The sequence below is a fragment of the Ptychodera flava genome, chromosome 12, assembly GCF_041260155.1.
Source record: "Ptychodera flava strain L36383 chromosome 12, AS_Pfla_20210202, whole genome shotgun sequence".
Lineage (NCBI taxonomy): Eukaryota > Metazoa > Hemichordata > Enteropneusta > Ptychoderidae > Ptychodera > Ptychodera flava.
The window spans coordinates 35,684,867-35,756,955 of NC_091939.1; the positions used below are offsets into that span (position 1 = coordinate 35,684,867).

At 37.2% G+C, this 72,089-nt stretch overlaps 2 protein-coding genes across 3 annotated transcripts; both read right to left on the bottom strand.

Annotated features, from left to right (window-relative positions):
• Nucleotides 1-18,289: 18,289 nt before the first annotated feature.
• On the bottom strand, nucleotides 18,290-25,627 carry LOC139146350 (uncharacterized). 2 transcript variants are annotated; one of them, XM_070717753.1, is made up of 5 exons: nucleotides 24,760-25,627; nucleotides 21,361-21,498; nucleotides 20,960-21,178; nucleotides 19,744-19,799; nucleotides 18,290-19,299 (listed from the first exon to the last, which is right to left on the bottom strand). In XM_070717753.1, the coding sequence occupies exons 1-5, from the start codon at nucleotides 25,201-25,203 to the stop codon at nucleotides 19,128-19,130; spliced, it is 1,029 nt and encodes a 342-aa protein (XP_070573854.1). In that variant the 5' UTR covers nucleotides 25,204-25,627; the 3' UTR covers nucleotides 18,290-19,127. The 2 variants fall into 2 exon arrangements, with proteins under 2 accessions (XP_070573854.1, XP_070573853.1); XM_070717752.1 differs by having other exon boundaries at nucleotides 20,957-21,178.
• A 1,413-nt stretch (nucleotides 25,628-27,040) lies between these two features.
• Nucleotides 27,041-37,384, bottom strand: LOC139146296 (uncharacterized). The gene is made up of 4 exons (XM_070717704.1): nucleotides 37,153-37,384; nucleotides 28,608-35,367; nucleotides 27,801-28,016; nucleotides 27,041-27,063 (listed from the first exon to the last, which is right to left on the bottom strand). Exons 2-4 carry the CDS (start codon nucleotides 34,690-34,692, stop codon nucleotides 27,041-27,043), a joined length of 6,324 nt encoding a protein of 2,107 aa, XP_070573805.1. The 5' UTR covers nucleotides 34,693-35,367; nucleotides 37,153-37,384.
• Between the last annotated feature and the right edge of the window lie 34,705 nt (nucleotides 37,385-72,089).

A 72,089-nucleotide genomic window follows, 5' to 3' on the forward strand; every position in this document is an offset into this window, starting at 1 on the left:
CCCCGAACCATTAACACCTCTTAATTATTCCAAGTAGGATCGCACGCTGCTATTCCCATAGACCCTTTGTTCTCTATCGCAGTTGCCTGTCCCGTTTTTCTCCAGGGGCTAAGTTAATGTTCTTATTGACAAAAAGTCATTCAGTATGCCTATAACCTCACTAAGGTGCACTAAACTTGTTCGCAAGATATGCAGGATTACAAAATTTAAAAGTAACAGTTTCAAGTTACTTCATAATGGCAGGACATTGTGGAAAAAATTCCCATTGCCATGCACTAGCAACATTATTGTGAATATATCAAGAAAAGGTGGAGCTAAAGGAATGGTCAAAGAAGCACGTACACCAAGATAAACCTGTTTGTTGACCATGTGCTAAGTGTGGGAAACAAAAAACTTCAAGATGGCATTATAAAATGAACAAAGATGAAAATTACTTGACTTGGCTCCATGCTAATTATAAAATTAGTTCAAAAATGTGTTTCTATACACCTTGTTACCTGCAGGCATTGAAAGAGAGTCCTAACAGAGAAAGTTAGGACTTTCTACAAGTTCTGAAAGGCATGTTGATGGAAGGAAAAGAAAAATTAAGGCAAATTTACTGTGTGTAGTAATGACATGTGTTAAAACAACTAAAGTTGATGACAACGGATTGTTCAGGGCATTGTTTAAATTGTTTTCTGACAGTGCATGTGCAGTAGAGGAAGAAATCGCAGACACTGCACCATTATGGTCATCACACTACTACAGATGGAATACACAACACAGACTTCACTGTGAATTATGCCTGAATGTGGCAAACTGTTGGAACACACCAGTCAGGTTAAGCATCCTCCAGAAGAAGATATTATATTATAGAAATAACGCTGACCATTAATGTTTGTTTATGGGCAAGGGCCAGAAAGCCAAAAATTAATGTGCGAGGCTTGCCAAGCCTGTTAATTTTGGCTTTCCTCCCGCCCACATTATGATGACACCATTTCAGATTTGTACACCAAGGAAGGACATAATGGCCACTTTTCACTGGTAAATCTACTGCGTCCCTCAAACTAGAACTGGGAAAACTGTTTGGGCATCATATTTCATTTTCCACAGTGAAAACTGGGGGATTTGTCCAACGCAACTTTGGTAGTCTGGTATTGAGTTATGGGGCAAATGTTATTCTCCATCGCCAATATTACAATTCAAAGAACATTATCAGAAAACTGGAAGAAAATTTTGAACCCTGAAAAGGATTATATGCAAGTGACGTACTGAATGAAAGTCCAAGTACTACTTCTGTTCTGTATACTGCTGCTGTCACTCTGTCAGTTTGTCTTTTCAAGCATGCAACAAAGTTCATTGAGAAATCTAATTTATCACCAAATTTGGCAAGTGCGGATTTAAAAGTACTTGTGGAAGAAATTGTTCCAATACTTCGGAATTTTCTCTTTCTTATTACACAAAGTAAGAAAGAGAGGTCACAGAAGTTCCGCAATAATTTTTCTTGGGACAAACACTACCTTGGTTTCCTTAAACCTGGCTCAGTCAATAAACATAGAAGATTTCTGCAAATTTTTTATAATTTATGTCATCTATTGTACATGAAGAACAATGAGTGTACATATCCATTACATTTGATATTGGCAGTCTAGTGGATTCATACTCTGGGTCTACAAAATTATCCGCTCTGTTGAATTCTCTTGGAATCACTTGTTCAAAGACAATAAGGCAGCACATGAACAGAGTTGTTTTTGATATATTACAAGAACAGTTTTCAAGTAGTTTTACTGAAGATGCCTTTTGTGTAGCATCTCTTGATAATATTTACATAGGTCAATCACATTTAGCTGTCACTCCAAACTTTTGCAATAGAGGCATCCCTGCAACTTCATATCAAGTTACGCCACTGACAGTCAAAGATGCAAGGGATGATTTCATTCGTGGGAGTTCACAGTACCGTACATTTTCAGAGTTGAAAATGGTTTCTTTTTGTCGGGATGCAAGTTCTCTTTTTCGAAGCATCAGTACGTACCTGTTGTTCTAGTAAACTTAGAAAGTGTAGTAGAGCAGGTAATGTTTTTTGCAGTGAACAGGGCAATGTACCTGATAATGGTGATGATTTGCCACCCAAACTAAAGGGAATGAAAACTGGAACTAGTCTGCAGTCATTCAAAAATTCTCTGGATGAAAATCAGAATTTTCTTCCAGAAATGAGTGCAGGATCTACTGCTTCTCACGCTAACATGACACTTGATGATTTTAAACTCTCTGATAATTAAACATTCCATGCTACAGAAACTTAGTAGTGTTCCTGTACTGCTTGCAAACACACTCTTATCATGTACTAAACAGAGACTATTTACTGCCAAATCTGAGAAATATGCTTTCACAAGTCAAATCAACCACTGAAAAGGTTAAAGTAGTTTACTTGGGCATTTTAAGTGAGCCTTGTTATAGGTTGGAAACAGTTAAACATGTGGTTGAGAAATTGCATTCTGTGTTCAATGTTGGTAAAGAAATTAAAATATGTTGTACTTGTAGGTGATGGTACAACCTTTGACCTTTTAGTAAAATTGAAAAGTGATGATGCAGATGAACTGCAGTGGTTGATTTGCTTCCCAGGAGATTGGCATCTTCTAAAAAATACTCAGCTTGTTCTTTTTAAAATCTACATGGAGGCAGGTTTAATGGAGATAACAAAATTTACATTCAAAGAGGAAGGGTTACTGACTTCTTTGTTACAGTGTCAGAATTTCAAAAAATGTCACCGGTTTACCTCCACACTTACGCATTTTTTTCAATGTTAGTTGTTGGCAGAGTTTTTCAAATATTGAGACACTGTGAAAGAGAGTTGGAAATGTAATATTGACAGTCAAGCTATTCTTAGAAGTGTACTTGATGCAAGTATACAAATGGATACACTTTCCAATGAGGATGGTTGTGACCAGATAATTAAGATAACGGATGACATTAAGCAAAAATTACCAGGAATTGAGAATGAATTCCATTCCTTCATTGAATACAACTCAGTACAAGATGACACTTTCAGGTTCTGGACTAACTTTATCCACAAAGACTGCTTTGCATACATTTCTCTCAACCTGGGATTTTGCATTTCAAATTGGAACCTTCGTGTTGCGGCTATTAAAAAATTAGCTCCACTCTTTCATGCTTTTGATAGGCAAAATTTACTTGGGACTTATCCCAAGGCATCTACAAGATTTACTTTCCATGCCAGATTCAATTCTGAATCATTTAAATAGTAGTGGCTTTACAGTATCAGTGTCTGGATTGAGCTTGAGAGAACTGGCACTTGATGAAGCTCATGAATGTCAAAATGCCATTTATAAGCCACCACCTGATTTACTTGATAATTTGGCCATATATCTTCCTGGGCTGCCTGTCAGTCAAATATCTTAATGCAAACACTGTCACCCCTGAGAACAAAAGTATGAACAAGACTAACAAGACCAGGGATGATCAAAAGTCAAATAGGCAGTTGGATGAGCAAATGTGTCTGAGATACCTGAAGAAAGTGTGTGAAAGTCAGTTTTTCAAACTGTTGACACTGATAGGGGTCTTGTAAACTTTTTCACTGGAGAGACAGCCACAGGATCCCTTTTAGAGGATCTGTCAACTTTTTATGTAGTTGGTCAAAATGCTTTTGACAATTATGTATCATCAAGACTTCTTTCTGAATACCCTCAGTACAGCTGCACCAGTCAGGAGAAAAGCACTTAAGACATTTGCCAGTGTGAAAATTACTAAGAAAAAAATACGGACAAATGAGCAAGACAAAAAGCTGGATGACATATATCTAAAAAGACAGATGGCCTATTCTATAACAGCAGGTACTGCTATTTAGTCTTGTCACCTATGAGCTATTTGTAATGCTGATAGTTCAATGTATCACTAGTCAACAAAATCCAATGCGACCAAAGTATTTAAATCAAGATATGGAAATGAAAATGTCATTGTAGATAGTACATTACCATCAGGCTGGGAACTGACCCTGGTAATTTTGGAAGGCATGTTTATTATCAACAGTGCACCAATATGAAGTCACCATAAAACTTTTCAAAATTACTTTCTGTATTTAGTGTGAAGTTGGATCATGCTTCAGTACAGGTGCAATACAAAGTCTGTAAACTTGATCTTTGGTGATCCTTACTCTCTGTCAGGTGCACGACCGAGTCAAAAAGAAATTGAAAGAAATCGCCGAGACAGAGATAGAAATCAGAAGTGTAAGACATATGAAGGTCTGTCTGCCACATCTCCTTTGCCAAAGGAGAAATGGATGGACTTTATAGGCAACCGGAAAAAGGGCTGTTAATTAGATGAGTGAGGAATTGCCAAAGCTAGTCAGAGAATTTATTGACCCAAGTAAGGAATTTCTAACTGTTGGTGGTTTTGATGATGAAAAGAAAAGAAAAGCATATTCTGTATCTGGAGAGAGTTGTACAGTGGAGAACACTGTGTACTATGGAAATCATGAAGATATTATGACACCAGGATTTGGCTGCATGTACATGTTTCTAAGTGTGACTCAAGCAAGATTCTAGTTTATTCTCCAGATACTGATGTCTACCATATTGGACTACCATTTCTATCATCAAATGATTTTGACATGATGGAAAGTAATGGATTAGTAACAAAACAAATATATGTCCACGTAAATGCAAAGTTTGCTGAGCAATCCTATTTGAATGTAAAAAGGTTAGGCAATGCTATTGAACGTGACCCTGACCTAGCTGACATTCCAGAAAATGAAAGGTTTAAATGTTTCCAGACATTGTACAATTGTATTAGGGTGTGATTACGTCTCTTTCTTTGTAGGTTTTGGCAAAGCTGCATTTCTGCATGCTTTCTTCCAACATGCTACTTTTGTGTGTGGTAAAAGCTCAGCAAGTTTTTTGGCATTTTTTCGCCTATTGGTACTGTATATTACAGGCGTCATAAATGTGAATTTGCAAAGGATTTTACTGGACCAGAAAATTTATTTAAATACTATAAGGGAAAGTTAGACTCTGTTAATTCAACTGAAAGAGACATACAGAGGCAGTGGATTAAACACATACAAAATACAACTTTTGTGAGAATCAGAAATGAGGATGAGTGTATTCCAAATGTTAAAGCATCAGAGTATCACTGGTTCAGATCAATATTTGTGTCAAAAATTTGGAATCAAGCTGACAAATCAGAAATTTCTCTTCCCTGCTATACAGAGTACGGTTTTAAATTTGCTGATGGTAAACTAGAAATAGTTTGGGACAGTGATGAGAATATTGCCTGTGTTCAGGAGACTGTTGAGCAGTATAAAGGGATGCAACAGTAACACAGGCTGCCAGACAAAACGATGCAAATGCTTTAAAAGATCTGTTCCATGTGGACCTGGGTGTTACTGTAAAAACTTTCTAAATACAAAGATGTCATTTTGTAATTCAGGTGAATCTTTGGATGATGATGACAATGATTTAGTAGTTGCTGAGATGGAAGCTGATTTATCTGATCAAGAGGAAACAGAAATAATATTAGAAACCGAAGAAGAGTACACTCTTGATGAAGAAAATGTTATAGAAATGCCTGATGAAGAAATTAATGAATCAGAAGCAGAAATGATATTGTGAGGTGACAGAAATGATATTGGATGATGGTGACAATGATGATGATTATGTGGAATAAAATTTTAAAATAGCATTTTTCCTAAAATGTTACAGTGAAATCAAACATCAGCTATGACGTTAAACTGGCATGAAAATTATTTTAACACATGCAATAACACCAAGTGTGGTCACCTTTCATCAGATAGCAACTCTACTATGTAATGTTTTATTTATCTTACCACTGCAAGTATGTTATGTAATAACAATTTTATCAGCTTTCTTAATGTGTATAAAACTGTTATCAAAGTTATCCCCCCATTTCGGATCAACATTTTAAAGTATCTTCCATCAAACTATATGGTAAGCATATGGTATAGTTGATATATTTGAGCATGACTGCATTGCAGAACAGTGTCAGGCCCTACAGGAATGCATGTAACAAGCCACTGGCAAGCAAGTCCATGTGTTTATGCATCAATAGGCAAAATTGACACCTGTTCAATTTATAGACTCTTTGGGTTACAGTAGTGAAAATTGGCCCAGTTACTCATTATGAAGCAATTTTTGTTCCTAAAAATGTGGTTTCATTTCAACATGTCCTTCACTCTTTAACAGGCCTCAGTGGCTAATGTTCAGACACCTGGTGTAACGTTTCATAGTGAGGTGACGGAGACAGTAAAACTTTAAAATTGAAGGCTAGATCATTTATTTCACCAAAAGAAGCACCAAAACAGTAATTCAAGATAACAAAAACATTAACTACCTTGAAGTTTGGATGAGCCAGGGTGTTTCAGAGTCAGTTTGCTGCTGATGAATCAATGTAATGAATAAAGTCATTTTATAAGACGCGTCTTTTATTATGATGTTGCAAATTTTGAACCCAAATTATTTCTCAAGAGATGGGGTGCGACTTATAATATGTACTTTTTGTATTTTTAAAGGGGGCGTGCCACTAATAACATGGAAATTCTCAGATTATTTTTTTTTGAAGAGTGGGGGGGGCCTACTGATAGAAGTTTGTCTTTATTGAATAAATAACGTTAAAAGATAATTAAAGGAAGAGTTTGCTTATGGTAGTTCTCTTTTGGAGGATGTGGTTGCCCATGGTTGATAAACATGTGAAGTGATACAATTTTATTGAACCCAAAGGAACAACAAAGTTTCAACTTTTGATGAATAGAGCCAACCTCAATGGTGGCTGGTAGTGTGACAGCTGTGCTGGAAAAGGGGTGCGACTTACAATGCATACGTTTTCCATTTTTGAAAATTTAAGGATTTCGTCCTACACAAGTCAATCAAAGGAGGGTGCGACTTATAATGCAGATGCGTCTTATAAAATGACTTTAACGGTAGTAGTGTTTACAAGGACAGCCATTTTGATTAAGACATCCAAAACAAGGCTCTATGGGAAAGGAAAATATGCAAATTTTGTTCCCACCACACAGACTGTTAGTTGTCGTGTATCTACATAAATTTTGTTCCATCAACAGAATACAGAGTTACAATTTCACCAACACAAGGATTAGGTCCTATGACTTGTATGTAACTTAATGACTGAAATCTCAAATTTAGGAAGCAATTCTTCCATTAAATTGATCCTTGCCTGACCAAAACCTACACTGGCCAGTTGTCATGTCACACATGTAATTACTAGTATCACAAACATCCAAACCAAAACACTTTCTCATTAACCTATTAGACATCAAATTAAGATGATATACCGTATTTTCATGGTGTGGCAACTATCACTGTCATGAACTTTATATTCTGTTTTTCTATCTATCTGTATCACAACCTGACCCCGACAGTAAATATTTTTAATTAGCAGTTGTTATTCTGACACTTGTATAATGAAAGTTTGCAACAACACACCATTTTAAAATTTTAAAAGTCACAAATTTTAGAGAACAATAATGGCTTAATGATCACAATGGCTTCAATGCATATAGGCTTGATAATTCTTTGAATAAGTAAACAACTTTCATACCTTGTGAGACTTGAAATACCATTGCCATATACACACACACATGGTTTTGACCATACAGAGAGATAAGCCAGGCATATTTCTCTGTATGGTCAGACCCTATATTTGGTCAGAGCTAAATTGCCCTACTGATCAACTCTAAACTGTATACTGGTTCTGTCACCCAACAGCACAGCAAAGGGTTCTCCAAATGCTTTTTGTAAAAGGTTGAAGCACTGACAGTGATACAGCTAAACAGTCATTGATACTGCTGGTAGAGGTAAAGCGTTGGTATTATTCCTCTTTTGAAGGTGCTGACCAACTTACCTTTTCAGCCAAACACAGTTTCCTTGCAGATTGATTGATAGAAGCAGGGTATGCACCATTGCCAAACTCATCACATTTTCTACTTTTTCAGCTGTTCCTCACTCGTACGGCACACTGTTCAGGTTCTTGAGGGTTAAAAAAGAAGAACACACTATGTAAATGAAATGAAACCATAAAAAATAGCATCAAATACTAATCAGGGTGAACTACAATAACTGATCCTAAACACACACACACACACAAAGTGGTAAACTTAAAAACTTTTGAAGATGAAAACAGAAGTTGGTGAGAATACTGAACACAGAGGGCATTAGAGATCACTGCTTGGTTTTCATTGTGTGAGATACACCCACTCAACAAAGTTGAACTTACACCATTGGTACTCGGGCAGGCTAACACTGTCAGATTTTGGCTTGCAGTTTCAAAGATTCCAGTAACAGCATTAGGACACTGATATAAACACTCTTTATAAACTGCTTGGTTACTGAGTAATACGGTGTCAGAGTTCACAGTTGTCACATATATCCTACTAGTACTCATTCACTTTATCTTTGCATCAATCTAAACGAACCCTGCAATGTGCATGACAGGTTAGTGGTAACAGAGAACTGACAGTCTTGCTCCATGGCAATAATTTTTCATTTAAATCCAACATTAAAGTGGCACTCCCACTTGGTAACATTTTTAAAACATATTTTTTTTAATGCCAACGGTCGATATCTGACGTGGCGACTGCGCGTGGATCATGAGGACATGTCCTCAAAAAAGTAAAAGTTTGAATTCCGTTGGCCCACCTAAATTCACCTTCCGAACATCGAACCTTTGGCACTGGGGCCATTGTCCACTAAGCTATGGAGTACAAGTCTACGCTGAGGCTGCTGTATGCCACGGTACCAATTGCGTCGGTGATCAGTCATGTCCCGTAGGAGAAAGCCGAGTCTTATATTACTGACTTGGCAAAAAAACGAAAAACAAAGTTTGCTAATTCCACCAGAATTCGCATAAGTGACCAGCACAGTTGATACATGGCGGCCGCCGCATGGTATGCAGACGCATACCATGTGGTGGCTGCTATGTATCTAACAGGCGTAACTGTTTGGCAGACGACAAAATGTAGTCATCAGAGGCACCTAATATTTAACACGTAAAAACTGATATCTATGTGGTATTGGTTAAAAATCTAACACAACAGATTGAGAATAATAAACAAAAACTAAGGAGAACTAATAGGTAAACTAAGGAAAGTTTTAAAATTACCTGAGGTAAAGGCATAATGATGTATATAAAGTCTTCGCAGTGGGAGGTAAATTAATTGCGTCATTCGAACATTTTAGGACTCCCTAGAATATAGTCCATCAGCACAACAACAAATTTTCGGGGTATTTTGGGTCATAATCAGAAACTTAGGGATGTGAAAAATATGCTCAGGAAATGACATGTTTTTATTGATATAAGACTCGCGATCCGTGCACAGTCGCCACGTCAAATATCAACCGTTGGCATTAACAAAATGTGTTTTAAAAATGTTACCAAGTCGGAGTGCCTCTTTAACATGTGAATTCCTCCCCTGATTTGCAGTATGTTAGATCAACATTGGTAATAACACAATACAGCAATTTGCAAACACATGGACTTTTGGTACAACCTTTAGGTGGTTCACCTCACATCTATGATACCAGCTTTGTCAAAATTAAAGTGACACTCTGTAAGGCATCAAAATTACAGCCAATTAGTTTTTTTAATTTTAAGAAAGACTGAACTCGACAAACAAAACTTACAACTAAGACTGAACATAAGACTTGATTACAAAATAGTTTTTTTGAAAAAGTATTTCATCTCTCATCATCAAAGTACAGAGGCAGTGGTATTCACAACCTGTCAGAACTTTGTGACTTGGAATTGTAACTGTCTGTAAACACGCAGTAACAACTGTACTGTTGTGAAATCACTAGGTATATTAAAGGTATACAGTCACCTGTAATCTAAATATGCCCATATATGGTCAAAGGGCGTTCCTTGGTATTCAAAATGCCAATGTGAGGGCGCTGTTTTTAAAAAGCGACCACCCGCTTAAAATTTGTGATTGGTTAGATTTTTCTCCTTCCATGGTAACTGTGGCAAAATTGGAACAGGTGACAGTATACCTTTAAGGTAGAACACGTGTCGGAGACAGGTATATGGGCTTTCAATTTTTTTTAATTCCATTTTAATTTATCTCTTATAGGGCTCATTTTACCCTCTTGGTATGAGAAAAATTTTCACCGTCTTAGCTTTTTAAAAATCAAAATTTTTATTTTTCTTTATAGAGGTAATACTGGGATGGCAGCCATTTTGAATTTCAAATATTGAGAAATCTTAATATGTATTTTGTTTCCACGGTTAACCCTGATTTTTATTCTTCATTTGGTTCGAGAATGATTGACAGTTTCATTAGGAATGTTTGAGCAAAAGTTTAGGTCTTTCACTTTTGAGCGCATTATAACCTTTAAACTTCTCTTAAATGTTGCATTTTATGACTTACTTTGGACTGTGCCTCAGAGCAGAAAGACTAAATTTTAGTCCAACTATCCTTAGGGATACTTTTAACCACCCTCTTATCCTTGTCCACCAAAAATTAGACTTCTTGCTCTATTGGCTAGCCCAGAATCAGATACATTAATGATGAGGTACAGAATGTGGTGCTGAAAGGCACTTCATCCCACCAAATACGAATATTAGAGCATTTGCGGTTATTAATTTATAGGCATGCCCGTATATGTGAAACTGGGTCAAAGGTCATCCTGGTCACGTGACATATTGGCAAAAAACTTTGCTCCTATACTTAGCCCTGTCCACTGAAAATCAGGCCTGTAGCTCTATTGGCTAGCCTAGAATTAGAAATACTGTACAGAATATTTAGGGTCAAGGTCAAGGGTAATTAACCCTAAATTTAAGGTGTGCATTTTGTTCCGTAACTGTCCACTGTTCAAGACACCATCTGTCTTGGACTCTTATACAAGCTAGAATAAGATATGGCCATAGCTTAGCTGCAGAAGTTTAGGGCAGGTTAAAGGTAAAAGAAAATTCTGAAAAAGGTACTTTAAAAATATTCTCCTCAAAATCAACAGGTCCAGTAGCTTTCAATTTTGCACATAGGAACCTGGTCATATGGTCGACAAAGACTATGTAAAGAAGTTTGATTGATAAAGTTTTATGTGAATGAGATGGGTTTTAAAGTTTAAATCCAACATATTCACCGGGTAATCTGACCAGTTGGCATGGTAATGAAATTTGATAATATGGTCTTTGAGTCTTACCCAAGGTGCCCAATTGTAAGTCATTTGGCTCATTGGTGTTGAAATGGGAGGCAAGATGCATTAAAGTAGGTCAAAGGTCATTCAGGGTCACCTGAAATTTGTCAAAAATATTTTGATCCCACACTGACTCATGGGTACTTGGAACAAAACCTGAAGCCCCTATAGTTCCTGATATACATTAATTTCACATAACTCGCTTGATATGAATAATACAATGTAATCACTTAAATATCTTCTGGAAAATGATGAGGTCAATGATCCTGAAATTTGGCCTATGGCATCTTTGTACTGTGCCCTACAAAAGTTGCTAACAACTGTTTGATTGGTCAAGTTTTATGCAAATTAGGTTGAATACAATATTTTAATAGAAGATGGCAGCCAGGTCACATGACCCATTGAAATTTAAAGGATCAAATGCAACAGTACTCAATAGGTCCAAAAGGCTCTGTTTAGTGGTTTCAGAGATCTAGTCTGGTATTTCTCTCCTTTAACACATTGACTGCAATTGTCTGTATCACTGTGTTGTTATGATTGTCTCTGTCTATACAGTACATCCACTGCTTTAAAGGTGTTGGAAGGAGTGAAGCACACCGTACGTGCCAAAATAAAAATATACTCTCAATAAGATCATTATCACAATAACCATAACTACAGTCATATTTGATCACATCTATCAGGGTTCAAAATACATGGTGATCATGCCTCAAAAGACCACCAATTATCTCATTTGAACCACCAGATTCTATTTTGGGTCGTCAACAGGTATGTAAGGGTCCCAAATTCGACAAAAGTGAGCGTCTAACTGAGCGTGGCAAAACACAAAGTGAGCGTCAAACTGAGTCTGACAAAAGACAAAGTGAGCGTCGAACTGAGCGTGGAAAATGACAAAGTGAGCGTCAAACTGAGCGTTAAAAAAAAGAACTGAGCGTTGAACTGAGTACGATCGAGTGCTAAAATGTAGCGAATATGCGAAATAAAGCTTGCACGGGTGCTTAGTAATAGCACATACTGGAGAGTACATGATTTGTCAGTAAGCAAAAAATAGCGTCAATGACACTGTAGCTCCCATCCTGGACTATTTAGTGTTTGTTCTCTGGTCAGATATTTGAACATGTGTGAAAGGGATAAAGTGCATGAAGTGAAAATACTTAAATGAAATGTACTGGAGACAGTGAAATATGTTTAATGTAATTATTCAGAATATAAATGGAAAAAATACAGAATTAGATATATCGAATACTGTGATACAACCATTAACTCAACAAGTCATTTACAATGACATAGTCCCCACTTGTAATAGGAGTATTAGTCTTGATGGGGCAGGAAAATGTGGTCATTAAGAAGTATCACTGGGGTGTATATGTTGAGATCTATGGGCACATAGGTCTATGTTGTTGTTCCCAATTTGAAACACATGAGGCATGTCTAAGTTATGGTTCTAAATCGGGAAAAAAAGATCAGACCTCTAGCAGTATTGGCCAGCCAAGAAATACATATGCGCATTATAAATGAGGTACAAGATGTGACATCTTAAGGTCTAATATCCTATCAAAATTGGAGGGTATAGAACTTGTGGTTATTGAAATATGCATATATATGTATAATCAAAGTCAAAGGTCATGGAGGTCACATGACATTTTGAAAAAAAAAATTATATTGCTAATTAATCCCTATATGCCAAAAAATCAGATCTCTAGCTCTATTCGCTTGCCCAGAATTAGATGTGTACATAATTAATGAGTAAAGCGTGTGTTGTCATAAGGTCTCCCATCCTACTAAATACAAAGGACATAGCACTTGTGGTTACTTATTTATTGACATAAACATATATTTTAGGGAAAAGGTCATCGAGGTCACATGACATTTGGTCAAAAAATTTCTCTCCTATAGTTATCCCTATATACCAAAAATCAGACATCCAGCTCTATTGGCTCGCTCAGAATGAGATATGCACATAATTATTGAGGTACAGTATGTGGCGTCATAAGGTGTCCAATCATACCAAACATGAAGGGTGTAGCACTTGTGGTTACCGAGTTATGGAAAAATATGTATATTTGAGGTCGAAGGTCACCGAGGTCACGTGACATTTTGTCAAAAAAATTGTTTTGCTAAGTTATCCCTATATACCAAAAATCAGACCTCTAGCTCTATTGGCTCGCTCAAAATTAGATATGTGCATAATTAATGAGGTACAATATGTGGCGTCATAAGGTGTCTCATCATACCATACATGAAGGCTGTAGCACTTGTGGTTACTGAGTTATGGACAAATATGTATATTTGAGGTCAAAGGTCACCGAGGTCACGTGACATTTTGTCAAAAAAATTGTATTGCTAAGTTATCCCTATATACCAAAAATCAGACATCCAGCTCTATTGGCTCGCTCAAAATTAGATATGCACATAATTAATGAGGTACAATATGTGGCGTCATAAGGTGTCCCATCATACCATACATGAAGGCTGTAGCACTTGTGGTTACTGAGTTATGGACAAATATGTATATTTGAGGTCAAAGGTCACCAAGGTCACTTGACATTTTGTCAAAAAAATTGTTTTGCTAAGTTATCCCTATATACCAAAAATCAGACCTCTAGCTCTATTGGCTCGCTCAAAATTAGATATGTGCATAATTAATGAGGTACAATATGTGGCGTCACAAGCTGTTCCATCATACCATATATGAAGGGTGGTAGCACTTGTGGTTACTGAGTTATGGACAAATATGTATATTTGAGATCAAAGGTCATCAAGGTCACATGACATTTTGTCAAAATATCCAAGATATCTGCGTGAACGGATGGACTCACAGATGGACGAACAGACGGACATGACCCAATCTATAAGCTCACTGGACTTCATCCGTGGGGACTAAAAATTGTGTCACTGCATCCTTTCTGCAATATGAATACGATGAGAAACTAAATTTTTATTTTTCGTGGCCTTATACATGGGAGTCTATGGAGATCTGCCTTATACATGGGAGTCTATGGACGTGTAAACTAAAAATATGCAAATTTCACCACGATTTGCCCAAATTTGGGAAAGGTCACTCCTATGCACTTCCATACCAAGTTTCAAATCAATAGGACTTGTGGTTTCAGAGCAGGAGATTTTTTGACCAAAAATGGGAGAAAAGTACAAAAAAATTCATGAAAAATAGCAAGTCCAAGATACTGACCCAACATGTGCACAATCATTTCATGTCAGCCCAAAGTACTTACATGCTAATTTTTCATGTAATCTGCTCAGTGGTTATTGAGTTTTTTCAATTTTGACTGTTTTTACATTTTTTCACTTAATTTGCATATTTTTGGCAATGACAACTTCATTTGAACAAAATCTCATCTACAGCCCATCATCCATGTACACACCAAATATCAAGATGAAATGTACAGCGGTTTTGGAGTTTTTGATGTTGACGGACAGACATACAGACATACAGACATACAGACATACAGACACACAGACATACAGACATACATACATACAGACATTTCCCTAGCCTATAAGAATAGCTTCCATTGCCATATATACATATGGCTATGGGAGCTAATAAAAACGTGTTTACAATGACGCGCGCAATATTGGTTTCATAATTATAGTTTATTCATAATTACAGTTTATTCTTCGTAGTCAAAAAGAGTACGTGATAGGAGTCAAGGTCCTATAGTCGATGGACCTTGATGGAGCAATGTCAATTGCACGGTATCTGTAGTGTGCATGTACGTGAGTTTACAAATGGCAGGCAGAGCGAGGTCAAATAGACGTCGTTCTCATCTCTAAATTGCCACAGTGTGATTGTCGCAATATCTCAAAAATACCGTCAAGGACACTATGTGCTCACATTCGGTTTGAATTGGTCCATTCGAGAAATATTTAAACCAGGAAAAACAAGAATGACAAAAGCAAATAAGGTCTCCAACTTAGGTACTGGAAGTCATCTTTAGGAACATGAATATCAACTTCTATAGCAATGGGAGAAGCAGATCCTAAATACATAAGCAAATGTCGACAACAAAAAACAGAGAAGGCTTGATAAAAAGAAAAGGTGAGAGTGGGCAAAAAATGTACAAGGGATCTGGTAAAAAAGTAATGCTACATCATTGATCTTCTAAACCCTACCCCCTCCTGCATATCAAATGTTCCACCCCTTGGTATTACATAAGACCAAATGACAGGAAGTACATTTACAACCTTGGAGATTTTTAATTAATGCCATGAGTGTTATCATTCTTATGTAAACAGCACTTAAGTTAGGGACCGTCTCAGATTGTCGCAGAAGTTCAAGAAACGAAATTAATTCGTTTTGATCAAAACCCCCTCCCCCCTCCCCCTAAACGAAACTCAAAAGTGCGAAATGTTTATGTCTGCCTGAGGGTACAATGTTGCATTTTGCTATAGCTACTACAGACGCATTTCCCATGCCACATTACAATTAAAGTAATCGATCAGATTTGACTACTAATGGGGCATTTTACCGCATAAAAGTTTCATTTTATTTTACTTTCCCTTTTTGCATCTGTTCTTTGTCTCTGCGAACACGCAATTTGTACTTGGTAGGGGCGGTAAATAAGCGAGAAACTTTGACAAGGGGGACCAGGCATGTTCAATCATATTATTACGACTATGACCAGATGCATAACATGTGAGAACAAGTCATTGACAATGACATAGTCCCCACTTGTAAATAAAATTAGGTAGCAATTGAATTCTAAAAATCTGGTAGCAATGTTAAATGTCTATTACAAGAGGTACAGATTGAATATTTCTGCCACATTCAGTTATAGTATTCACAGTATGATAGCTTGTCATAAGTTACAGGCTTCTCATGTGGCAAATTTATGCAGTCTTCCATAACCTAAATGTTTGAGCCACACAAGTAAAACAATTTTCCATGCAGAAGACAGCATTTGTGGTATAGCACAATGGCAGTGTAGATACGATTATTGTGGTATTCAAGGCCCTGGTTTTACTTGTATGTCATAGTTGTGATCAAGCAGGCTGAAATACCGGTAGTATCTTGAGTGTAAGTACTTTTCTTGAGACCAAAGGGTGGGCCAAACAAAACTCTTGTAAAACAAGAGACAATGATATATGTTCATTTAAATTAGTCACTGTTTGAGGGCATTCATTGTTTTAATGATTATTATAACATTTTAGCCCAGATATATTTTCATTTGATATTTTGATATCATCAAGAAATGTCTGGTGATGTTCACTTCTAGATCATTAAACTGGTGGAATCTACAGAAATATTAAAATCATTCAGAATCACATAATTTCTTGTACAAGTTATAGCTGTTTGAAAGTATAGGCCGAATGGGAGTCAGTCAAGGTGAATGCCATTTAAATTGGAAGGCAGCAAAATTACGTTTCAGCTATTGGACCACCTTAGGTGGTTTCTTGTGAACCATAATTGTGTAATTAGGGGGTCTTCATGCATGACATCACATGATGAGATGACCTAGACTTGACCTTTCAGAAAACCTGTTTTTCGCCTTTTCCTTTGTATGATGACCCTGTTTGTGAAAGTTTCCTTTGAAATTATGGTTTTTACTATCAAACTGAGTAGTTGTAGGCCAAATTTTGATACAGCAAAGTAGGTAAAACTTTTGATAGACTCAAGGACGACCCAGGACTCACAGAGGCAAAGTGCAAAGCAGGCCTCAATGTATTCATGGACGTTACATCCATGATGTATTGTAGTATCGAACAGCAACAGTGTTTGTTTTACATACCAGGGAATTTGTAACTTTGTAGAAAGGAGATTAAACTGTTTCAATACATTGCAACTTTGTAGGAAGGAGGGTAACCTGTTTCAACATCTTACATTTTATTGTCAGGTGTAGTTTTCTGTTGAGGAGGTCTAAGAATTCAATAGCCACTACATTAGCCAAACAGGAATTTTTGTAGCCATTTTTAACTTTCTTTCACATTTGGCTAATTGGCGAATAGGTAGTGGGAGCCCTGCATGCATTCCACATCATTCTTACAAAAAAGAAAACACAAGAATAATGAATATTCATTTGAAATGTTTAATTCTTAAACCTAGACAGTGGATTATTTTGTGCAGTGTCAAGGCCTGTGGAAGAACAAAAGCCAACAATTAGGCATAGTTGAAACTTTAAACATTAAAGGGGAAGGTCACCAAGGATGATTTTTACACATGTTGTAGCTCTGTGGTCATTTACCAAGGAAAAACTATTTTCACCATTTATAACTCGCAAGATTTTTTACAAAAACCGATAGAAATAGTACAGGAAGTTGCCCATGTAATTTGAATCATGGGAAAAAAGCTCCAAACTTGGAGCTTGCATAATGTGATATGGAAGGGACCATCTTCGGATGGGTATGGCCCTGACATTGTCCACTCAGAGTAATACAGTAGTAAACAGCAACACAAAATCTTACAGTGGACAGTTTATTATATGTGAATCATCGTTTATGCAAGGATACTCAGTATAAACAAAAGTTACGTAAATACGCACAGCCTGGTTTAAGCATGGGTGAGTGGACAATGCCATACCCATGAGAAAATGGTCCCTTGTATATCACATTATGCAAGCTCAAAGGTTGGCGCTTTTTTCCATGATTCAAATTACATGGGCAACTTCGTGTACTATTTATATCGGTTTTTGTAAAAAATCTTGCGAGTTATAAATGGTGAAAATAGCTTTTCCAGGGTAAGTGACCACAAAGCTACCACATATGTAAAAATTATCCTTGGTGAACTTCGCCTTTAATAGAAACCTGAAGTCAAGAGAACCCTAGTTTTTTTAATAACTGCAGTTTGAATGGACTTTTAACGATTATCCAAAACTTGGCAGTAAACATGAAATGTAACTTATAACATAATTAGGGAGCCTTCAGTAATTACAAGGGGGGTGGGCCGGGTGAATTCCGCGAACACCTGTACCGTAAAATGTGACCCTCCCCCCACTCCTCCTGTCTAAAATGTGACCCTCCCCCTTGTCCGATATTCTAAAACTTGACCCCCCCAGCACTGACCCTCCCCAAAAGATAGGTTTATAAAAAGTGACCCTCCCCCTTGAACTATTTTCTAAAAGTGACCCACCCCCAATTCCCCTGGCCCACCCCCCCAGTAATTACTGAAGGCTCCCTTACAAGAAATGCGATAGTCATTGAAATGTGGACAGCAAATCAGCTGATTAGCTAGCCTTTTAATGAAGTTTGGTTAAACTTTTAACATCAATCCAAAAAATTTCTATCCTATAGTTATCCGTATATACCCAAAATAAGACATCCAGCTCTATTGGCTCGCTCAAAATAAGATATGCTCATAATTAATGAGGTACAATATGTGGCGTCATAAGGTGTCCCATCATACCAAATATGAAGGGTGTAGCACTTGTGGTTACTGAGTGATGGACAAATATGTATATTTGGGGTCAAAGGTCACCAAGGTGACATGACATTTTGTGAAAGTGTCTGAGATATCTGTGTGAACAGATGGACTCACGGACAGACATGACCTAATCTATAAGCCCCCTGGACTTAATTTGTGGGGACTAAAAAATGTGTCACTGCATCTTTTTGTAATATGAATAGGATGAGAAACTAAATATTTATTGTTCTTGGCATTATACATGGGAGTCTATGGAGACTGCCTTATACATGGGAGTCTATGGAGACTTCCTTTTTCATGGGAGTCTATGGAGAGTGCCTTATACATGGGAGTCTATGGACGTGTAAACTAAAAAGTCGTCTAACATGGCCAAATTTTATCGCATTGTGAAACAAATTGACGTGCATCTGTATGAGGTAGGGTACTATTCTTGTGCAAAGTTTGAAAGAAATTGACCATGGCATGTCTGAGATAGCTGCGTCAACGGACGGACGGATGGACGGACGGACGCATGCATGGACGGACATGACCCAATCTATAAGTCCCCTGGACTTCGTCTGTGGGGACTAAAAAGTTGTAGCATCATTTTATTTTTTGTTTTTTTTTTCCTTGGAACCGGATGTGGACGGTGCAGTATGGATCAATGTGACGATGTTGTTGGTGATAGTTACAGTCATTTGTTGTGGAACGTTGATGGTCTCTAGGTCTCTTTGCAGCAGGTTGTGATTATATATGACATTGTCATCTGTGATGAGTTGGCTGTTGGGAGAGAAAACAGAGGTGAATGAGTTTTGTCATTATGATTGGACAGGGTTGAAATGCTTTTGAGAGGAAGGACTTGAAAGGTACGGATCGGTGAATGAAATTGTTTGTCTAAATGTTCTGTGGGGAAGGCTGTTAGGTAATAATAGTAGTTTTTGTGAGTAACTGCAAATCATGATTTTGGTGAAATAAGAAATGTTGTATTTTTTACATTTGGTTAAGAAATGATAGTGGTGCGTTAAATGGGTGTATTTCAAAATTGGAAACATTGATATTGTTAAGTGGGCACAGAAATAAAGGTCACCATTAATGGATTATCATAATTGAAATGTGTGTGAGTGAAGCGAATGTCTGTACTGTATAGAAAGCGCATGGTTATCCAAGGGGATAATTATTGGTCGTTGTCCCATGTCTTGTTCTGTTGGTGTCTGTTGTACATACCTGTTATTGATGGCAATGATGTTCAGTGAGATAGTTGATGGCTTATCGTTACATAGCTGTTAGGAGAGGAAAAGGGGATATGGTTATTGTTGTGTTGATTGATGATCATAGTCATGTTCATTAACAGGAGATATAGGATGAGTTGAGTTAATTGTGAATGAAAGGTGATACTTATGTCTACACAGGTCGAAATCTTGGGGCAGTTTCCAGTGCATGGTTGTAACGGTGTGATCAGTGGTTCTGACAGGGCCCTAAGAAATTACAGTACTTGTAATTTTTAAGTGTATGCATTGCTGTGACAATATGAGTAACATTGGTGTGTAAACAGTGGTGTGGCAGTATTGAAATTACAGGGGGTGATACAGCATGTGGAATTTTGTAAGATGTGATGGGTGTGTATGTTCAGAGAAGTTGCGCAAATATGATGGGAAATGAGAGGGATAATTGTATGTACATTGAAAAAGAATTGAGATCATGTATGTACAGCTCTGTATACAGCCATGTCACATAGCGGTAGGCACAGATATGTACATCAGCCCTGGTGACAGGAATATAATGTTATTTTGCGGAAATCAGAAAGAAGAAGTGTTTTTGTATGGTTTCCTAAACTCCTTGTCAATGGAATCATGGGAGAGATGGTGACTGTGAGCATGAAAGGTGTAAACCATTATTTTAGTGGTCAAAACATTGATGATTCTTTGACATTTCAGTGATCATGTGTCTGTTTGTATATGTTGTAATTGCTTGAAGTGTGTGTTTAATACATATCATGGTCAATGAGATTTGTCTTCAATATTTTCTTTTGGCATTTTGTTTTCTAAATACCAAGAGATTTTCAGTGTTTTAATCATATGATAATGTGTTATACCTGTCATGTGTAAGGGCGTTGTTTTTCCGATGAATCAGTTTGGAGAGCATTTTTGAATTTAAGAAGCCTAACAAAGTAATTCAATGTTTGTGATTATTTGTGATGATAATGAAATAGTGTGATTTGTTGTTGGTGAAATGATTGGCATTTGGTATCTGGTACACGATGAGGACATTTAGCCAAAAATTTTGTGGATCCAGTTGTTTCTTGTAAGTGTGGACCGTGGTTGTTGTTGGAAAGCAATTTCTGTAGAGAGACGTGAAATTTGTTGGAAGTGATGATTGGCTAGTGTTGTATATGAAGTGTGAAATGGTGGATATGTGGTATTGTCAGTAATTTACTTACAACGAGTTGGGATGATGGTGTTGAATTGAGGCTGGTGACTGATTTGGTGCCTGTGTGGTAAACATCGACCGTAAAAGTCTTGGCCTCGATCATGTCATTGATTTTCACAGGGGGGTTTACAGCATGTTCGTCCCAGAGTTTAGTATCAATATTTCGATCCTGCTCGTCAGTCAAAACGATGCGACGTCTTTTATAATGGGTATCCGACTGAAGGTCACCAACCTGTGTGGGTAAAGTATTATGTTTAGTGGGATATGCATGATAGTGTTTGTGGTTGGCTTGTTGGGATGGTAATTTATTGGGGTGGGCAAGTGCTCTTTTATTGAGATATTTATTAATGTGGTAACGATAAGCCAAAATTGAATGTGGTTGTAATGGGTTGTTGTGGTGTGATTGGTACTTACATGAGTGACTTTGCCTTTGACGGAGACTCGTCGCTTTGGTGGGCTTGAATATATGTCGGGTATGGTCAGGACTGGAGCGTTCCTGAAGTCGTTGACAGTCTGTTGATTTACGTCAAATGCAGCAGCATTAAGGAAAACCTGTTAGTAAAGAAGCATTGAAGAATAGATGAAGTGAGTTGGTTGTTTGTTGTTGTGTGGTTTGTGGCTTGTCATGGGGAGATATACCACAGATTTTAAAGCAGTGTTATGTTGTGAACCAGTCACAGGTCTAATTCAGAATGGGATCCTGAAATGGTGAAATGATTGAACATTTGCTGCAGCTGTTATATTGCTGTGCTAGTCTTGTTTCTGTTACTTACTATTTTGTTGTATGTGTCAAAGGATGAAGAATTGTTGGCTGATCTTAAAGTCGTGGTTTGAGATTGTTGCATAAGTGGAAAAAGCGAAATTCCTGCATTTGCATCCGTATTCCCTTGAATGAAAGTTGTGAAAGTGTACTGTCCTTGTGATTTGTGACATAAGTACAGGGAAAGACACTTATTTTTTTATCCATTTGCCCTTGAAGCAAGTGGGGGTCAAGTTCATTTGCCTGAATTGGAAAACCAATTACCGAGTCAAATTATGTGGTTTGAAAAAAGCAAAAGCAGTGTATTTTTTATTTCATGCGCTTTGTTTCAAAAAGTATCATGTTACTCATCAAACTTCATGATGTCGTGAAAAGTGTCAGTGACTCTTTCACTATTCTCGCCAGACTTCGAAGAATGCTGGATAGCTCATTAATATTCGTGGAAAATTATAATATTTTATATGCTTGTATGTTTAATTTCTTAGGGCTATGAAATTACAAATGCAGTAGCCGTGACTGGCTACTAGACGTAACAAATGCTTCACCGCTTCTGCAATGTATTTGTGAATGTAACATAAAAGACAATGGTAATGACGAGACAAAATGTAAAAAGTGGAAGCCATGCTCACTGAATAAAACGACTGACTTTTAACACATTGAAACAGTGAAGTCTGGGTTTCCTCTGGGTCAGCAGGTTATGTTGTCAAAAATGAGAATGGTGTGCTAAAAAAATTCTCATTTTGAGAAAAATTTTCTCATGCAATAATTACTGTAGACTTTTTTCCGCAATGATTGGGCCATCCAAGTACACCCTAAATTTCACTGTATTTCTTGAATAGATCATAATTCATACAGTCAATTAAAGCAAATAATACTAGTATGTTCATAAATTTGAACTTGTGAAGTCAGATATCTTTATTTCCAGTGAAAATACTGAAATGTAAGACCGTGAAAGTAGCAATGTAGACCTGCATTTTTCAATATTTTGTTCTGTGCAGTAATGTTGTCCAGACATATTCCCTAAATGACAATAAAATACCAGGTATTATGGCAAAAAAATTAAGTTTGTTTCTCATCCTTGGTTGGTCACAAAAATGATGCGGTGACGTGTTTTTTGATAGCCTATGGGGGGGGGGTGTGAGCTTTGATATTTATGTAAATTGAGTCCTACACGTAGATCTTGTTGCACCATAGTACAAAGTGCTGTTCTGCAGGGTGGACGGACAATGGATAGTAGAAGCGAGACTGTCAATGATTGTACAAGTGACGCATCGAAAAGACGATGATTGATATAAAATACAAAGACAGAAATGCAAACCAATGAATAATAATGGTTTGATTCATTGAAGAAAATAAATGATGATGTCAAAATAGACAAGTTAGACCGAATAAAAAATAAATAGTGTACATTACCAACACTCAATCATGATCCGAAAACAAATTAAATGATTTTCGAAGTTAAATTAGACCCCGAATATATATAAAACCGCGTGCTGTCAAACTTCGATTCATGTTACTGAATGAGATTTGAGTTACGGAATTTCAAACGTAGGTAGGTCTCTATGACGTTCAAATCTGCTGCATCTGCCACCGTCATGTTGTTCAAAATGCTAATCATGCTCTTTTTGCGAAGTCTCCAGCAATTTCGGTGTTTGTGGCTCTTGGTAGCCGAAGCTACTCGATCTTTTTATTTGTCTGATAAAGCTTACCACTGGTAATGGCTTTTTTAAAGTTTCGGAGATCGGATCTCTTACAAGTTTAGTCATCGTCGATCGTAACCAGTATCGACCGCTCCATATCTGAATAAATGCCATGCGCCATGTTACGTCTGCTGTGTCTCCGCGTTTCAAATACACTGTCCAATTAAAAGACGGCTTTCATGCCGAAAGTGGTCCCAACATCAAAACCTGTGCATGACGAGCGCAGAGACTTAATTATGGTTGATACAGAGTCATTGATTGGTTGAAGATTTTAGACGATATCATTTTAGTAGAGGGACTTAGTCGTGTTCTATTGCGTATAAAACCATGAAGTTTCCGGGCCAGGTTCGCGTTTCAAACTCAGCAAAACGAAAAGTTTGGCGTAAAGACAATGTTTACATTTCCCTTTGAAGGTTTTTTCATAGTGGTTAGTGGTGAAATATCTTCGCAAAATTTACAAATACTAATTAGAATATTTTCGTAAACATCGGATTTTGTTCTTGAAAAGGCGATAAAACGAGCGGCAGCGGGAACAAAGTGAAGCAAATTTCATTTATCGTGAGCTTGACATTGAAACATTTTACCTACTACGGAAAACAGCCGCATAGCACTGTGTTCGATAAACTGCAACCGGAAATACCTATAGACATTTTTGTTCTGAAAGCTTATGACTTCGTCACTAAACATTTGCAACCGCAAATTTTGTTGAAACACTATCCTTTCTTCCAAATGTCATTGTCTGTTGACATCTTACGGAAACAAGACTTGGATCACGATCGTCCTTGGTAGCCTGCATGTCAGGTGAGAACTTCAGAAGGCCAAATTTGGTTGAGACTGCCTACCTTGGAGATTCATGTAGTTGACGGAAACAGAACAGGGTAGCTTGTGAACAAGACCACTATGGCATGTTATGTGGAAGAATTTCTAGTCCTGACATGCAGTAAAGATCGACATTAAAATGGAAGCCTGAAACTCGTATGGAAAAGAGGGGAATGCCAAAGTCAAATACAGTAGCCAATTGTAGCGGGTAGTTTTTCAGTTTTGACGATAAACTTCCGATTACCGGTACCCATGACGTCGAACAACGCCACACTACCAATAACAATATAGCGGGCTTTATACCATACATACTTCACATACAAGTGTCACACAATTCAGCCATTATCTAATGATAAATCAAAAAAAACTCCTATCCAAGTACTACTATTCCCAAAGAGATAAGATAAACCTGTCATTTCATTCTTCCCATTACATTTCTTAGTAGGAATATGTGCAGAAACTCGTCCACATCCGAACTATTGCACTCCATCAGTATAACAACGATCGATTCAACCAGTGACGATTATATCTTACCTCAGATTCCTCTGTAGTCTTTATTGTAGTTGGGGTTGAAATGACGTTTGTTACCATTAGGAATTGGTCTAGGTCGGCTGCTGTCAGTGCGTCACCGGTTTTTTCATCGTTTGATATGATAGCCTTGATTTTGTCGTTTCTCTTTGCGTTTTCTTTGATGATGCCTTTCCCGTAATAATATATCTTGTTGTCTTTCGTTAGGCGTTTTGTTACTTTTTCAAGTAAGCAGAGATGAATTAAGGTCGATGTTGACTGTGATGATGCCATTTTCGAAATGATTTCGGAGCAAAATGTTGGGCACGTGAAGGCGACTATGTCCTTTGGTTGGAATGGTCGTGGTTGAAGCACGTGTCTGTACTTTGCTTGGTATGCAAATATAACTGCACGGGGGTGTACCAGTTGTGTGAACGACTGAACTGATGGAAATTGTCGACCGCGGGTCATCCGGGTACTTGCGGTTTTTTACGTCATTTTTGCGTCACAGCGCCGTGGTGAAGTTCGGATATTTCAACCACCAAAGCTATATTCAAAGTTTCAATATACATAAATGACATAACTTTTAGTTCTGCTTTTTTCCATACAATTTCTGTATCATTCGCTCTTCTGTATCGTCTGATCTCTCCTTCACCGAGCTCGAATGTGTTGTGGGGGGAGGGGGAGGTTCTTTAATATCGGATGTCACTGAGAAGACAGCTTGACTCGGAACACGTAACTATTTATTGAAAACACTGGAGAGAGGATCCTGAACTCCTCACGTTACATGGAAATTCGAAGAGCAACCAAAAAGTGGAAAACCTCGCTTTCAATTCTCAAAACGGCGGGAAAAGCAACGCAGAACTTTGTATCAAAGTTAGAATAAACATGAACGTCATTGGCTGATTCTCGAAAGTTATGCATGGAAACAAATCCTGGTTTTCTATGACGTTCGCACTGTGATGTCAAACAAGTTTAGAATCCTATTTAAACATGAAGGTACAGCATGCAAAATATGCAGTTTATGAAAACATAACAAAAATACTCAACAATTTCAAACTTTTACGACATGTGTTTCACCTACTGACGTCACTGCGCGGTCGAGAATAGTGGGAATAATTTAAGGACGAATGAAAAGAAAATGTGTATATGACTAGAGCTTAGTTAATGTAGTTGGTAGCATGGATTTGATCGTGGAAGTTTGGATACACGGTTTGAAGATGGTTTTTGCATGGTAAGTGTGAGCGGTATAGTTAACAGGTGAGTACCCCCGTGATCGTCGGGGTAAAACAAAAAAAATTATGGGATTCATGTATTGACATAGAACGGTGGATTTGTTGTGGGGGTGTGAAGGGTAATAGAATATGTGTATGTTATGTGTGAAATTTTGTCACATGAAGTTGAGGATTTGGTATGCGTTTGTTTAATGTTAACGGTGAAAATATCAAGTAATGAATGTTTTTTTTTATACTGAAATCAGAGTAGCTGTATGAAAACACGTTATGATCCAATAATTTGTGAAGTGACTTGCTCTTTTTTGATGATTGTTCATTGAGTCAATAAAGTCTTCTTGAAGTAAAGCTGAATTTGTGACAGTGAAATTGTTGAAAGTCTCATGTTTTTTTTTCAAAATCAGACGTTTCAGATAATGTGTTATTAACAGTAACGTAGGTTCACTTTTAGCATGTAAAGCCAAAATTATGGTCGTTCAAGCGTGTGTTTGGCAATGTTGTATAAACTGTAACCGAGTCAGATTTACAAACCATTGTTTAAAACAAAGCATTTTTTGACCATTTTAGAAATATGTAGTTGGTTACCTTTCCCTGTATGTCTGAAATCATGGATCATATGTGTTCCACATGTCAAATACTTAATTTTTGAACTTGTCTTGACATAGTTTTGTAAATTTTAACTTTTTATTGGCCTGTCTGAAGTGTAGATTGATTTATATTAACAGTATACAAAAATAGCAATGAACATTATTGGTATTGTTCTTTTGGTGAACATTGTATTGGAGCATGGACTTCAGTTATGTAAATATGTAACCATGAAGTGATGGTCTGTAAAGTAGACTGGGTATGAAAAGTGACTTGTATTGTTATGATTTGTAATGACAAGGTCTAAAATGCCTGCCAGGTTATGTGTAGATTGTGTTATGATCTGATGTAAATTGTTATCATGTATGAGCTGTGTCAATTTTTCATGAGGGTCATTCAGGTCAATGTTGAAGTCACCAGTAATAATAACTGTGTCACAGCTGTTGTGTTTCATAATGGTTGTACATTCATTAAGCAGCTGAATGAGGTGTTCATTTACTAACATCCATGGTGTCTTTGGTGGGATATAAATACAAACAATCAGTGTTTTATGTGTAATAATAGCAACAGCTTCAATAAGATCAGCAAATATGAATTTTTCTTTGACTGGTTTGGCACAGTAGATAGCACAACCATGCTGTGAAGGGACAGAAAAGACTGTCATTTTGGGTAGTCTGTACTGACAAGGATCTGTTACATGTGTTTCAGTGAGACATATTATGTCAAGATGTTGGGTGAATGGATGTAATTTCAAGTCTATATGATGGGATTTCAAGGACCTGATGTTTATATGGCCAATAGTAAGGAACTTATTTTTTGGAAAATGTGTTTCAGTTGGCCATTTATAGTCCAATAGCATGGTCTCCTGTAATCTTTTCATCTCTGTCAAAGCAGATTGGTTGACTTTGATTTTGGTTTTATCAAATCCTATCAATTGTAAGCCTGATCTTGATTTAACACGACTAAACATTGTATACATTTGCCCTGGTTTAGGGGAACATGTGGAATTCATATTGCCAATCATGTATTCATAGGTACTTCCTTGTGCTTTATGTATAGTCATTCCCCATGCAAGCGTCCCTGGATATTGAGTACGTTCAACTTTGATTGAATGAGCTTTTTCCGAGTATGAAAATGTGTCAGTCACAGCAGTGATAGGTACAGAGTCAGGGTATTTGCTTTGTTTTTTAGCTTCTTTGCCTGTGGCATTTGAGTCAAATTTGACATAAATTATTCCTTTCATTGGATTACGTTGGTCAATTTCTATATGAGTTATTTCACCAGTAGCACCATTGACAAGGCCATCTGACAGGTCTGTGTTTTTTGTATGCATATATCTGGCACCTACAGCAATTTTTATTTCATCTCGTAGACCAGCTGTTTCATGTGGATTTTTAGAAGTGACAATGACCTTTGCTCTTGATGTATGCAAGTCCTTCTTGGTGTCTTGTGCTGGAATTGTAAGCACTGTTAAACAAAGATTTGTCAATTGTTGTTCATTATATTCTTCTACTTCTCTATTTGTTAAAAATAAAGAGACACAATTTGCTGGGAGATTAGCGTTAGTTTTGAGACTTGTTAACTGGTCAATATCAGTTTTGGTGTGTTGACCTAATCGTAGTCTGGATAGCATATTTGCAAAATCTGGATCACTCTGCTGTCTCACAATTTCATGTAATTCATGTACTTTGAAAAGTCTCTGCCATAATGATCCTGCCAAAATGCTGAGGTCCTTTTTGTTTGATATCTGAAATACTGGCCTATCACCAACTGGGTTTAACTGTAATAAGTCACCAACAGCCAGTATAGAAACACCACCGAATGGACTATTGTTTTCAAAGATGTCTTGTAATATCAAGTTAAGTGTTGATAAAGTTTGAGCACCAACCATAGATATTTCATCAATTATTATTATCTTTAATGCTACATATTTGGCTCTTAATGAGTTCAAAATTTGGGCAGCTGGTTTATGATATTCACTTGATTCGCCATGTTTTTTGCAAGGGATATGAAATGCACTGTGTAGAGTTGTTCCACCAATGTTCACAGCTGCTTTACCTGTAGATGCTGTCAAAATTATTGTTGGTGTATCTGGGCTTTCACCTTCACGTCGTAGTTGACGTATTGCACTTTGAAAAATGGCATGAACTGCATGGCTTTTACCTACTCCTGCACCTCCAGTAAGGAAGACATAAAATGGATCAGGTAGTGAATTACCTAGGATACTTGCTATTCTGTATGAAGTGCACCATGAAAATATGAAATCATGTATCCTTCTCTGTTGGTCATTTAGACTTCGCACTATCTTATAATACTTCACATTAGCTAGGATCTTTGCCTGTAATGTGACTGAACGTTTAGAATTCAGTGATGTGGTGACATTGATTGGGTTAACAGAAACTTGGTCTTGATCTAGGTTTGATGGGTCTAATAAGTCATACTCTGCATCATCAGATATCTGTCTGTCTCTACATTGTTCAGCCTCTGGTGGTGCTACTGAATCCCATAGTTCTTCATCAATGTCATCAGGATCTGGTGCATTTTCATATGCATGTTGAACCTCATCATTACATGGTTCAAATTTCTTTATTGTATCCTTGATAGTGTCATGCACTTGTACAAACTTTGCTTCATAGCTGTTGTTAAGTTTAAGTTGTGATTCCTTTCGCCAAGGAAGGTACAAGATAAGTAATCTATGGTAATATTTTTCTGAATCTTTTTTCTTTGAGACATAATAGTACCGAATTACAATTTCCTTCTGTCGTTTATATATCCATCCTACGCCTTGCAGGAGTTTTAACTTTGTACTTGATTTAGGCTTTGTGTTTTGGGCATCATCTTGGTTGTCAAACAAGTTTTCTGCAGAATTATCAAAATCAGACTTTTGTCCGTAGGAAGTACTGTACATTGATGCAAACTCAGCTAGAGACAGATTATTCAACTGGTGGGGTCTAGCTGCGTATTTATCTAGAATACTTGGTACATATACATTCTCACTATCATCATCCATTTCATCAAGCTCTGACACACTCTTTAACATTCTTGTTCTTTCTTCTTCATATCCTGTAGGTACATATTGAACTGTTGTGTTTGTTTGTCTCAGTGGTAAACCTACCAACCTTGCTATTGCTTCATGTTGTGAAACCTCACGGCACTTCAAAAAAGTATTGCCAATAGATTTAAGTTTTTCTGTTGCAGTGTCTGCTTCTTTGACAGCATTTCTCATGAGCTCTGACATTTCCCTTTCTGGTTTACACATGTATGAAGTAATGTAGGCAATGCAGGCCCAAACATCAGTAATGTACTGTATATCCATATTTGCTCGTAATGCCTTCAGTATGAATGGATTATATGGATTAATACTGGTCTCTGATGGCTTTCGTTTTAAAATGACTGATGTGCGTTTTAGTGACAAAGTCAATATAGAATGATATTCTCTTTCAGATACATTTGCCTCTGTGAGCAATTCACACAAAGTAATGTCTGGTTGACTGTTTTCTAAAGTTTTCATGACTTTAGTCATAACCTTTTTAGCTTTGGTAATTGCTTCTTTTGATGTTTCTTTTCTGGCAATAACAGTTTCTGATGATGGTGGTTTCTTAAAATGGAATCTACATTCTAGGCCTTTTCTTTTTTTACAAGTTCGTGTATGATGGTGCGTTTGACGTGATATGACTAAGTCACGAAGTACTGGATCAGTGTCATCAGGGATAGCACATGAGATATATTTGTCTATAAATGATATGACATCTTCATCAGTATCTTTATCTAAGATTGGTGCATTTAGGACATGAACAGCTGCATGGAAATGTTCAGTGCCTCTACTTTGCATTTCTTTTCTGATGTCATAATTTAGAATTTGACCAATTGGATGGACTCCACTTAAAATTATGTTTCTCCATACCTTTCCAAATATATAATCAATATGTCTCGCTGCTGTTACAGGATTTCTGGCTATCCAATTGCGTTTTGTCTGCCAGGTCATTTGCTCTATCTCCTCTAATGTAAAGTGTTCACCATACTGTGTTGCAATGACTTGTACCAATTCAGGCCAATGGAAGTCAGCAGCACTGCCAGACAAGAAAAAAGTGTAAGGCCCAAAGTGTCTTATCTTTGCAATCATGTCTTGTTGCATCTCTTTCCAATATTGTGGTGTGCCACGGATTTTTTTGAATGATGCAAATAGTTCATCATTTTTCAACATTAATCTAACATTGTCAGGATTCTTCAACTTTGCAGCATTTAAATCCTGCGTTCTTGTCTTTTTGAGTTGCATGGTGATGCTATTGCTTACATCAACTGTTTCTGCCCAGTGTAAACACTGAAAAGTATATTCAGTACTTTCTGCAAATCGTGTGTCACTTGATAGTAACCTTGCATTAATGTACTTTTTAACAGTGATTCTTACATCTCTTTCTTCATTGAATGTGTTAGTTCCTGATGGAAACAGTGTTGGAAATGTCAATGCTTCCCAGTCTTTTTCATAGAAGACATGTGTTGGTCTTTGTCCTTCCCCAGGTGAAAGGTGTAATATTTGATTTGTTTTGACATTGGGACCACATTTTGGGTATAGGCATGTTGATGAATTGATGCTTTTCTTTAAATTAAGTTCAGTTTTTACATGATCAGGATTATCATCATCAACTTCCTCCTCTGAATCTACAAGCATATCAGCATCATGGTCTTGTAATGGTTTTGATACCTGCTTTGGTTGAATATCATTACTTTTTGCATTATTGTTATTTTCATCAGAAGTGTAGCTTGGCTTGCACATAGTGTTTCTTAGTTTAGGCTCAGTAGCCGCTTTCCACAATTCTGGATTTTCTAATTGACTGTTGTGAGTCCAGTGACTATTTGTAATCACATTTTTATAAAATGGATTATTCTGTTTCAAGTATTCTAAAGCTTCATTGACATTGTAAGGGCGTATGTATTGTTTTTTGACTGAATATTTATCTGATAAACGTCGTTTAAAGCTTAAGGCTATTATTTGTGACTCGGAAGTCTGTCTTGGCAAAGTCTCAGCAGTTTTCTGTATATTAGATGGTACAAGGACAACTTGACCACGGAGACCATGTTGACCGCCAGTAGGCAAAGCAACAATCTTCATGAATGGTATAATTCTAGTTATCAACTGGCTCTCCAAATTACACAAAAATGATAACTGTTCAGGTACTGGTTCAACTTCTAGGTTATTTGCAACAGCTTGTGCAGGCATGCGATTTACTTTTAGAGACCCTTGGCATGTTTTACAAATCCATTGTCTGTCTTCTGATTTCTGGTCTTTCAGACAAAGATGTAGTAAATCTGGATCTGTTCCTGGAAAATTCTCTGCTTTGTAAGGAGTTACAGCAGACTTATACATGAACCTATTGCAACAACTGCATGAGTATGTGGGGCCAGATCTTATAGCATGAAAAAATCCATTTAAAATAATTTCAAATGCTGGATGACAAGGTGATGGATTGGAATGAAAGTCTTGTAATAATTCTTGATGGTCACTATTAAACATGAATCTCTGTAGTTTCTTTCTTGCCTTGTCATCTCCCCTGTCTCTTTGTTTTTGGTTATCTGTTCTATTAACTCTCTTGGTCCTCTTCCTAAGTTTGTTTTGTTGTTTATCTTTCTCCTTGGCAACTTCTTTTCTAGTGCTTCTTTGAATCCTCTTTCTAACTTTGTTTTGTTCTTTATCTTTGTCTTTGGCAAATTCTGATTTGTTGCTTCTCTCAATCCTCTTTCTAACTTTGTTTTGTTCTTTATCTTTGTCTTTGGCAAATTCTGATTTGTTGCTTCTCTCAATCCTCTTTCTAACTTTGTTTTGTTCTTTATCTTTGTCTTTGGCAAATTCTGACTTGTTGCTTCTCTCAACCCTCTTTCTAACTTTGTTTTGTTCTTTAACTTTCTCTTTGGCAAATTCTGACTTGTTGCTTCTCTCAATCCTCTTTCTAACTTTGTTTTGTTCTTTAACTTTCTCTTTGGCAAATTCTGACTTGTTGCTTCTCTCAACCCTCTTTCTAACTTTGTTTTGTTCTTTAACTTTCTCTTTGGCAAGTTCTGATTTGTTGCTTCTCTCAATCCTCTTTCTAACTTTGTTTTGTTCTTTAACTTTCTCTTTGGCAAATTCTGATTTGTTGCTTCTCTCAACCCTCTTTCTAACTTTGTTTTGTTCTTTAACTTTCTCTTTGGCAAATTCTGATTTGTTGCTTCTCTCAACCCTCTTTCTAACTTTGTTTTGTTCTTTATCTTTCTCTTTGGCAAGTTCTGATTTGTTGCTTCTCTCAATCCTCTTTCTAACTTTGTTTTGTTCTTTATCTTTCTCCTTTGCAAATTCTTTTCTATTGCTTCGCTCAGTAAATTTTCTAACTCTGTCCTGTTCTTTGGTTTTTTGTCTGTCTAGTTCAGTTTTTATTTGTCTATGTATACTCATTCTTGCCCTTGCACTCTCCTTTCTCAATTGTTGCTTCTGCCTTTTTGATAGTTTGCTCTGAGTAGATGTTGTGTTTTCACATTGCACATGTTGATCTTGTAGCAGTTTCTGTGATGTAAAGTAATTTTCCAGGGAATTTGATGGATCTACTTTGATCTTTGTGACAACTTGGTAATGATTGGCATTACAGTGTTTCAAATATATTGATTTTTTGTCAACACGAATGTGTGGGTCAACCATTTTGCCAGAGTACTTAAGCCAGCGTTTGTTAATCATGTATGTGAATATATCTGTCTTTAAAAAATGAGCCGAGGCAACAATTTCAACTTCACTAGCAAATTTGCCCAACATGGCAATCTCACTTTGTTGCAAATACTGTTCCATAGTTTGTCCTTGAACTCTAAGTATCTTTTCAAATTTGCTTTTATTGAGTAGCAAATGTTGAACTATTTTCGATCTAATCTGACCATGATATTTTTCACTGCCTGTAGTTATGTAGGAGATTGCTCTAAAAAAGCAATTACCATCTCCAACTAAATCTTTTGTCAATGGGCATCCCAGAGACAGACCTTGGCCTTGAAAGTGTACAGTATGCTTGGGTGGAGTACTTAGAAATAACAACACCTTTTCTGTTTGCCATGTTATATCAGTTGGGATATATGTATATTTTGATGTTACAATTTCAGAGATGACATAGCAATCCCCAGTAGTTGGTAAAGTACTGATTTGGGGAATATCTGCTTCTGTTGCAGTTAGTTTTGTAATTTTTCTTTGCTGGCTTTCTTCATGTGTACCTTTACGCTTATTGTTTTTTGAATCAAATACTGTAGACAAATCATAGTAATCATCAGGGATACTGTTAGACTGATAGAGTGATATTGGTGTTACTTCAAAGCGTATTGTCTCCATGGGTTCATGTGATAATGTACAAACTAAGTATCGTAAATGACAGCAAAGGTCAGCAATTGATTCAAGGGTGACAAGAACTGCATGGCCATCAGGGTGAGCATAACCTTCACTATTTCTACTGTGAGAATCAAACACATGGAATACACCACTAACTTTAAATAATGCTATCCCATATTCTTCAATAATAAGAACAGCTTGTGAAGAAATGTCAAAAGCCATTTCGAGTGCATGTTCTAATTTGTACACAATATTATCACCTGGATCAGTATCACCAATGTATCCAAATAAGGAAAAGCCAGGACTACAGGTAAAATACTGACATCTAACTCTGAAATTAATATTCAAATCTGTTACCTGTAAATAGGGGCATGAATCTTTACACTTTCTGTTGGGGTACAGTTTATCATATAATGCTTTCCCAACATCAAGAATAAAATCAATAATTGTACTGTTCCAGTCTGACATTTCTAGAATCTGAGAGTAAGCCAATGCTATCAGACTGTTGGCCATACATGTGTTGGTGCCTAATGCACTAGCTAAAAACTTTAGGGAACCCTGGTGTAAATTACCTGTAATTACACTCTTATTGAGACATGAAAGTACTCTGGTTGGAGTGACGGGACCTGGATTTGTTTCAATATCACCACTGAGTGTGAGAAGCTGCTTCATGTAATGGTTACATAAATAAATTTGAATGATCCAGCTCACAGAAAAGTACTTGAATCTGGCTAGTTGAAATTCTTGTTTGAAGTGAACACAATGGAAACCGTCTATTGCTAATCTATACTGATCAATGGAGATACCCATAATTCTTTTGTTACTTTAGGAGAATCACGTTGTATATGGAAGTTGGAAGTGAACAATTTAATATTGTATTAGGCTAGTGTGTTTTGGCAGTGGTGTATGAAAGTTTGAAGAGAACAATTTATTGTGTTATGAAACTTGTTTGGCAGTGAGGTACGGAAGTTTGAAGTTCAGATTTTATCAATTGTGTTATCAAACTCTTTGGGCAGTGAGGTATCAACATACTTTTACCTGTTTTTATGTTGAATGTCCAAAACTGATGGCGCTTTGATGTTAATGGTTTATGAAATACAACAATGAGATTGATTGCCCTATCAATCTGTGTTGCTGTGAAGTGGTAACCAGTCTGTTTGTTCTTTGTATTCCTGTATATGTATAATCACATGTATTTGGCTTTGTTTATAATATATACTTTGTGGCTTCTTTTGTAATATACTTTGTGGCTTCTTTTGTAATATACTTTGTGGCTTCTTTTGTAATATACTTTGTGGCTTCTTAGTCTTGGCCGATTCCAATGGCCAGCGGTTGACTTGGTTTCGCTTGCCAAGTCCCACTTTTTCCCCTAACTAAGGGGAGACACGCTTTGAGTCGTATATGGGTATTGGTGTTCTCTAAAGCAATGTGTCTGTGTTATCGGAGTGTTTGTGTGTGTGTCAATCCAGTAAAAAAACCAGTAACCTGAAAAAAAAGAGAAGAGACTCAATTAGAACCAGGTCTATCGTTAATTGACACGAGAATGGTAATTTATGATCAATTTTACCCTATCTCAGTTACAGCAGCATATTTTAACACGTTTCCAAAATGTCATGCAGTGTAATTATCATAATGAACAGTAGCATCAAGAAAATGTTGCATTCAGATCAATATGCTCATCACCAAAGCTTTCTTAACATAGTAAATATTCAGGTTTTGGGGAAAATTAAATATATTAAAATAATATCCTGATGAGGTCACTTGAGAACATAAATCATAATGCAATATCATGCTAATCAATAATTTTGTGATTACTAGGCTTGTACATTAATTTTTAAAATCTTTTCCAACCATTAACCAGGTTTTAAAAATTTTATGTTATAAGGTTTGATGGAAGACCTTGTAAAATATCTTACACACTAATTCAGCATTCGTAACATGAATTCTTTCAAACTAGCTGCTGCTTTAAAAACAAATTCAATATTGGTTCCACCTTTTACTGACATACATATATTTCATGTAATTACAATTAATGAACACATCAATAATATTTTTGGTTCACTGAGATTTTTCGGTGATTGTTTACTGATTTTGTGTAGGAGCACTTTCTTACTTTTAAGTTCAATCTGGTATCCTGAAACGTCTTTTTCATCATTATTACAATAATTTCATATTGAGATTTGTTTTCAATAAAGTCTTAACTAAGTCCGTGAATGCGTTGTTAAATCGGCACTGCTGACATGATAAACGGATCTATTTCACATCCGATGAACGGGACTGGAATGTCGAGTCAGTGCGCCCTCAACAGTTGGTTTAACAAATTGCCAATATTTTGTCGGCGATAAAGAAATGCAGAAACACAGACCATGATTTCTCCACTAATTCTAATACAGGAGGGAAACGGACAAAGCCCATTTTTGTAAAATCACATATATCGATGTGACTATGCGAGTATCAGCCACTGATTTTTCGTGCCACGCCATGGGAACATCGCACAACTTTGCACAAGCATGCCGTATAGCGCCGCCGTCAAATCTCGTCCTAGTCCTCGAGTGTGTCCGACGTTAACACAAAGTTTACACGTATTTGAACGGAGGACGTTAAAATGGTATACCTTCATCAGAGCAAAAACAGTTTACAAAGATCGCCCGGCCCGAACCAGTTTATAAATTTTAGAAACTGACCTGTCTTAACACGGCAGGTTCATGACACAGTCAACCGACATCGCCAATGCAATGCCAATGGTTCACATGGTCGCCGCCATTGTTGTCTTATTCCACGAACGCGTAGATACAATGTATACACAACGTAACATGGGGACGTTATTGACACTTCGGAGATTGTTGAATGAATTTCCCTTTCAGAACAATAAATGGTTGAAAAAATTGTACCAATTTACAAATTTCATTTTTGATCATAGTCCGTAAAATACTACATGTACCGGGGAAGAAATGCACTAACGCCTAACGCCATATTTATCAATTATCCACGTCACGAAATTAACATCGGTTTGTAAGAGGTGACATCGCGTTCTATTCTACGTCATGATGGGCGTAAAACGAAGAAAAAAGTACACGTAACACATGAATATCAACACGATTGCCGTCCATCCAGCCGCGCCCATGTACCCATGATTCCACTGAAATACACGTTGCCTATCACTGATCAAAGTACGTACGTCGACACAATCCATACTTCATTCTATATAAAAATCATCTACACACATCTGAAAAGCATTTTTTTTCAATGATTGTTTCTAATAGTACCTACCCCGTTAATAACTGCAACTGGATGCAATATTTGAGGTCAAATCAACTGCTTATTGGGAGCTTAGGATACAGCGTTGTCGCACTTGCCAGCAGAAAACAGAAACGTTAACACGTGACCTTAAGTGGTCGAGTCCGATTGTAAAACTGGATTCAGATTCATGTGCAGATTCAGGGAGTTCTATCATTAAAGCGGCAGTGGCTGAACTTTTCACTATTTTGTTACACATTGTGATATATTCATATAAACAATCATACTGAATCATGAAGAATCAACTAATGATTGACCTCGGTGTGCAACCTTTGTCAATTTGTCGTCCCGAAGAATGTTGTCAAAATGAATTTTTGAACAGACAGGACTTCAACAATGTTAACAAATGACATGAAGTGTACAAACGACGTAGTGTGCATGGTTACCATTAGCTCCTTGCTAATCAGCATTTAATTTAGTTTCAATAGAATCACACTTGGTTTGCATTATAAGTATTTGCAAAAATGTTCAAAAGTTCCAGCTACTATGGCTTTAAATTCCAGAAATTCCCTACATATTAAATTTTGCATGCATTTGAAAGTCATGTTTTGTCCATTGTTTCAGCCAGCGTGCGGCATTGCGACATTTGACGCAATTTTTTTGTTTTTGTCCCGATAAAATAACCGTTGTGGGTCACCATGACGCAATCTGAGTAGGCCATATTTAGTGGCTATTGAATTTTTAGACAGTGCCTCCTGGACAGAAAACTACGGCTAACAATAAAATGTTGTAAGATGTTGAAACAGTTTACCTCTCCTTCCTACAAAGTTGCAATGTATTGACACAGTTTACTCTCCTTTCTACAAAGTTACAAATTCCCTGGTACGTAAAACAAACATTGTTGCTGTTCGATACTACAATACATCACGGACGCACAACGTCCATGAATACACTGAGGCTTGGTTCTGCATAGGTGAGTGCCGCGTACCGGTCGTCCTTGAGTTCAAGTTTTACCTACATTGCTTGCATCAAAATTTGGCCTGCGGCTACTCAGTTTGATAGTAAAAACCATAATTTCTAAGGAAACTTCACAAACAGAGTCATTGTACAAGTGAAAAGGAGAAAAACTGAGGTTTTCTGAAAGGTCAAATCTGGGTCATGTCACGTGATGTCATGGATGAAGACCCCTTAAGTACACAATTATGGTTCAAAGAAACCACCTAGGGAGGGCCAATAGGTACAATCTTATGTTAAAAAGAAATTTCTTGGTGCCTTCCAATTTAAATGGCATTTAGCTTGACTGTCAGTTTTAAATTCTACTTTATTAAGAGTCATGGCAAAGGGAAATTGTCAACAGTACTTGCAGTAAGCATATTCATTTTCAAATCTTCACATTTGAGAGCTGCAATTTTGCATGGTAACTTAACATCAAAGCAACAATTCAAAAGTAGAGCTATTAAAATTGTCCATTTGGCATATTTCAAACTGCTATAACTTATACAAGAAATGGTGTGATTCTGAATGATTTTAATATTTCTGCAGATTCCACCAGTTTAATGATATAATAGTGAACATCACTAGACATTTCTTGATGATATCAAATATAAATGAAAATATTTCTGGGCTAAAATGTTATCATAATCTTTGAAACAATGATTACTCTAAAACATTGGGAAATTAAATGAACATATCAATAGTTATGTATATGTTATTGTTTACAGGATTTGGGTTTGGCCAAACCATTTTGTCTCAAGAAAAATACTTATGCTTAAGATGCTATATGAGCCTGCTTGATCACAACTATGACACAACACCAGGGCCTTAAACACCACAATAATTGTATCTACATTGCCACTATGCTACCCAATGCTTTCTTCTGCATGGAAAATTTTTATCTGTGTGGCTCACAAAATTTTCATCATGGCTTAAAAACTGCATAAATTTGCCACATTAGGAGCTTGTAGCTTAAATGTATTAAGTTGCCATTCTGTGAACACTGACAGAATGCTACAGAAATATTCTGTATCTTTGTAATATACACTTCACATTGCTACCTGATTTTAGAATTGCCACCTAATTTTATTTCTGGTGGTAAGTTTACCACCAGAAATGAAAAAATATTTCTATCACTTTAATGTCATAAAAACACAGATAATTAATGCAATAAAAACTGAACAAATATTTCTTTAATGTAAAATACAAAACATTTTGATTTGAAAATGAAGAACTGAATACCAAGAAAGTTGTTGCCACACTTTAGATCATAAACTGCCTAAAAATTGTTCAAAGTGGCTACAAGATTTTGATTTGGCTAATGAGTTGGCTAATCATCTTGGTGACTTAGGGGGAGCCCTACAGTTTATGTGCATACCACGTGGTAGCAGTAAACTTAATGATACTGCAAGTTTATGTTGGCACAATTTTGCACAACACCATTGGCCTACTGACCGTTAATGCACTCACCTGACTTGCCTATTGAACACCAAATATAGTACCAGGTCATAATGACACATAATGACACTGTACTGTGTTGTTTTATTGAAATACATTACATGTCCCCCAAAAATTTAATTTGTCCCCCATTCAGACCTACTGTGGGTCACTGTGTCCCCATGCAAGCAAAAGCTGGCTGAAACACATGTTTTGTCCATTGAAAGAGCCTGTCTGAGCAATTACTCTCTGGACATAAAAAAATGGCCATGTGGCAGTCATATCATATCATCATATCACAAAATTATCTGGCATGCAGGTATTGTTCTTAGTGCTAAGTTTCAACACACTCAGGTGACCTTGAATGTTTGGCCAAGGACTTACTCTCATTATGCAAATCCTTAGCCATACCAAGCTTGATGACTAAGACGAGCAATTAACAAGTATGACCTGTTTCTTTGGGGATTACACTTGATATTGATACTATTTTTTGTCACAGCAGAGTGGCATACAGATGTAAAGGAAACATGAAAAGAGATGCAGACACAGCGAGTTTGCATATGTCTTTATTAATAATAATACAATAATTCATAAAGATAAGAAAATGAGGCATCCTACATGCACCGTCTGGTTTCAATGAAATCATTCCGGGCAATTTTGCATAATGGCTTGAGACATCATCATGAAACAACAAATGAACACAAAATGGCTGCCTGCCGAACATCCCTGCAAAACAAATTGATGTGCATATGTCCACCGAAATGTATTACCCTTGTACCAAATTTGAATGAATCTGTAAAGACATGTCTAAGATATCAGTGCAGATGCATGGAACCACAGCCTAATCTAGAAGTCCCAAGACTTTTTCCACTGGGACTGAAACACCATTAACAAAATGAATTAAAGTCATCTGGAAGCCATATTGGATCATATTGTTGAAATATTTCATGTGCAAATAAAAGATACAGTGTGTTGTGTTACGTGCAGAGAAAACGAACAAAAGGGTGAACTCAGCAGTTTCCGTTTAAACAAAATTTATTACGAAAATAAAACTAATTGCTAAGTCAGGGATAGAGTACAAGCTTTAAAAGTGTACAGACTACTTATCTCAGCTGGGACGGCAGAGCTCCAGTCTCAGAGTTGTAACAGTCAGTCGGATGAATGAACAGTCCTTTGGCTTGCAGGCTTGAAACTGCACAAAGTCCACAGTATAAATCCAGCGTTGGCAGTGAAGGTCTTGAAAGGTCTTGAGAATGACTACTGCTGGAGTTTAGTAACACACAAGAGACACGATCCCAAAAGTCTGACTGGAAGCTGTGCACGTCCCTTTTATAAAGGCATATAAGAACAATCTAGAACTTTTATTGACATGCTAATTACTGTTCTAAAATTATCTCCCTTACACAACTAATCAACTTTCCAGAACATTCCAAACATGACTAATTGAATTCAAGGTTGTGGGTCATCAAGGGCAGTGACCTTGAGAATGTTCTAGACTAATTGAACTCAGGTCATGATGAGTGTGGGGGAAATGACCTACATAACACACCCCTCTTCAAAAAAAGAAAATTTTTCAAAGAAAAATCTTTCTTTTACAAATGTAATCTTGAAAAGATTTAAGTACTCAAAATTTTTTTACTCTAAAGTAAAATTTCTTGAAAGTGAACAACAATAAACTCTAAATACGAGAGAGACAGTCTGCAATTAAATTGTCTCTGCCTTTGATATGTCTAATGTCAAGATTAAACTCCTGTAACATTAAACTCCATCTTAGCAATCTCTGATTTTTGCCTTTAAATTTCTGCAGAAAAACAAGAGGGTTGTGATCAATATAAACCACTATTGGCTGATTTGAAGAAGTAACATAAACTTCAAAATGCTGTAAAGCTAATATCAAAGATAAACACTCTTTTTCAATTGTAGAGTAGTTTCTCTGGGATTTGTTAAATTTGCGTGAAAAATAGCAAACAGGATGATCTACACCATGACTATCCTCTTGCAATTTGGTATTGGAAAACTTGAAATGGCACTGAATTTGGCATAAAGTATGCATGGCAAAGTCCGGTTATTTTTATTGAGTTCGATAAAGTCATTGTTCGGCATATACTTTGCTTCCTCCTGGAGATATCCGCTTTGCAGGATTCAGTCTGTCTGGATGTTGTTCCACTGGATGACTGTCGCAGACATCTTCGTTGTGATAGATGACGTTTGTCCTTGTTGGAACATCTTGAAACAGGTGTTTATATTCATGGAGCAGTTCTTTCACCTGTTGTTGTTGTTCTGGCTGGAGGTGTGCCAACTTTGTAGACTCCAGCTTCTCCAGGATTTCTGAGTTCTGAAGCTTGACCGAGCCCAGCTTTGAGTTTAGAGTATTTTCACTCAAGTCAGTTTCAGTATCACTATCTTCATAATGGTTTGAACTGACTGCACTGACAGGCTGAGTTATAGTAGGATTATCCCTATCAAAATATGGCTTAAGCATATTTATGTGACATAGCTGTTTTTGTTTTCGCCTGTCAGGTGTTATTATGATGTAATTTAAATCACTCAATTTCTTATCAATTAGATATGGCCCAAAGTAACGAGCATGGAGTGGTTTGCCAGGAATCGGAAGTAGAACAAGAACTTTTTGACCTGGTTCAAACTTCCGTTTTGAGGTGTTTTTATCGTATTTGGTTTTCATGGACTGCTGAGATGACTCAAGGTTTTCTCTGGCTAATTCACATGCTTTAGAGAGTTTTGTACGAAAATCTGACACATATTGCAAAATATTCAGACAATCATCATCGTCTGATAGGAATTTCTCTTTAACGAGCTTAAGTGGGCCACGGACTGTATGTCCAAATACAAGCTCAAATGGGCTAAAACCAAGAGACTCTTGAATTGACTCTCTAACAGCAAAGAGCAGAAAATGAATTCCTTCATCCCACTGCTTCTCTGTGTCAAAACAGTAGGTCCTAATCATGTTTTTCAAAGTTTGATGAAATCGCTCAAGAGCACCCTGACTTTCTGGATGATAGGCGGATGACCTGTACTGTTTAATGCTAGCTGATCCATTACTTGTTGAAAAATTCCAGACATAAAGTTGGAGCCTTGATCGGACTGGACACATTTAGGGAGGCCGAATAAAGTGAAAAATTTGACTAAAGCTCTCACTATAGTCTTTGTCTTTATATTTCTCAGTGGTATGGCTTCGGGGAACCGAGTTGATGTACACATAATTGTCAACATGTACTCATTTCCTGATCTTGTTTTTGTAGGGGCCCAACACAGTCTATTAGTATCCTACTAAATGGTTCTTGAAATGCAGGAATTGGCTGTAAAGGGGCCTTTGGAATGGTCTGATTTGGCTTTCCTACCATTTGACATGTGTGACAAGTTTTACAGAAATGTGCTACATCCTGCCTGAGATTAGGCCAATAAAAGTGACTGAGAATTTTATGATAAGTTTTCCTGACTCCTAAGTGACCAGCCCAGGGCGTTTCATGGGCCAGGCGCAATATTTCAGCACGATAGGGCTTTGGAACCACAATTTGATGTTTTATAGCCCAATCGTCATCAACCAAAACGTCTGGAGGTCTCCATTTACGCATGAGAATACCAGATTTTGTATAATAGGAAACAGAGCTATCTGAAGTTTTACCTTCATCATCTACCCTGTCAAACAAAGACAAATATCTGGGTCTTTGTGTTGTTCTGCAATGAGATTTGATCTAGAAAATGTCTGACTTGGGTCAGCAGAAGTTTTACTGGAAGTTTCAAATCCACGAGGGATAACGGAATGATCCGTGTCAAACACCTGACTGAGAAAGGTGTCATTTAAGTCAACATCTGTGACATTATTTTTGAGAGTATTTTGATTCTCGGAAGTTTTCTTTGACATGGCTCGAGTAATGGCACATGAAGGAAATAAATCGGGTATCTCTTGTTCAATTGGCTCTGGATCCTGATCTAAACTAGGATTATCAGTCACAAGTGGATTAGTAATGACCTTGTCCCCGGCAAGGTCGTTTCCAAGAAGAAGGTGAATCCCTTCAAAAGGCAAAAAAGGCCTAATACCTAAAGCCACAGGTCCAGAAACAAAGTCGAAGACAAATAGACATTATGGAGAGGAACAGGAATGTAGTCATTACAATCTACCCCCTTAATAAGAACTTTAGAACCTGAAAATGACTTTTCAGAAAACGGCAGGGTATCTGCCAACAAAAGAGACTGGGAAGCCCCGGTATCTCTTAAAATTTTGACAGGGGTAGCGGAAGAGAAATCACTAGAAAGTGATATAAAACCATTATGAATAAATGGTTCGAAAATACCCATAATGCTATCTTGAGAAGAATTGACCTTGACCTCATTAATTGGGGATAAGAGGGATTTAACCTCAGAAAATGTGTTGCACACATTATTAGACTCTAATTGAGTTGATGAAGAAATAAAGCCGGTGGGCTTAGATCCACTTTGACTACTTTGACCTTCACGTTTTCTTTTCAATTTGAAACAATCTGACATTAAATGGCCGTCTTTCTTACAATAATTACAAGAAAGTGTACCGAACTGTTTGTCAGAAGGAGATTGAGACTTGGGATCTGATGATGTGGAAGTGTTACTTGAATTTTGTGAACTGTTGTCATTTGATTTCCTACTCTCCTTTGAAAAATTCTTGGATGAAAAGGAGGAGTTAAATTTGCCTGCATTGTTTCTGTATGGAAAAGGACTGGGATGGTTTGCTGAGAAATGAAGATTTGTGGGTCAATGAATAATCATCGGCCAAACGTGCAGCAACCTCCAATGTATCTGCCTTTTGTTCATTGATAAATGTTTTGATGTCACTCCGGATGCACCTTTTAAATTCCTCAATCAAAACAAGCTGTCGTAATTTGTCATAATTCTGACTGACCTTTTCAGAAGAGCACCAACGGTCAAACAGTTGTTCTTTTGTTCGAGCAAATTCAACATAAGTTTGATCCTTCACCTTCTCACAATCCCTAAATTTCTGACGGTAAGCTTCAGGCACCAACTCATAGCCCTTGAGAATTAATTCCTTCACAGAATCATAATCTGAAGCCTGCTCTACTGACAACTGAATATAAATTTCTCTGGCTTTACCCACCAAAGCACTCTGCAAAAGCATAGACCAGGACTCCTTAGGCCAATTCAGGCTCTGAGCAATTTTCTCAAAATGAAGGAAATATTTATCAACATCCTTTTCTTGGAAAGGGGGAACTAACCTGAAATGCTTAGTGATGTCAAAATTGTCTGAAGGGAAGAATTTTCCTGACTTTCTAAGCTCTAAACGTCTCATTTCTAACTGCAGTCGGTGTTCTGCTAATTCTCTTTCCTTTTCTTTTTCCTCTCTTTCTTTCTCCCTTTGTCTTTCTTCCATTTGCAATTCTTTTTCTTTCATTTCCAATTCCCTCTCTTCTGTCTTTCTTCCATTTCTAATCTTTCCTGCCTATCTTTCTCTCTCTGTCTTTCTTCCATTTGTAATTGCATTTGTATTTTTCTTTTTCTAATGCCTGTCTCTCTTTTTCCATTTGTAATTCTAGTTTCTTGATCTCCAAATTTGTCTGCATTTCTAATTCTAATTTTCTTAGTTCAAAGGTAGACTCGGGCTCATAATCTTTCAAGGTGGATTCCTCAAATTGGCCTAAATTAACTAAATGTTTTGCAATGTGGTACTGTATTTCCCGCTTGCGCATAGATCTTTTGACATCTACTTTAAGGAAATGGCCAGTGCAATGAGGTTGTCTTTTTTGAGGGAATCAAATGCGTCCTGATCAAGGTCATCCATAAATTCGTCTGGCTTGAATTCCGCCATGATTGAATTTCGCTGAGTTCACACTATACAGTAGTTTTGAAAAGGCAGGCAAAATGTTGTCAAACGGCTCAAAATATTCGTCTCCCGGACGAGCCCCAATTTTGTTACGTGCAGAGAAAACGAACAAAAGGGTGAACTCAGCAGTTTCCGTTTAAACAAAATTTATTACGAAAATAAAACTAATTGCTAAGTCAGGGATAGAGTACAAGCTTTAAAAGTGTACAGACTACTTGTCTCAGCTGGGACGGCAGAGCTCCAGTCTCAGAGTTGTAACAGTCAGTCGGATGAATGAACAGTCCTTTGGCTTGCAGGCTTGAAACTGCACAAAGTCCACAGTATAAATCCAGCGTTGGCAGTGAAGGTCTTGAAAGGTCTTGAGAATGACTACTGCTGGAGTTAGTAACACACAAGAGACACGATCCCAAAAGTCTGACTGGAAGCTGTGCACGTCCCTTTTATAAAGGCATATAAGAACAATCTAGAACTTTATTGACATGCTAATTACTGTTCTAAAATTATCTCCCTTACACAACTAATCAACTTTCCAGAACATTCCAAACATGACTAATTGAATTCAAGGTTGTGAGGTCATCAAGGGCAGTGACCTTGAGAATGTTCTAGACTAATTGAACTCAGGTCATGATGAGTGTGGGGGAAATGACCTACATAACAGTTGTCCATGTGCCAAGTTGACATTAGTCAAAACATTTACTAGCTTTAGCCATAAAATACAGGAGGCGAAATGCCTATCAGGTGCCCATCTTCGATTGTAATATGAAAAAAAATGGGAAACTGGCAGTGAAATGCCAGTCACATGGCCATCTTGAATTGTATTATGGAAAACAAAATGGCCAACTATTAGCCGTATGTTGGATGTGGTTACTTATTTATTGACATAAACGTATATTTTAGGTAAAAGGTCATAGAGGTCACATGACATTTGGTAAAAAAATTCTATCCTATAGTTATCCCTATGTACCAAAAACCAGACATCCAGCTCTATTGGCTTGCTCAGAATTAGATATGCACATAATTAATGACGTACAGTATGTGGCGTCATAAGGTCTTCCCCATCATACCAAATATGAAGGGCGTACCACTTGCAGTTACTGAGTTCTGGACAAATATGTATATTTCAGGTCAAAGGTCATTGAGATCATGTGACATTTTGTCAAAAAAATTGTATTGCTAAGTTATCACTATATACCAAAAATCAGACCTCTAGCTCTATTGGCTCGCTCAAAATTACATATGTGCATAATTAATGAGATACAATATGTGGAGTCATAAGGTGTCCCATCATACTATACATGAAGGGTGTAGCAGTTGTGGTTACTGAGTTATGGACAAATATGTGTATTTCAGGTCAAAGGTCATTGAGATCACGTGACATTTTGTCAAAAAAATTGTATTGCTAAGTTATCACTATATACCAAAAATCAGACCTCTAGCTCTATTGGCTCGCTCAAAATTACATATGTGCATAATTAATGAGGTACAATATGTGGCATCATAAGGTGTCCCATCATACCATATATGAAGGATGTAGCACTGGTGGTTACTGAGTTATGGACAAATACGTATATTTGAGGTCAAAGGTTACCGAGGTCACGTGATATTTTGTCAAAAAAAATTGTATTGCTAAGTTATCACTATATACCCAAAATCAGACCTCTAGCTCTATTGGCTTGCTCAAAATTAGATATGTGCATAATTAATAAGGTACAATATGTGGCGTCATAAGGTGTCCCATCATACCATATATGAAGGGTGTAGCACTTGTGGTTACTGAGTTACGGACAAATATGTATATTTCAAGTCAAAGGTCGCCAAGGTCACGTGACATGACCGAATCTATAAGTCGCCTGGACTTAATCCGTGGGGCTAAAGACTGTGTCACTGCATCCTTTTTGCAATATGAATACGATGAGAAACTAAATTTTTATTTTACTTGGCCTTATACATGGGAGTCTATGGACTGCCTTATACATGGCAGTCTATGGACTGTCTTATACATGGGAGTCTATGGACTGCCTTATACATGGGAGTCTATGGACTGCCTTATACATGGGAGTCTATGGACAGCTGCCTTATACATGAGAGTCTATGGAGGTGGAAACTAAAAAGTCCTCTAACACGGCCAAATTTGATCGCATTGTGAAACAAATCGACGTGCATCTGTATGGGGTAGGATATTATCCTCATGCAAAGTTTGAAAGAAATTGACCAGGGCATGTCTAAGATATCTGCGTGAACGGACGGACGGACGGACGGACGGACGGACTGACTGACGGACGGACGGACGGACGGACATGACCCAATCTATAAGTCCCCCCGGACTTCGTCCGTGGGGACTAATAAAGACATCAAGTGGTTAGAGCATACGCTTATAAATAGCACATTTAAAAAAATGATACTTTTGTCTTTGTTGAATTTGATTAGTGAAAGGTTTAGGATACAATGTTAGTATTGGTAAATTGTGTTTGGGGCACAAACGAGATGGAAACAGTTACAAATTTGTTGGCACAAGTGTGCAGTTTTTCTTTAATTTAAAATAAAACACGAAAACTTGTGGTCACAAAATAAAAGTGCGAAAGTGAAGTTCACTAATTGAATGGAGGTCAAACCCCCTCCCCCCCTAAACGAATGAATTTCGCTTTTTGAACTTCTGCGACAATCTGAGACGGTCCCTTAGTTACAGATAGTGAAATGCCTTCCACTGTGGGTGGTGATTACAACATCTGGAATTATCCTGGATCCAAATTTCTCATCAGTTTTTGTATGTCTTACATAGAAAAGTTGCAAAAATTGGTCCAAAATGAAAAAAAATCACCTCAGCTTTGTTTTCTGGATCAAATTTTCCTACAAATTGGTATCAAATATGACAAAATTATGTTCACAGCCTTCAAAATTGTCTCACAACATATTCTGGGTTAGTATAGGTCATTTAAGGTCACAAACTGAGAAAAGTACCTAAAATATACAAATTTTGGGGTTTTCCAACACTTTGAGCAGAAAATTTATCTAATAACATCTTTCGGGACTTTATACCAAATTACAAAGCTATCAAACAAGTAATGTTGAGATAAAGTTTTCTTGACCAAAAATGACAATATTGTCTTCAAAATACAATTTTTTATATTTCAGGACAATTTCCACATATCTAACTATTGTTGTATTGTTACTGTGTACGAAATATGAAAGCTGTCTGTCCAGGGGTTTTAAAAAGGAAACACTGTCTAAGATTTTTTGACCAAAAATGACAAAATTGCACAAAAATAGTAATTTTCCCAATTTTGTCATAATTTCAACAAATTAGAAGAGTAACACCCTTGCAAAGAGACAACCCAAATTTGAGAGCGATTGGGCCGGCGGTTTCAGAGAAGAATAATTTTTACTGAAAATGAGAAAAATCACAAAAAAATTCAGCAAAAATACAAAATTAAGGATATCTTCACAATATTCATAAAACTGTATAAGGTTAACCAAAGGTACTTGCACACAAATTTTCAAAGCAATCAAAATAGCGGTTCTTGAGTTATTAATTCTTGACCATTTTCACATTTCGTAAGCTCATTTGCATAATTTTGGCAATGCAGACTTCATTTGAACAAAATCCCATCCATAGCCCAGGATGCATCCACAAAACAAATACCAAGCTGAAACGTGCAGCGGTTTGCGTGTTTTTGATGTTGACGGACATACTGTACATACATACATACATACATACATACATACATACACACATACATACAGACGCCATCGACTTCAGCCTATATGATAAACTCACATTGGTAAAACCAAATGTGAGCTAATAAAATGACATTTGTCACTTCTGATCATGGTAATTCCACGAATTATCCACGAATTATCTTCTTTTGTAATCGTCATTGTCTTTATGCATTCACTACAGAAATTGCAGAATTTGATTTTCAATTTTCATTGTGTGGCCTGAACTTTTTTTGAGAACGTGCTCTCATGGAAATAACTGCATATACATGATATATTTTTGTATTCCAGACTATCGCTATTGGGAGCAAGAATGTTTCACTGTCAAAGTTAGCAAAATGTGATTCATCAAACCTACGGAAGTACACTTTGGACATGATGACTGTGGTCTTTGACCGTGACACCATGGTCTCACATACCTTATCAGGCACTGTAGCCAACAGCCTAAAAGATGTCGCACCGAAGCTGCAGCTCTTGACAAGAGTGTTGTGGATGGAATTATAGGTAAGCAAAAGTTTTTCTATAATAACAGCAATGAAAACAAACTTTGAACACTGCATTTATCTAAATATTGCTACATCCAATTAATGCAACTAACATACCATCAAAACTTCATAACATATTAATTGCTTACAACATAATGAATCATTTACATCAATTTGTTTTATATATTGTCTACAACCTAATGCAAAGGAAGTTTTATGTTAAGGTATTTGAAGTTTCAGAAGAAACTGTCCATGAAATATTGCATGTAGCAATGTTTGGTATTGATAACTGTACTGTCACAAAATCTTAAAGGGTTGGTGTAGGATACCTTGTTCAGTTATTTTGCAGCCAGGGTACAGTTACTGAGAGTGATCTTACATCCATTCAGTCAGTATGCTCAGAACCCAAAATAATGTCTGTATGTACGCTAAAGCTTTAGGTGCGGACTACTGAATTCTATTTTTAGTTTGAAATGCATTCATTGAATAAACTAAGACATATAGATGTATTTGGTTTTGCAGGATTTTCAGGAGATATTTTTTTAGTATTTGCAGAAGAAGCCGTCGTGATATGGCCTGCCAACATTCCGTACAAGAACCCCTGTTGGCCAAATCAGGAGTACAGAGCCGGTGAACAAAGCTGGACTGAGTGCTTGAGGGAAGTTGTTTGAGCATGTTACACCCACTAAAACGTTTTGGAAATGACAGGTAAGAATACAGAGATGATTTGTAGCCCCACTATATATCCATAATTATGGTGAAAATCAGTACAACATGGATGGGGAATGAGATCGATTGAATTGATTGGCGAGGACATTGGGTAGCAGATGTTGAGAGGAGAATAAACAGTTAGGATGATCATGGAGGTAGGAAGAGATGATTAAGCACAATGACTCATCTTACTGCATGTTGCACTGTGGAGAGCTTTAGGTTTCTTACAGTCCAGTGTAGCAATCTGTGTCATTATTCACCCACACCAACTATTTTTTGGATTTGTTCAATGTAGGTGATCTAGTTGTTGCCACCGAGACCGATGACAACCGTCCCGAGCCCAGTCAAGCCACCGATTCTGATGATAACTGTCGTGAAGAAAGTCAAGACACAGCAGAGTTTGATGACAACTCTCCCGAAGAAAGACACAACACGGAGTCTTTTGATCAAGATGTGCAAGGTAGGCCAAATGTTAAATATATAACATCGGTGTTATAGCGCTCAGCAAGATTCACTTCAATCGTTTTGTGATCCGCACTAGTATGTCTCTCTGGTGAAGATGGTGATGCAGACCACATATCTGTTCATCTGATTTTGATCAGCTTGGCTTAGTGTTTAACGGTTGTCCATTTATACAATCATAAACCACCGGTAATTGTAATGGCTATACCCTTACAACATTTCTACCATAAATAATAGCTGTAGTGTAACAACACGCTTGTTCTGATTGCTAAGTTACCTATATCAAAAAAGGGAAACAATTTGAAAGTGTGGATGTGTAGAAAAATGAAATAATTATGCAATTCCATGGGACACTACAATGTCTTTACCTACATTTGGACAGGAATATTTTTGAGCCTAAAATACAATGTAATTGAGCTGATGTAATTGGTGGCGAGGTTAAGTATGATCCACACTAACTTGCGCTCAAATGTGTACCAGCCTTGGAGTACTTTAAAGTCAGCTTAAGTGGAACGAGGTATGAGCAGCTGCTCGAAGGTAATCCTCTTGTACACCACTGAAGTCACTGGGATTTTCAAATGTTTGTTTTGCTATCGAATTTCAAAACCTTTTTTCTGAAAATGTAAAACTAAAAACCAAACAAAGTCACATTGAACTTGAAATGTGTCTGTGCTCTCTTACGTAACATTCAGGGCCTGAAAATTACGCTTGCCCGATGCCCGGGACAGACTGATTTCTAATACGGACTAGCGCAAAACTAGCCCTCACTTGCCCGCGGGCAGAAAGTTCAGAGTCAACTCAGTGTTATGCCAAGAGTGCGTTCTTTCGTCTTTTGACGCAAATTAGAAACAATGTCCCCGAAAAGTACCAGACATGGGTCACTCGGACGCACTCAAATCGGGGCTTATTTTTTTCGTCTCAACCGAAAAACTAAAGAAAAATCAGTTACTCTGTTACAGTTTGCGATTTATGGTAAGCAAGTCGATGTGCGTCCACTGCAGGGCAACGTACTTCTCCACTCATTTTACATGTAAAATGTAACGAGATAATAACCAGACAATGATGTTTGAAGCGGAAGCCTAGATCATTTTCAATAGAACAACTAACTTTTCACCAAACAATTTGGAAAGTGAAACAGTGAAGCAAACTTTATTGACAACCACGGTTACTCTACCCAACTAACCTGCTAGCTATATTATAGTACACAGTGTGTACGGAGAATGAAATTTCTAGCCACACTGCACGGGGCATCAAACGGCACTATGTGGTGTGATGGAAGCTCACAACTTTACCTAAAAATATCAGTAACTCAAAAATTTTGATGAAGCACTATATCCCTGTCTTTCAAAGTAGTATTTTGCAGTCAGAAATTTCTCCAGAAGGAGTCTCATGCCACTCTTCGATCGTACGCAGCAAGCTTGTGTAGGTCACCATGCTGAATTCCTTATATGGTCAAGACCCCCTATCTTGATTATAGCGGACCTTAACCAAGGCCACCTAGCTTGTCAAAGCCGTTGTATGGCAAGTTGCTATTGCTATTATGAAGAGAAAGGAGTTCCTCTCAGATATTTAGCGTTTTCAACCTATTTTCTTTTTTGCAATTTCAATGAAAAAGTATCAATCAATTGGGCAATTATAAAAATGAAGTGAACTTTACAGCACTAGTGAAAAAAACCATGTTAAATGTCTGCATTATTAGACTATTGTCTTCAATCACTTCTACTTTTGTAGTCATAAGTGTGATGAAACATCTTACTAGTATTTATTTCTGTTAAACACATCTTAATGCGGTAAATGGAAAGAATTCCCATAAACGACGAAAGCATATTAAATAATTTTCATTACAGTAATGTACTTTTTTACAATTATAAACTGTAGATACCACCAATTTGTCACAAACCATTCGAGGTCCCACAATCTTGGTAAGAGCAGAAATCTTTTTTTTTGAAAATTTTCAGGGCAAGTGAGTTTCTGCTACGGACAAGTAGAAAAATAGAGGCTACTTGTCCGGGGACAAGTGGATAAAAATTAAATTTTTCAGGCCCTGACATTAATAGACAAAAAACGAAAATTTACGAAAACTAATAACCACATCGGAGATTTATACGAATGTGTTTTTAAATTTGGCACAATAATTTACGGTTGAGATTATGAATTCTGGAGAAATACGTACTCTGTCATATCTTGTCTTTCAAAAACTAATCTGCCCTTATTGTTTGCCGTTGATCAACAGCAAAGTTCTTTCTTGGGCATGCAACTGTGAGGTGCTTGGTGATAGATTATAGCTTTGGAGTTTGACCAGTGTTAAAATGAGCTGGCGTCACAATAGGTTTCAAGATCCCCGGGTCATATACTCTGATACTCGTGCTCTTTGTATTAAGGTAGTTTCGAGACACCCAAACACTCACGTGCTGTCAACTTTCCAGATGGATGTCAGCAGCGGATCGAGGGACTGGGGTAGTTGTACAGTACTTTAATATTTTAGATGGATATACGTCAGCTGGAAAAAAAACTTGGGGTAAAAGGGCAACTGATATGAAAAATAAGGAAAAAGGAAATCGCTGAGAAGATGTCCGACCATTGTTGAACGACGGGCGTTCTGCAAAGTGTTGATCGATCACAGATTTGCCGTTTGACGGGATGCAGATAAAGTACATCATTATGCATTCAAGAAAATCCATCCTACATATCAAAGAATCAGCATGGTCCAAGAAAAGCTCCAACAGCGACATGTTCGACATGACAATGGGTAGTTTTGACGGGGCCAAGATATGCAAACTGGTTGGAGCGTACATCCTCTCATCACTCAGCCAAATACTTGGAAAAACCAACGTCGGCCTCTACCGAGACGCCGGCCTCTCAGTCACAAACATCAGATCACCAAGGCAGTGTGACAAAATGAAGAAATATAAGAAATCATTTCCATGTTCCATTCATTTGACCTACGCATCACCATACAAGTAAACATCAAGACCACAAATTTTCTCGATGTAACACTCAACCTGCAAAATGGAACATTCCAACCTAACAGCAAAGCAAATAACCAGCTGCTAATACGATGTGTAATAAAGATGTGTAATAAAGGGAAAGTGGCTTCACACATCACCTATCCTTTCATGTTGTGTTTAGTGTACTCTGTTTAAATCGTGTTTTGGCTGTTAATGTGAAAATCAACAATATATATATATATATATATATATATATATATATATATATATATATATATATATATATATATATATATATAAAATGATGATCAATTACTGGCTAACCAGAGACATGATTTGTGGCACAATAGACTGGAAGAGTTATGTTGTGTAATAAAGATTGGGTTTTAGAGTAACATTCAAGGACTGGTTGACCACAATGACACACTAATTAAAGTGAGGATATTCACCAGTAAGGACGAAATTTAAATGTTACAAGCATTTATGACCATGACGTCCTGTGATGTGATGGATCTTTTGTGTCTGTACATGACAAAACCACTATAAAGAGACTGAAACTTTAATGTTGCTTGCAGGTAGGGCTGTAATTCATGAGACTACATTGAAATAAAGTAAAGTACAGTACAAGTATTTATTACAAACATTTAAAAGAGAGAAATTTGGCTTGGAACAACGAAGATTTGTAGCTAGCTCAAGATATGTTGTTTAACCTTTTCACCACCATGGTTTGTCCCAAATCCATTGTTTTCTATGGTAAAGTTGGACCTGTACACAGGGAACTGGGGGTGAAAGGGTTAAATGCATACTCTGCTGTATGTTTACCTTTGACAGAAGATGCAGTGTGATTTCATATAACACAGTGAACTCATTTCTCTCCCACTGACAAGAACGTTGGATTCAAAAGATTTGTAAGAACCTTATTGGCTTACACACTGAGCAAAAGAATGTAATATAATCTTTTTTCTATTTGTAGACACTGCTGCAACAAGCCTAACGTACTCTATATGCAAAGTAACGATGCACAACCACAAAGAAGTGAAGTGACTGAAGTGCCAGAAGCCCTTATGCCTCTACTGCGGTATGGTGTGCTTCCCCCCCCCAATAACGCAAGAACTTTCCACCATCAATTTGTACACTCTTGGTAAGTATTTCCTTGAATATTTGGGATCCAATAGAGCTCACAATCACCATAGACTTTTAGAGGCAATAGCATTATTTAATTTACAATTGGGTGTTACAGGTGCAGTGGTGCACAATTACATGCCACTACTGCTCCTAAAAAGAAGCATACACTGTCAAATTCAAAGTTACGATGCACGACCACAAACTTACATTTTCATATTTTATTTGGTAAGTTATTTGGTACAAGCATTGTTTTCTGCAGAAGTGCATATTTATTTTATTTTTATGTGATATATCGTGTTTCATATATGATATACATTTCTTGTCGAAATTTGATCAATGAGAAGTTCATGATGCACTGATTCTCAGTTAAAGTGGACAAAGTGGAGGCTAAAATGGTTTTGTATTTGATGTCGGCTAATCAGTTTAGTTTTTTATCCTGAGTGTTAGGGACATGACTTTGCGCTAATGTGCAAATTTTCCACACATAAATCAACTAAGTTATTATTTTTCGTGCTATTAATTATAAGTATGCAAATTTAACGAGTAATTTACGTTACCAAGGAAAGTTTTTGAAATAGTTATACCCATTAAAGTAGCCACAGATATTTCGGAAAGTAATGTTTTCATTTAAGAGCAAGTTACCCATAGCCTTTATGAAATAGGTAATTAACGCTTACAACACAATGTTGATAGACAAAAAATACTGCCAAGTTCGTGATACCATCAATCTTAACAAAATTTTCATGAACTCTGATATTATCTTTTATGATATATAAAAGTGACTATAGTTTCGCTTTAAATTGTTTGTTTGTTTACTTGTGTTGAGTGAAAAATAGGAACACTGAGATTAACAACTGCGCAACGTTGTTAATAAAAACATTAGATGGTCCTGAAAAGTTGTAACGTAGATTACGTCAATATTGTCGGTGGTAACGTAAATTAAAGAAACTATAATATTACAAGTTACATGGCTCTTGTTATCTTTTAAATATTTTGTTTTGTCATAATTAATATCAAAGGAACAAATTGACTTTATCAATAACAATCTTTCTGTTAACAACTAAGTCACTTTGATTCAAAACTACGTTGTTATCTAATCTCTCTTAGGAAGGATTATGGAATATTTTATCCATCAAATGGAACATTTCATCCATCGAAATTCCAACATTTCTGTAAAACACTTTGCGTTTCAAATGACATAAAAAAATCATAAATATTGGATGAACTGACATCTTTGTAGTCCTCTGCAGCAGTTTTCAGCTATCTGCCACATTGATATTCATGATAAAGTTGATCTTGAATGATAATAACGTAAATTACTATTAATTGCGATTGCCTTAGGGAAATGTAAAGTTGAAAAGTCACCGAATTCGCTTGGGGAAATAAATGTAGAAATACAAAGTTTAATCGTCATTTTATATAGATACAGAGTAAAGGACTATAATCCACCATACTTACAAATGCTACCGAACACATTTCGAAACGCAACATGCGGTAAATTGTCTGAGAATTCAGAAATATCATTCTCTTAACAATGTCAGTATTGTAGCAGCTTCATTACATTAAGAAGTCACCCTTGTTTAAAATATTGATCAATCGGACTTAAGGAAACTTAGATGGTATTTTAACGAACTGTCTCACCCTTTTCCATCGCAAAACTTCTTCTCGTGCAAGTTCATCTGTTAAAGAGCTTACATGCAGAATTCTTCCACTTTTATATTTTTACTTTTGCTCAATACAGCACAATACATCTTTCAATGAGAGCCTTGACCTGGACATTTTTCCTGTGTCGTATTCTGTGACTGACATATTACTGAGTGCTTTTTTGACTTTCTGTCTTGTCCGACAACAACTGCATTGACTTTGGAATTTTCTTTTGTCTTTGCTGTGCTGCCCTCTTACTTTAACTATTTTACTGGGTTGTGGTATACGTACTTCTTGACACGGTCCCTATCCTTCCTCTAAAAAACTCTCCCCAGTTTAAGTCACTTTTCATTCGCTTTAGGCTCTATGAATTTCTACTCTAGCTTTCCCCATTCCCCAAATAGTAGACATATTGCCCATGACGATGTTGAAAAAAACAAGAACACATTGTTGTCACATTAATTGTAGTCTACGTTACGGTTATTGCAACTAAATATTATCTATTAGAAAATTACAGCATGTTTGAATATGGCGTTTTGAGGAAGTCACAACTTTGTTGTTTACTATTTAGTACTTTTACAAGCTTTAAAATATCAAATGTGATTTTATAACGAGTGCTTCTTCGCAAATGTAACTTACGTTACCGCTACTTTGAAATTTGTTAATATTTTCAATAGATATATGATTATATATATTTCTTTGCCTTTGCTGAATATTAGTTTGCTTCGTTAATTTGGATATTATTTCAAAATACCAAACTTTTTACTGAAAATCAGATTTAGCCCTATTCAGTTTGCTTTTTAAAACTTAAGTAATTTACGTTACAATGCCAACCTGCAAACATGGTCAGTCATATGATCCAGATTTATATACAGTGTTGCCAAATGAAGTTGATTCTCAAGTTGTAATGTACCCGAACAGCAAGACAGAAAGATAACAAATCATATCATGACACGTATCGTTACTGTATCCTGGACGCGTCAAGATGAGGCTACACCGTACATGAATAAAATATTCACAGGGTCTGTCTTTTAGAATCATTAACTCACATTTTGGTCTGTCTGAATGGCGATTTGAGTAGTTTGCTGATGTCAGCTACCGGACAGCGTGTCGGCTTCGTTGTGAATAGTATTGGGTTAACACAAAGTCAGTGTGCGGTGGCCTCCTTTAGGGTAATACACTGGTAACGTTTTTTACTAGTAACGTAGTTTACGTAACGTTCATTACATTTTAAAACCTTTTCACACAATTTCTGCATAAATTCACCCTATTGTAAACAAATATCTGTTTCATGTGAAAGATGACCTTGTTCAAAAATAAATTATGTGAATTGCTAAAACTTATCTACTTGAGCAATCAGAAAATTTACGGTAACGTTTATTACATGATTATCTATACGGGTAGAATGGGCGAATATGGCAAATGAGCAACTTCAAGTTGTAAGGAAAACATTGTTTCCTTACTACCGAAACAGAACTAGAACAAATCATGTCCATGTACCATTTCTTTTTATAACAGAATAAGGAAATATATTCGAATTAATTGCGTACATCAACAATGGATAAAAATTGCTTAATGAATGATAACGTAAATTACCTAGATTATACGACAACGAAAGTTCATGAAGGAAACGGTGAAGGCAGTAATTCTTCAGCATAAAATTTGCTTTACTAAATGCATGACATATTACTACAAAGAAAGAAGGAACGAAATATTTCGATACCACTGCAAATTTTCGGAGAACAGAGTGAACGTAAAGAGTATACTGAATGCGACATTCGTTTTACTGCGAATTTGATGAGAAAAACAAATTCAAATAAGGGTTGAATTATTTAAATAATGCATTTAAATGGTACATGTAGATGTTTCCAGTGTAAATAGCTATTCTGTTTAAAGTTTAAACATCCGATAAGACTTTCCTACACACTGTTCATTTTTATAGCCATACGACACCGCTCACATCAATTTGTCCCTGTTAACTGAGAATCAGATGATGAAAATGTGAAAAAATTGATTGATGCTGTCTGATGAGATTGGAAAACTAGAGTAGTTGATGTAATTATGATAGACCTGTTACACCTAAACTGTGGTGTCCAAAGTTATCTTTACTCATTGATATCTCACAAAATGTATCAGCCATATTCTTCATGAAAAGTACAGCAGTGGAATACAGACAATCACCTCATGAAATAACTCATGTTCTCCATACACATTGTGCAGAGGTAAAATTTGGGTTTTGTCATAAAACTAAAGCTATTGCACAATTATAAACAATCTCTAAGGCTTGATATAAATACAACAGCATTCTTTAATATATAACATATAAAACCATCAACTGTAAAAACACAGCTAAGCTAATTCATACAATGTATTTCTCCTTTCTCAGATGAATTATATATTACCTCCAATCAACATACAACCACTCCAGATGATATCAACACAAGTGCTGAAGTGACACCATCCCCAACATCATCTTTAAACAGACCAGCAAGATAACAGGTGGCAGTGGCGGCATCACCAATTCTTCAACCACACCAGTCTCTTCCATGCCTTGACACCAGTGCTGGTGTGTCACCAAATCCACAAGAATCATCACTACCACAGCGACGTAGCAGGAGAAACAGAACAAAGTAAAAAAAGTACTAGCTCAGGAGGAAAACAAAAGAGAGAATGAAGCAACTGAACTTGCTGAAAAGATCAGGCCAAATTCAAGACATCATCTCAAATTGCCCTATTCCAAAAAGACGCAGACTCACCAGTCCACTGTCACTGATTGCCTTAAGCAACACTCAACCTAACGAGTACAGAACACTGATGAGTGCATTAGATGCTCCTGAGGAAATTGTGAATGTGGTGCTCAGTTATCTTGTTACGAATTTTGAAGTACTCAGAGCAGCACCAATAGAACAGCTGGAGCAGGTATTGGGCACAGTGTGCGAGAAATTAAAGTAGTTTTAAGTTTGACGTATTTCATCTAAGGTGGAGACCCACCTTCCCAGTGTGATTTTTGTCGTTTTAATTTCCCAGTTAATTTTGAATCTGTTGTGTTCATTTAAAGTCGTACAGTACTCATGAATATGATAAATTTTAATAAAAATGAATTTTGTAAGCCAATTCAGTTGTCATTGTTTTTTTGTCTTAACTGTTTCAAGTTCAGTCAGACTATCTCAAGAATATTAGGAGAATATGTTAATTATTGTTTATATTGTAGTGTGTCTGAGTTAATCTTCTGTCATCCCAAAATTTCCAAAGAAAATGTGAGAGAACCAGACTTTTAATTGACTTTGTGAGACTCCAGGGGTTGTTAACAAAGTTTTGTTTTACTTGGTTCTTGAAAATATACAGGGGATCATTAGGGATAGCAGTACAACTGTCCCAAAATACTGATAATATTACAGAAACAAACCTTATTGTGAATGACACTTTTTAATAAAATTCGAAAGCAGGATGTAGAAAACCACAGTGACACAATATATATCTAACAAACACAGAAGACAAAAATATGACCTTCCTGGTGGAAAATTCATCAACTTTGACAAAATGGAACCTCTCCATTGTAAAAATAACATCTGGCAACTGATTTTTTCTTCTTCTAAACATGCCATTAAGCTATAGACAGCAAAGCTGAGTGTATTGTTTGTTTTTAATATTCCTGCAAAACTCATCATGTGCTTTTCAAATTTCTGTATGTAGACTATACAATAAAACACTTCTTCAAAAATGAGCCCTCAAAGAAAAGTGTATTCAAACCATAACATTGCTTTCAGTCTTATAAGTCAGGGATCAAAAATATTGCACAGGAACTACATGTATAGTACTCTGGTGTTGGCTCTGTGTGAAAACAATGCTAATGCCAAGAGGAAGCGTGTATTTATACTGGTGTATATTGCTATGGTTTTCAGAGATATCACATGCCAAGAAGTTTCATTATCAATGAAAAGGAAGTGAGTGAGTTGATAACTACATATTAACTGGTGATCCATGCTTTCTCCTCATTTTTCAGTATCTGATAAGCCACATTAATATTGGTTTTGTAATCCCTGTGTACACTGAATCAGTTTGGACTTGAGTTGGGCCTGAACATGGAGGAGGAACGAGAATAGAAAAAATCAGAGACTTGCTCTTTATGCTGAAAATGCTACACCTAAGAGCACAGGCACTCGACTCAATCATCAATGCAAGGGAAACTGTCACTGATGCAACCAGTACTGCCTGAGACATAGTAAGAGCAGGTAAAACCTTGTACCTGAGTACATCAATATGTATCGCTATACTGACTGCACTCACAGGATAAGATATCAAATATCTATCATTTTTGCGGAAATGGCATGCTGCTTTGCATTTGATAACCACAAACAGTTACGCATGTGTCATACTGATACATTCAGGGCTCAAAATACTTTTTTCAACCACCTGTCCACTGGACAATTCAAAATAAAAAGTACCTGTCCAAGTGAGAAAAGTACCTGTCCAAAATGGCATCATTCAATCTAAGAAACTATATACTAATTTCAACTCACCTGCGACATAATGTCCAGAAAAATTGAATTTTAATTAGTTTGATAGGAAGTTTTTGACAGAACACAACGAGTGAATCCGGGAAAATTCAACAAACTCATGTCCGTACCATATGCAAATTGGTGAAACAGCAAGAATCTCCCAATCTAAGAGATTTGAGACGTGACCTTAGATAAATCAACATGGCTGCCTCCTGTAAACAGTGATTAGATATTATCGAACTTTCTTTTACTTTTCTTCTGACAGGTAAATATCCATTTTCAAAATTTTAAAAGGTACATAAATTTAAATTTGGGAATATTTGCTGTAGTCAATAGGTTGAAATACTGGTTGCAGGCTGAATAAACCTACCTGTCCACTTGGACAAGTACTTTTCAAAACTGCTTGTTCCAGGCTAAATTTCACTTGTCTGGGACACGCAGAGAGGTATTATTTCGAGCCCTGACATTGCTCAAAAAGGAGAAAACTTCTACAGTCAAATTATGTCTATTTAAACAAAGATGATCAAGCCATGTTTTCAAGCTATTGTGAACCGACAAAAACCAAGCCGCCTAACTTGCTCACCTCAGATCATCATAGACAACACAACCTACACTGATAATGATACCATTCTTGCATGGGAAAAGTATTTCTCATCCATGAGGAACTGTATTTTATTTCAGCTGGCAACAGCAGACCCACCTTGATAAGTTACTCATTGAGAATATTTGCCATGCTGCGGATCATGACTTGGACAACATTACAGTAAAAGAAGTGCAAGATGCAGTGCTCTCATTGAATAGTATCAAATCACTGGACCTTAATAATTTAACAGCAGAACATCTTATCCATGGTGGTATGCCTGTAATTCTATTCCTCTGCTCACTTGTTGATGGTTTTAAAAAATCCTGGAAAAATTCCAGAAATATTAAAACGTGTTGTCATCATGCCAGTTCTAAAGAAACTAAAGGATCCTACCAATCCTAACAGTTACCGGGGCATTCCTGTTTTTTAGGTCATATTTAAAGGTCTTGAAAAACTACTTTTCTCACGCTTCTAACCTATTGTGTATTTAAGCAACACAACCAGCAAAGACTCTGAGGTTTCACCAAAAATTGTTTATCAATGATTGCAGCATTAATGGTAACAGAGGCTAATTTGGAAGCTGAATGCAATAAATTTACTTTCCTTAGATGCCCATAAAGCCTTTGACATAGTCTAGTACAATAAATTATTTGGTTGAAAAGTATAATTATGGAATTCACCTCTGGAATATTGTTGAAGAGCAGTACTCTGATCAATGTTCAAGCATCAAGTAGAATAATAAAATTTCTGACAATATTCACCTCAAGGAAGGAACATTCTCATCTTGGATTACGTATTTGTCACATCTATCGCTACCTATCCCTACCTGTGCAGATGATGTAGCAATTCTATCCTGAAACTCATATGAAATGAACTCTATGGTCCAATTGTTGACAAAAAATCAATGCCACAATAAGTGCTGATATAATCCAGTTTGACAACAGTACTAAAAGTTTTACTTCAAGCCATCCTGTTATACCCTACACGATTGAAGTTACTTAACCATGCCTGCGCGTTACCCGTGCGTTTTCAATGGGTCGCATTTGCGTTGATAACGTGTCCGGATAACACGTCACGCGATTACGTGTACGCGTACGCGTCCTAGTCAAACGTGTCCGTTGATATGAACGCGATGTTGCGCGTATTTGTATAATACCATTTACCGTTATCAGATTTGCTTTGGCGCCACCTTGAGCCTGACAACTCATTACTGTGGTGACAGTGAACACGTATCAACTCCGAGTAACCTTCTTGCCGCATTGTGCTTGCACAGTCTAATTAAAGATCATGAAATAATTCACTAGTTCCCAGTCTTTTATGTTCATGAATGGTTTTCTTTGTCTTTGTGAACTCATATTTGTATTTCGCTGAGTTTGGCGTACGCAAAGTCCTCTTAAAATATCTTGTCGAGCGTCTGTAAATTTCACAATCACGGTATTTTCACCGTAATTACAAGAGTAATATTTTGGCTGGTTTCTTTTTTTTATTTGGAAGTAAATGTGCCTGTGAGAGCTGAGTTCATACACTCCGGTTCTCCTTGAAAAAGTTGTAGGCTGATAATTATTTCATGTCGAATCATGCAACCCCACACCAAAAAAAAAATAAACAAAAAATAAACAAAACTGTGAAACATTCACGTGAAAAATTGAAAACTCAACAACGCCCGGTACGGTCTGCACGACCCACTGCCTCTGACACACGACACATGTTCACTGAATACGGTGCGAGCAAGGTCAAGCAACTACATTGTGTAAATTATTAGGTATACCAGCGCTCATTCAGTTCTGAAGATCTCTAGCTCTTGGCGATAAACATATTCAGTGTGTTTCGGTACCGTACATTCACTAGAAATTGTCATTGGTTGTGTCGGCCGTGGGCGGTCAAGGCATGGAGGTACGTAAAAGAACTTAAGGGTACTAGTAATAGTAGTAAGGGTAAAGTAAAGTAAAGTAAAGTAAAGTAATCTACAAAATTACCAAAGCAGAACGTGTGTGAATTTTTCATCAATTAAACTGATTACCTGACCTCTTAATTTTACTGCACGCTGAAACAATCTTCCTGATGTAGTTCTGTTGGTGTTATACTCAAAAAGTAACAAAATTCTGGCACAGTTTACTTTCAAAAGCAAGTAAACTGTCTAACATGGATGCGTACTGCCGATGCTGTACGCGTTCTACCAAACATCCTAGCCGTGCATCGGATAAACGTCATTGTTTTAGTAAATCATCTTACAGAAATTTAACAAGTCATCGTTGATGACACAGTCCCCACTTGTTAATGGGTATTTTGATTACAGGTCCTCAGAGAGGATAGAGTCCTCTTCATTAGGTCTGTGATAAAAATACTTTTGAATGAATTCGCTTGATACATGTCTGAGTTATGGTTCAGGACATGAAAAAATCGTAACAAAATGGTCGCACAGTGGCCATATTGGATCGCATCACAAAACAAATTGATGTGCATAGCTATGACATTGGTCGATGTCCTTGTACCAACTTTGAATAAAATCAGTTGAAACATGCGGATATGCCTGAGAAATGGCTCTGTACATGAAAAAATCGTAATAAAATGGCCGCCTGGCGGCCATATTGGATCGTATCACAAAACAGATTGACGTGCATATGTATGACATAGGTCAATGTCCTTGTACCAACTTTGAATAAAATCGGTTGAGATATGCCTGAGTTATGGCTCTGTACATGAAAAAATCGTAATAAAATGGCCGCACAGCGGCCATTTTGGATCGTATCACAAAACAAATTGACGTGCACAGCTATGACATTTGTCAATACCCTTGTACCAACTTTGAATAAAATCGGTTGAAACATGCCTGAGTAATGGCTCTGTACATGAAAAAATCGTAATAAAATGGCCGCCTGGCGGCCATATTGGATTGCATCACAAAACAAATTGACGTGCATATCTATGACATTTGTCAATAACCTTGTACCAACTTTGAATAAAATCGGTTGAAACATGCCTGAGTAATGGCTCTGTACATGAAAAAATCGTAATAAAATGGCCGCCTGGCGGCCATATTGGATCGTATCACAAAACAAATTGACGTGCATATCTATGACATTGGTCGATGTCCTTGTACCAACTTTGAATAAAATCGGTTGGAACATGCCTGAGAAATGGCTCTGTACATGAAAAAATCATAATAAAATGGGCGCCTGGCGGCCATATTGGATCGTATCACAAAACAAATTGACGTGCATCTGTATGACATATGAAGTAATCCTTGTACCAAGTTTGAATGAAATCGCTCCAGGCATCTCTGAGATATCTGCGTGAACGGACGGACGGACGCACGGACGCACGCACGGACATGACCAAACCTATAAGTCCCCCCGGACGGTGTCCGTGGGGACTAATAAGCATTAAAGGATCTCTTTCTACCAACAGTGTGTGATTACACTTATCTTACGAACTGAACAACATTTCCATGCAAACACGGCCTCCTTTGTTAAAAGATACCAACGAACGGTACTTTGCATGAGTATGAGTATACCGGTAGGATACGCCAGTGCAGTGGTGCTGTGGCGAATATATCGTGGACGTGCATGGGCGAATCAATCTAGTATGAGGCGGGATTTTCTCAAGACCGCGCAATTGCATATACATAACTTTCACAACAGTGATATATCAAAATAGCATTTTAACGTTTTTTCTCCCCTTCCAACCAATTTCAGATTTTAAAATGGTTAAACCAAGCCTGGAGTGGAAGCATGAAATTGTACATCTCTGGAAAGCAGGAGCCGGAGTCATGAACATCACACGGCGACTGAACAAACACATCCCGGTTAGCAGACAAACTGTGGGCGCAACTGTACAACGTTTCATCCGGCATGGGAACGTCGCTGACAAACGAAGAAGTGGGCGGCCAAAAACTATAACTGAAGACATTCGCGAGTTTGTTGATAAGAAAATGCAGGACAATGACGAGCTGACTGGTACAGCACTGAAGACCTTGGTTGACAACGAGTTTGGAACGAGCATTAACCTCAGATCACTTCAAATTTGCAGAAAGCAGTTACGATGGACTCGACACAAGACCAGATACGGCAACATGGTGAGGAAAGTCAATGAAGAAAAGAGTTCAATGGTGCAGAGAGGCCTTGGCCAACAATGAACATTTTGACGACGTCATCTGGTCGGACGAATCCAGTATTCAACTGGAAAAACATGCTAGATATTCATGGCGGAAGATCGGTCACCCCATGCGCAAAAAAATGAAACCAAAATATGTTCCCAAAGTAAATGTATGGGCAGGCATTTCCAAGAAAGGCGCCACATCAATTGTGATTTTCAAAGAAAACGAAAATTCAGAAGTTTATAAGGCAATCTTTGATGCCATTTATAAGAAATAGTTTTGGCCCAAATCACAGATTTCAGCAGGATTCCGCACCATCACATACAAGCCGAGCTACAAAGAAATTCTTTGAAGAAAACGCAATAAAATTGATTTCTTTTCCGCCAGAGAGCCCTGACCTAAACCCTATTGAGGATGTATGGCACTTCATGAAAGAGTTCATAAGAAATACGGCAAAGCCAAACACAGTAGACGAACTTAAGAGTGCCATTAAACATTATTGGAAGCACTTTGTGACACCAGAATTTTGTCGAAAAAGAATAAACAAACAGTTTTCAACAATGCATAAAGTGGTAGTAAGTGGGGGTTTGCCAACTAATTCCTAGTTAGCTAATTCGGTACATAGAAAAAGGAAGCAGAAATGTGTAGTAGTTTGATTAAGATTTACATAAAATCAATGGTATAATTGTGTTGTAGATTTAGACGAAATTACATACCCAAATTTGATAGAAACAGAACTATGTTTGTTGTTGTTTAAGACCAGTCATGGGCCCAGAAATCAGGTTCTGCTATAGTCATAGTAATTAAGGTTTGCGTAAAATTAGTCAACAGCTTAAAGTCTCGGTTTTGTTTTCTTATATATTTTTTGTGTAACTTTGTAGTAATGGGACTAATGATATTGAAAATAAACAACTCTGTGTTCGCGCTGCCCATTCGCCACGTTCGCAAATGCGAATTGAAATCAGCAGTGGCGAAGAAAATCGATCCTAATTCGCCACAGTGGCGAAAGTGATTTTTGTTGAAAAAATTCCGCAAATAAGCAAAAACGTGGGGTTTTTTAGTCTTTTGTTGATCTGCGCTTCTCTTTCGGTGATTCGCGAAAAAAACTATATCTATTTCCGTATTGTTCTCTCCGACGTACGCAATTGCAGTCGAGCCAAGTCTCGCGAGAGATTTGACGTCAATTTGTATAGTGTACAGCATGCACGTAAATGACTATCGCGAGAATTGAAAATGCAGGCAGACGCAATCGAGCCCTAGTCTCGCGATAAATTTGACGTCATTTTGTCTAGTGTACAGCAAGCAAAGCGAACACTCGCGAGAATTGAAACTTTTGCTACAGCAGAAACACGCATCTTAATCGTGGTCACAAAGTTCGGTGTTGAAATTTATTTGCATCGTGGTCTAGATGTTCCTTGTTGCGCATTTTAATCGAGGTCTTATTTTAATGGTGGTCGATTTGCATCGCGGTCCTCATGGTCCCCTATTGATGTTCATTAAAAATCGCTATCCCAGCGACGCATTCCGTGTTGTTGTCGATTTGCATCGCGGTCTCGACGTTCCGTGTTGTTGTTCATTAGAGAGGTTATAATCTAATTACGTGTACGTATGAAGGCACACAGTGGCGTACGCGTATCCATGCTCAGTTGTGATTTTTTGGGTTGATTTTGCCGTATTGTTTTTTCAGAAACATACGAAATTCGTCTAAGTTTGAAGAAACAATTAATTTCTCTACGCGAGGACTATTCAAGCTCGTTGTATCCTCGCATTAAATTTACCGATTTTCTGTAATACAGTTATTTATGAGGTTTACGGAAATTTTTGTGACAGCTTCAGGTAAAAAGTTGAATTCGACAACATTTCATTTATGTCAGGAAATCATAGCACGTACGTCTTTGTGCAGGTGAACTCTACGGAATTTTCTGATATCAAAGATGTTTGCTAATTTACAATGATACTCATACTAGTACTTAACAAGATTTCCTGTCTAAAAAGAAAAGCTAAAAATTACTACACGTAATTAAGACTCCATGTAGAAGTGTCGTTTGATGACGTTCCGAACGTCTGTGCCACATTTACGCGACGTCTTGTATGACGTGACAAAGACGCTACGTGTACTGATGGAACGTAATTACGTGTAACCAAACTTCTATTTTAATCGCAGTCCGAACGTTCAGTGTTGCTGTCATGCTGTTGATTTGCATCGCGATCCCAACCTTCCGTGTTGCAGTTCATTTTAATCGTGGTCTCAACGTTGCGTGCTGCTGTCGATTTGCATCGGGGTCTAGCCCTGCGTACGATGCTGTGTGTTCCGCTACAGCTAATCGCCCCGCTCACTCGCTTTGTGGTGAGCGGGGCGATTAGCTGTAGCGGAACACACAGCATCGTACGCAGGGCTACATCAGGGTCCAGAATCAAGCAATTTCCACTGTTAAAATGAAGACAATTGGATACAAGGTTGATGTGTTGATAGTTTATTCTCGTGCATGCAACCGACATTGGAGATTATAGCATATTATAGAAAGCTTTGTTTTCGTAAAAGTGTGTGGCTAATAAAATTTGTCTGTGGCTAATAAAATTTGAAACTATTCGCCACAGTGGCTAACAGCTTTCCAAACCCAGCGCTAACACAGACAACAGATTTGATATGCAAGAAATCGGACATTGCAAGTGTGATTGATATGACAAACTTGGATGCAGTAGAATTTGTATCGTTAAGAAATGAATCAGCAAGCAATCTGTAAGTGATTGCGCATGCTTGAGATTCGAAAGTAAAGTTCGAGTGTTGGGAAGAAAAAAAAATTCACAACAAAATAGAAACTCTGTAGAAGTACAATTGACAAGTGATTTTATCGCATCCTTGTTGATTCGAAGGACCACTATAAAAGCCCCCTCATTGTTTATGGTTCGCTGTCAAAAATTGTGTACACAGTAATTTGAGTCATTTGGTTACATAATAATCAACGTCAAACATGAGGAAACATAAGAGCCCCCTTACGAATAGAAACTTCTCTGTCAAATCGTACACCCTCGAGAAAAGGTTTTTCTCGAGAGTCTATGGTCAAATACAGCGACAGAAAAACAGCCGCTCTTGTTTACACAACAATTATGACACAAATTTAGGTTGTTTTCATCAAAGCTAGTTGTTGTCGTGTTCTCAAATGTGCATGTGCATGCAATTTCTTCAATTTTGACCACCAAAAACAGACACAAATTTCAAGCATATAACGGGATCTTTCCATAACACACATTTCAGTCACAAGTCGTAGTGTTAACATAGGAAGTCGGGCAGCCCAAATTTAAAAAGGGTACGTGTTCAAATATCATGTCATATGGTCATTGTGTAAAAAAAACAGCGACGAAATGAGTTGTCCAACGTGTATGATTGCTAGAAAAGTGTGGTTTGTAGAGGTTCCCATCAGTTTGTTTCAGAGAATTTCGTTTGACGGTTTTTTCCATAGGTCGATGACAGTGCCATCAATGTAGAACGAGTAGGGCCCGTCCTATATAATCCCTGTGTAAATTCAAAAGTCTTCTCCAAGGGCTAGCCTGACGACGGACATGTAGAGACATTTTGAGCGAGGCCCGTTCATGCTTCAGCTTTCACAGGTATAGTGGACCTGTGCGACACAGTAGAAAATGCGTAAGCAGTACCAAAGTGGAAGCTCTATGTCACAGGTTTTGATGTTATATTATTAGCGGTTAACCATAACCCATGTTTGACGAATTAATTTTGGTGACGGAAAAGAAAAAACATGTTGGAGTTTGGAGGAACCGGTAATTACAAAATTACTCAAAAACGTTTCCTCAACTGCTGATTTTCCTTTTTGACCACTTCTGAAGTACGAGGGACAAACAAAATGTACAAGGTCTATATTCAGAAAAGAGTGTGTGAACAGGTAGATACGTTCACTCAACTGTTGGAAGTTGCATACATATAGTTTTTTAACGACTGATCAAGTGATATGTGTGTAACCCTTGGCTATGCGTCTTATTAAATAGCAACAAAAATATCGATACTTATTGTCATGATTGAAAGCATTAACCTTGACAATGTGAGGAAGGAGAGAACTTCAACTATATGGCAAGATGACTTTGTATATGTTGCACTGGAGAAGTGGATGTGGATACATCGCCCGGCGAAACTCGATAGTACGCGTGTAGAACATGTCCAAGGCCTGGCGATGCAAATCGTCAGTAAAGAGAGGCACGTTGTTTTCCGTGGGTGATCTCATTCATGCTTAGACTTGGTTCAAGTCGGTGAATTAAAAAAAAATCATTTGTAATAGTTTCTCTTCTGTCTCTTGCATTTCATACAAACCTATTGGAATTTGGGAGCTCAGGCCAGTTTTCCTAGCGATTGAATGCGTTACCTTCGAGTATGCGCAGTAGTAAGTTTCTGCCGGATTCACCTATATGATTGGGGAGAAACTCCCCTGTATAGCGTTTACCCCACTCACGCGTTTCACATTAAATATAACACAAATCATCACGTTCATCCCACTCAACATTCACAAATCACTAACTTGCACCAAGTCTAATTCACGCTGTACAATACAGACATCGTCTGAAGAGAGGCACGGCGTCTGACATAAGCCCGACCACAGTCCCTCTGTGCCTCGACATGCTTTTGACGGTAGCGGCTCAAAAGCCGCAATGTAAGTGTAACAAGTCATCGTTGATGACCCAGTCCCCGCTTGCTAATGGGTACTTTGATTACAGGTTCTGTGATAAAAATACTTTGATACAGATGGCACTCAATGGCCAAGAATGAGTTCCATGGTGATGAAAAACATAAAACCAATGTAGGCCACTATCCTAAAGGTCATTAAATGAGTCAACTGGGAATTAGTTGACAGGATGTTGCAAAACATTTTTTCATTCTATCCTAACACTAATAGATAACCGGTACCATATTTCATAAAGTTTAATGTAGTATTTACAACACTATGAGATCAACATTTGTATCAAGTTTCATCAAATTTGACGTTGTATTTGTGGATATATCACTCTAATTAGGAAAGTTCATTACATATGCAATTACAAATTAATTAAAATGACACTGATAAATGTCTTTTTCACTGTTAAAGCAATGTGAGCTTAACATCTGTACAAAGTTTCATGAAATTTGATGCAGTATTTCTGACATATCAACCTAATTATGAAACTTCAATAATTGACATGATACTGCTACATGATGTGAAACAACTGACGAGCATGTATGAAATAGGTCAATGTCCTTGTACCAACTTTGAATGATACTGGTGGAAATACCGGTATGTCTGTGTTATGGCTCAGTACATGAGAAATCGAAACAAATTTGCCGCCACGCAGCGATATTTGATCTTACTGTTTAAAAAATCAACACGTATATGTATTACATAAGTCAATGTCCAGGTACAAACTTTGAATAAAATCAGTTGAGACTTGCTAGAGTTATGGCTCTCGACATGAAAAAAAAACCATAACAAAATTGCTACCATGTGGCCATATCAGACCATATCGAGAAACAAATCAATGTACTTATGTATACTATAAGTCAATGTCCTTGTACCAACTTTGAATAAATTTGCTTGATACATGTCTGAGTTATTGTTCAGGACATGGAAAGTCGTAAAAAAAATGGCCACAAGGCGGCCATATTGGATCGTATCACAAAACAATTCAATGTGCATAAGTATAACATAGGTCAATGTCCTTGTACCAACTTTGAATAAAATCAGTTGAGATATGCCTGAATTATGGCTTTGTACACGAAAAAATCATAACAAAATGGCCGCCTGGCGGCCATATTGGATCATATCACAAAACAAATCCACATGCATATATATGACATTGGTCAATGTCCTTGTACCAACTTTGAATAAAATCTGTTGAAACATGTCTGAGTTATGGCGCTGTACATGAAAAAATCGTAATAAAATGGCCGCCTGGTGGCCATATTGGATTGTATCACAAAACAAATCGACATGCATATATATGACATAGGTCAATGTCCTTGTACCAAGTTTGAATAAAATCGGTTGAGATATGCCTGAGTTATGGCACTGTACATGAAAAAATCGAAACAAAATGGCCGCCTGGTGGCCATATTGGATCGTATCACAAAACAAATCAATGTGCATATGTATGACATTGGTCATTGTCCTTGTACCAACTTTGAATAAAATCGGTTGAAACATGCCTGAGTTATGGCTCTGTACATGAAAAAATCGTAATAAAATGGCCGCCTGGCGGCCATATTGGATCATATCACAAAACAAATTGACATGCATATCTATGACATTGGTCAATGTCCTTGTACCAACTTTGAATAAAATCGGTTGAAACATGTCTGAGTTATGGCTCCGTACATGAAAAAATTGTAATAAAATGGCCGCCTGGCGGCCATATTGGATCGTATCGCAAAATAAATCGATGTGCATCTGTAGGTCATAGTGCTA

Excerpts from the sequence above, each read along its gene's own strand:
- LOC139146350 (XM_070717752.1), bottom strand. The coding sequence starts at position 25,203 with ATGACCCGCGGTCGACAATTTCCATCAGTTCAGTCGTTCACACAACTG. Across the intron at positions 21,179-21,360 it reads TCAAAGGCAAAGTCACTCAT|GTTGGTGACCTTCAGTCGGA; the intron begins GTAAGTACCAAT and ends TTACCCACACAG. Across the intron at positions 19,300-19,743 it reads ATCATTGCCATCAATAACAG|CCAACTCATCACAGATGACA; the intron begins GTATGTACAACA and ends CTCTCCCAACAG.
- LOC139146296 (XM_070717704.1), bottom strand. The coding sequence starts at position 34,692 with ATGGGTATCTCCATTGATCAGTATAGATTAGCAATAGACGGTTTCCAT. Across the intron at positions 28,017-28,607 it reads AATTTTGACAGCATCTACAG|TGCTTACAATTCCAGCACAA; the intron begins GTAAAGCAGCTG and ends TTTGTTTAACAG. Across the intron at positions 27,064-27,800 it reads TCATATAGAAATTGACCAAC|ACACCATGGATGTTAGTAAA; the intron begins GTAATCCAATGA and ends ATCCCACCAAAG.